At 43.3% G+C, this 72089-nt stretch overlaps 1 protein-coding gene across 3 annotated transcripts; it reads right to left on the reverse strand.

Annotated features, from left to right (window-relative positions):
* Positions 1 to 17903: 17903 nt before the first annotated feature.
* EHF (ets homologous factor) lies at positions 17904 to 53431 on the reverse strand. Of its 3 annotated transcripts, XM_004682928.2 has the most exons (10): positions 53224 to 53431; positions 50437 to 50444; positions 33921 to 34020; positions 30054 to 30299; positions 28031 to 28093; positions 25506 to 25574; positions 25325 to 25393; positions 19724 to 19786; positions 18487 to 18682; positions 17911 to 18381 (listed from the first exon to the last, which is right to left on the reverse strand). In XM_004682928.2, exons 2-10 carry the CDS (start codon positions 50440 to 50442, stop codon positions 18282 to 18284), a joined length of 912 nt encoding a protein of 303 aa, XP_004682985.1. In that variant the 5' UTR covers positions 50443 to 50444; positions 53224 to 53431; the 3' UTR covers positions 17911 to 18281. The 3 variants fall into 3 exon arrangements, with proteins under 3 accessions (XP_004682986.1, XP_004682985.1, XP_004682987.1); XM_004682929.1 differs by lacking the exons at positions 50437 to 50444; positions 53224 to 53431 and adding an exon at positions 43996 to 44181 and having other exon boundaries at positions 17904 to 18381; XM_004682930.2 differs by lacking the exons at positions 25325 to 25393; positions 50437 to 50444; positions 53224 to 53431 and having other exon boundaries at positions 18272 to 18381; positions 33921 to 34017.
* Between the last annotated feature and the right edge of the window lie 18658 nt (positions 53432 to 72089).

Below are 72089 nucleotides of genomic sequence, written 5' to 3' on the forward strand. Positions count from 1 at the left end.
GGCTTGTAGACTCAGAGAAGAAACAATCTGAGGGAAAACCCAGAGCCTACATTACTCCAAATTACTCACAAAAGGTAGAATGCTAGGCACCTGCAGGTGGTGGGGGTATGGTAGCTGAAAGGCAGCTATCCAAGTATCATGGATAATTTGCAGAGATAATTACCTAGGAAAGGGCTGAAAAAGAGGAGATTTTGTTCATCCACATATCCAGAAGAGAGATGGGAAGCAGCTCTAGGAACACCTTTGCCATTGTTGGTTGATGTGCGGGAAAGAACGTATGACTTGGTTTCAGAAAATCACCATTGACTAAATCAAAAGCACATCACCTGTGAGAATGGCTGTTCCAAAAGACAAGAAACAGCAAGTGCTGGAGAGAATGTAGCTACAAGGAAACTCTTGCCGACTGTTGGTAGGAATGTAAATTGGTGCAACAATTATGGAAAGTAGGATGGTGACTCCTCAAAAATTTAAAAAGTAAAATACAACCCATCTACCCCACTTCTGAGCATTTACCCAGAGAATAAAAAAATACCAATTCAAAAAGATGCATCAACCCTTATGTTTAGTGCAGCATGATTTACAATAGCCACAAAGAGTTGGAAACAACCCAATACCTATAGATGGATGAATGGACAAAGATGTGCTGTGGTCTATAAACACAGCGGAATACTACTCAGCTATATAAAAAAGAAATTCTATTACTTAAAATAACAAGGATGAACTTAGAGGATATTATGCCAAGTGAAATCAGCCAGACAGGAAAAGACAAACGCTGCATGACTACACACATTTGTGGTAAAGAAACCAAACAAACAAATGAACTAAATAAACAAAAATAAACTTTGAGACTTTGAGACTAGATTGTGGTTACCAAGGGGAAAGGGAGGAGTCAAAAATTCATGTAAAAGGAGCCAATTGTTTGGGATGGGATGTTTTGTGGGAAATAGAATGTAATATATACAGACATTGCTTTATAATGATGCACACTTGATACCTATAGAATGTTGTAAAGTGGTGTTGCTACTTTAAAAAAATAAGAAAATCTGTATTCAATTTCCACTTCTATTACCTATTAGTAGAATGACCACTGTATTCCTTATCTATTCTCTTCACCTTTTTTTCAAGTATGGAAATGTATGGTTAGAGAGACTCAGTGATTGGCAAAAGGCTTATGTCATTGTCTGTCTGGAAAGTAGAACTGGGACTCGAGTCTAATTTGTGTTCTGATTTAAAATCTTATGCATTTCCTGAAGATCCTTTTTAGTCAAACGGTGCCAGCTGGTAGGGACCTGGTGAGAAGTGAATTTGAGGAAAGGAGCGCAAGTGCTTTAAGCCAAGAGAGAGGAGAAAATCCAACAGGAAGTGCTAACTGAAACAAGTTCTTAGTTCTCTGGCAGTGCCATCCTCACTGGCTGGAGAAGCTGCTGAGACAGCCGATGGGAGCATTCTGTGTAGATCCCTCACATGCTGGGGCACTATAGACACCTAGTACTACTGACCCAATGACGTGTCACCAACAGCAATTACCACATAATGACAACTCCCATTTACTGCCTATATCTCGTGCAGCCAGTTGCAGGCCAATTACGCCTCCCTCACAAGGTGCAGTAAGGCAATGTGTAGAAAACTCTAGAGCAACATGGCAGAGAAGTTTTCAACAGACAGTAGCTGCTAGTTCCCTGCGTACATAATCTCATGTCATCTTTTCAATAGCTTTACAAAATACTTATCAATATTGTCTCAGTTTTACCAGTGGGGAGACTGAGTCTTAGACATGAAAGGAATGTTCTACAATTAAGAAGCCAGCAATTAGTAGACCTCAGGTTTTTTTCCAAAAATTTATTTTTATTTATACATACAAGAACTGGGGTATAAGCCAGAGGTGCAGGGGTGTAAGGATTCACCAGAGACAGAGTAGGGAGCAGAAAAGTTAGATCTACTGAAATACACTGCTGAAGGGAGCAGCAGGTGGGTCAGGAGAGGTCTGCTGGGTCACCCCTCCAGCCAGTGATCAAACTCATGCTGCAGTGACTGCAGATAGCTTCATAGTGTTGCACCATCAAGGAGTCCCCATAGAAGACATTTTTTTAAAGGGTTAAAAATGAATAAAGAAAATTATCTTAAAACAAGCATATACAATGATGAAGACTAAAAAATACATATTCTTCCCTCAGCATTTACCTTGAGCCCAGAATTGTGCAGTCCTGCAGTACTGGGATGGAACACGCAATATGACTAGTACCTGTCCTAGAGAGTCAGCCTTCTAGTAAATGTATGAATACACACACACACACACACACACACACACACATATCCTAGTGTAATAAATTATGACTATGTAAAAGGTTGGCATCTTGGAGAGTGGAAATCCCTATCCTGGTTCTGGCTATGGCAGGAAAAACAGCAGCAAATCCTCTTAGGGGCAAGCTCTGCTGAAGGCCCAAGGGCCTAAGTCTGCATTCACCCTTTGTCTGGTTTGAACCCAGCATCATTATCAAGCTTTGCCTTGATTTTCCCAGATTCCAGTATAACACAATGACTAGAAAACTCTTTCCTTTCACTCCCAAGGGCCCCTTTCGACCTTCCCCCATCTATTCTCTGGAAAAAAATATGAAGATCAGAACTCAACAAGTTTAAAATGATGCTTTCCTCAAGGACTCACTCAAATATAAATTTTCTTCACTAGTGTTGAAATTTGTTGTGAAAAAAGGTCAGAGGGTTTCCATAGCCCCGGGATACATAATGAGACCAGGATCGTTATGTCTTAAGGAAAATAGGCTCAGTGAATGGTAAAGAAGGACCAAGTCAAGTCACGAAGCCCAGTCTCACTCAGAAGGCTTTCCTCTTCATAAGGAAGAGCAAGCGTGGGGCGTGAGATCTTAGGAACATTATTTAAAGTCTTGAGTTTAGGATGTGAAACCAAATGCAGGAAGATTACATTATTCCACGTGATTTATCAAGCACTTTTAAGGCATGCATTAGGATCTGTTGCTGCATAACATACTATAAAAGTTACTCTCTTAAAATAACAAACATTTCTTTTATAGTTTCTGAGGATCCAGAGCCCAGGAGCTACTGAGCTGGGTGAATGTGACCCAGGGTTGCTCATGAAATTGTAATCCAGCAGTCAGCCAGATGGTTACTCCCCCATGGGGCTAAAGCATCACTCCCAAGTGTATTGATGTGACCTTCCTCTGGACACCTCAGTGCACCCTTGTGGATCTCCCCATAAAACTGTGCATGATATGGTAGCTGTCTTTTCTCTGAACAAATAACTGGCAAAGGAAGAATGAAATGTCCAAGAAGAACCTGAACATCTTCTGTAAAGTGATATGAGAACATGCCATTACTTGGCCACATCCTTCATCCCAAAGATCAGGTTTCTTGTATATGGACAGAGGACACTAACCAAGGAAGTGGAAAGTGAGACCACCTTGGAGTCTTGAGCACCACAACTCAACCCCTTTGTTCATTACCTTCCCAAATGGGACTTTGTAGATCCCAACACTTTGTTTACCAAACCAAAGAAGTTTATTTTATTCTTCATCAATTAAGACCAGAAAAACAAAGATTTGAAATGCAGGAAGTGGAGTTTATTCCTTTCATTTATTGAGTGTTCATTCTGTGTCAGACAAACATTATGGAGATTATCACTGTGTTCCAAACTACTTGAGGGCCAGGAGGTTTACATTCCCAGAGGAAAGAACTGGATGATCTTTTCCCAACTACAATAATGTTTCTTTTACCCAAAGAATGCCTTTTAGTATTTGTTTCCCTCTAGGTTTGTCAGTGAAAAATTCTACTTATTTTTGTTTGTCTGAAGTTTTTTGACATTAACATTTGAAGAGTATTTTTGCTAGACAAAGAATTTTAACTTGGAGATGTTTTTAGATTCCCAAGAAGCTATTTATTCATCTTCTGGTTTCTAGTCTTTCTTAAGAACACTCATGTAATTCACCTTTCTTCTTTGCTTACACTTAAAGTCTTCTTTGTCTCTTGTCTTTGTTTTTCAGAGCTTAGCAGTAAAAGCCTACTTGTGGTTTTCTTCAGATTCTTCTTGTAGTTTTCAGAAAATGTTGAATGTGAGAGCTGCATTTGGAAAATTCTTGTCCATTATCTCTTAAGTGTTGCTTTAGCTCATTCTATCTCCTCTTCCTCTGGAAGTTCAATTTTACAGTTTTTTTACCTGTTTACTGCCTTCATGAACCTTGTCTATTTTCTTATGTTTCCTCTTGTTTTGTTGTCATTTGGTTTGTGTAGTGTTTCATTGAATAACATATGAAAAATTATCAAGACTCTAAACAATGTTATTTTCCTCCTCAAATGGTACATATTTCCCTTTTAATCTATCCCTAACAGATAGATTAGAGATTATCAATTAAACAATTAATTAATGACTAAGTTGATTTTCAATAGAATTGCAGTTATAGCACGGATCTCTTTCTCTTTTCATTTATCTCTCCTTTTTGGAATTCCCAATAAGTACGTTGGCTGTTTATTAATTTGTCTTTCTATCTGCTTGGTCCTGATTCCTAATTCCATGTCTCCTTGACTTTATGAGACTGGATTTTGCAGCCATCACCTAATGAATTCATTAGCATGAATTAAGGTTTATCTTGCTCAGAATTTTGTTTCTACTTGTCCTAAATTTGTACCCAATGCCTTAAGACATCATACAAGAGAATTAAATGGGTTCCATTTATATGCCAAGACAAGTCCTTTCCCCCACTTCTCAACTTTCCCACTGGGTTCTTCTTGGCTTCACTGCATTTTCCCAGCCCCGAGTCAAATCTTCCTATAAAGAAATAACTTATATTCTGATAAGCAAGCTGGCATCACAAGGTTTTACTCCACTTTAACAAGAAAAAGGTCCCTGCTAACCTGAAAAAAAAAAAAAACAACTAAATTTACAAGTACCAGGTTACATGCTATCTCTTATCTGGCCTCTGAGCTTCTTTTCAACATCTTTCCTCTACTAGCCCTGCCACCAATTACCTTCATGACTGTGTTAACTAGTATTCTCCATATTACAATCAATGGGAAATTCAGAAGACTAAAATACCAGCTTGTTAGTTTCTGTTAATAACAGTTGAGCCTCTTGGGTACAGTCTGACCCCAAAATCCATTATATCATCAAGGATCCAGCAATAGTTCTTTGAAATTTGCTTTGTTCTGTCCACTTCTGTGTATTGACCTCACATTCAGGCCAACTTTCCTTAGGAAGAAAAAAAAATAGCTGCAATAATTTGATGATTCATACCCTCACATCACACAATCTTGAGAAAGAACGTTCTATGTCCTAACATCTCCAGAAAAAAAGTCTTGAGACTCATTCTGATTGACTTAAGTCATAGGGTCCTTATCAAGGATACAGAGTACTCTAATTTGCTCACCATGAATCATGCACTCCACACCTGGAGTCAAAGGAAGAGCTAGTTTCATCAGGATTTCATGCAGCCTGTGGAATTTAGGAACTAATAGAAAGAGAGAAGGGAGTCTACTCAGGAGGAGCTGAAGGGATTCATTACATTGTGAAATCCTGGCATCCAAAAGGTAAATCTAAATTAAACATAAAATTCAAAATGACTAAACAAGATATAAACACTGGGAGCAAATATTTCATACACTCATATTATCTTTAATTTAGACCTATGCATGAACTTTGATTCTGAATTTGATAAAAAGAGTAAAAGTATTGAATTCACAGCCACATAATAACTAAAACATAATGACCCAAATAAATCAATGGGAAAGGGAAACATAAAGAAAAACACAGTGATCATTTCATTCTCTTTCATGGCAAGGGATCCATCAATCCTGTTTTCAGAAAGCATAATTACTCCAATGCCAGTATTTTCAAAAACTTAAAAGTATCTTTTTTGAGCTAATGTACTATTATACCAAAGAACATTTATTTGAATCCAGAGATTCCTTATGCTTCTTTTTCATCAAGTTGAGTTCACCTCAAGTTTTAATTGAACAGCTATATTTTTTCATTAAAGGTAAGGCTAATTAAGGCTAATACATTAATAGGTTTAGAAAGAAAGGTTTTTATGGTGAAAAATCTTGCTTTCACTCACAGCTTCCTTACCTTTCCATTCCCATATCTCAATCCACATATTTTTTCATTATTCTAGAAGCCTGGATTTGTGTCCATCCAATGTATACAATGGTTATTTTAAGTGGTGATATTTGAGGTGATTTTTTAAAAAAAAATTATCTGTTGCTTATTCCTTTAATATTATCAGTTTTTAAAGTTATGTGGAAGTTATATAATATTAGTATGTATGAATATATAATAAATAGCATATTTAAATATTCTATGTAATATGTTTATCTAAAATAAATCTTCTTTCTCAATGGCCAATTAAGTCACATTCCTTTTTTTAAAGATTTATTTATTTATGCATACAATAGCTGGGGTGTAGTCCAGAGGTTTGGGGAGGTGTGTATGAGAGAGAAGATTCATCAGAGACAGAGTGGGGAGAGAACAGGCAGATCCACTGACATACATTGCTAAGGAGAACAGCGGGCAAGACAGGAGAGGTTTGCTGTGCCGTGTGAATTAGCTCCCTGGACGGCTGGGGGATTGAACTTGTGTTACAGTGGCTGGTGATAGCTTGATAGTGCTTTGTCTCTAAGCCCTACACCACCAAGGAGACCTTTATATCCGATTCTTATGTGAAGATTTTGTTGGTCAAGGCCTGCAATTACCCCCTCATCTCCCTCACACTGTATCCCTTACACAGGAAGCACACACTCTCTGAGATCAGCACTATGTGCAGACATGCAAAGCATTCCTGCGGCAGGCACCTCCCTGGAGCGCAGTCTGGGAGCGCACCAGTAGCATTATGGCAACCAGACAGACTCAAGAAAAGACACTATCTCTAAAGAGTTTCTGATTTCTAAATTATATTCGATGCCCTTCTTCCTGTTTATTTTGCATTTTTGGCAAAATTTGACTTCCTGTTTCTAAGAAAGCCTGCTCAAAAAAAAAAAGAGAAGAGACTTTACTCAGCTCTTCAAACCTCAGGTAGTGCTTCAGTTAGCAACTTAGGGGATTGTCAATTAAAAGTCATTGGTTGGGGTTCAAGTCCTAACTCTGCCACTAAATCATATTGTTTAATCATTCTTTACCTCAGTTTCCTCATACCAAGGACAAGATGGTAATGATGATATTACCTGTCTATTCCCTGAAATGAGATCAGACAAGAAAAGTGCATTGTATTCTTCCTGACAGAAGCACTAAATTAATATCAGCCATCATTCTAGTCCCTGGGGCATTTTCCCCGGGAAAGCTTTGCCAGATAGAAATACAGTTCTTAAATCCAGAGGGCAGATTTTCCTAAAACTGGAAACAGGGATCCAGTTCCTGCTAGCTTTTTCTCCACTCCCCACTCACCAATACAGTCCTATGAAGCCTATGAAGCCACTAGAGATTAACTCATATTTACTTTTACTCACCAAACCATCCCAGGGCAGAATCAAACACTTAAATAAGCTTTGGACTAGACTTAACCTAACTTTCATAAATTCTTGGAATGAACTTAGAGATGATCTACAGCAACTGATCAATTCACATGTGTGAAAAGCAAAGCTAGAAAGTTTAAGGAACCTGTCAAGCACCTATGGCTAGTTAATGATAGAGCCTTCGCTGAAACTTAGGGCTCATCTTTCTGAGGTCTCTATTTCTGATCATACTGCAGTGTATCAGCCTGGTTGTTAGATCATTTCTCCATAAAACATAAGCTCCATCTCAGAATTCCTGCCTGTTTATGAAGAAGCTGAGATTTAAAGAAGTCAAGTCACTTGGCCAAAGTTAACCAGATTGTAAGTGAAGGTATGAGGTATAGAATTGGGGTTATTCCAACTCAAAAGTCCATGCTTTTTACTCTGTTAACCTGTTTTCCACTCCAGTGATTTAAAGATACTATCTTTTTCCTAAGAATGAGTGTCAACAGAGGCAGTGCAGTGGAGTAGAACTGGAAGAAGGTTCCCCACTAACCTGTTATGTAGATTTTGACCAGTCACTTGACCTTACATTTATCTGTCTTGTGCACTGTGAGTGCAGTGCCTGGCACCTTAGTTGTGACCGATGTGTGGCTCAAAATTGGTGACTGTGCTCTATTTCCCAAGCACCATGCAGTCACTTATTTTGCATTCCCTGTCACAGGAACCTCCATGGAAAGTCCAAGATGGACCCAGAATCTTGCGTCTCCACACACAGATGAGACGTGTCCTCGGGTCAAAAGTTAAGAGCTCTCCTCTGTTTTCGCAGCTTCAGCAGGGATCACTGACTCCATAGAGTGTGAATACACTGTTTGTTTTCCTTCTTCTCTTTCTGTTTGCCATTGGAAAATCCATTAGTCTGAATGACATAACTAAACAGTCAAGGAGAGAACAGTTGAGTTGTTAATAACTCTTGGGCAAATACTACTTGTTATTGTCACCACTGAGTCTTTCAGGGAGGTGGCACCATTCTTGGGCTGGGACTGTCAGCACTCTGTCTGTCAGCATCCTGGAAGGTCAGGTTTGGAGAGGAGTCTGAAAGGGATTGATGAGCAGGAGGAAGCAAGGGGAAGGGGGATAAATAAGTACTCTGAAAGAGACACAGAATGAGAGAATGGCAGGTCACATTTATACAAATACACACACTCAATGAAGCAGAGGCAAGATGTCAGCGAACCGATGTGAGTGCAATCTTGAACTAGATTGCAAACCCTATTGTGCTTCTCAGCAATGCTATAGTCTTCTATGCTTCCGCATTCATCAGTTCTTAGCTTCTCCATCCTTAATTCAGGTTGATTTGGTCTCTGTTCCCACATTTGCTATTCCTGTATCCAGATGTGCTGTTTTTCCTCTCTGACCCAGAGGGAAGATAACATTGATGGATTCAAAGAATCCAGAAAACTGGCTCTCTTCCTAGTGAAGAGTCTGTGGACTTGGGTCCGTACCTTGAGCTGTCTAAGCTCCTCTCATGGGAGTTTGAGCCACATTATTTTCCAGCTGGAAGCATCTCTTGAGCTCTACTTTTTTTTTTTTAATATTTATTTATTTGTGCATACAGAACTGGGGTACAGGCCAGAGGCTCAAGGGTGGTGAGAGGCTTCACCAGAGACAGAGTGGGGAGCAGAACAGGCAGATCGAAGAAGTACACTGCTGAAGGGAGCAACAGGCGGGTCAGGAGAGGTCTGCCATGCCATGTGGTCTCCTCCGGGGCAGGCGGGAATCGAACTCATGCGGAAGTGGCTTTAGCTTCTCAGGCTGTGCTTTAACCTGCTGCACCACCAGGGAGGGCCCTCTTGAGCTCTGCTTTTAAGGCAGATTCACACCAACTTCTCTTTGAATCTTAGTAACTAGCTAGAAGTGATTAGGCATGACTTTGACATGGAGCAAAGTAGCTTGGAGACATCTATGTTGGCTAGATATCATTGTGTTACCAGATCAGACACTAAATACCTCCCTTTGCATTGTCACTAATTTAGAAATAATGATTTTACTTTGTTCATTGCTTAATTATTTCATAACAAGAGAGATGATAGCACTCCATGATTAAGACTCCAACTCTAGACTCAGTCAGGCAGAGATTCAAATCTCAGCTCTGACACATAGCAGTAGGGTGATCTCAGGCAGGATTCCTGGCCTACATGAGCTTCAGTTTCCTCATCTGTAAAATAGAAATGACTAGAGAAGCTACCTCATGGGTTAGAGGGAGGATTAAAAGGAGAATAAAAGCAAAGTGCTTAGCACAGTGTTAGCTTGTCTAAACTCTCCACAAATTATAAAGTCAAATATTAGAATACATCTGTTGAGAGTACATGCATACCCTGCAGAAGTGGCCAATCATTGAGAGATGTAGAAAATAAGGATGGGGAAGTCAAATAATGTGTTCACTCTCCAGCTGGGTAGAGGACCAGAAATAAAACATTCTGCACTTTGCCACATCTTTATAAGTCTTTGAGATCAGCTATCAAGAGGCCAAGCTTTGATGACTGACTGTAAAAGGAGAAGAGTACTGAAGATTTAATCTTGGAAAACAAGAACAGTTAGAAGTATGGGGAGTGTTAGGATTGAATAATGAGACACAGGGAAAAGCTGCCGCAGAAAGCAAGGGAGTAGGTCATTTCTAAAAGTATAAAGGTAGGAGGTCCTCAGTATCAAAAAGCACATCAAAAGAAAGGACTTAAACTTTTTTTTTTTTTTTAAGATTTATTTATTTGTGCATACAGAACTGGGGTACAGGCCAGAGGCTCAGGGACGGTGAGAAGCTTCACCAGAGACAGAGTGAGGAGCAGAACAGGCAGATCTACGAAGTACACTGCTGAGGGAAGCAGCGGGCGGGTCAGGAGAGGTCTGGCTCGCCATGTGGTCTCCTCCCGGCAGGCGGCAGGCGGGAATCGAACTCATGCGGAAGTGGCTTCAGATACTCAGTGCTGTGCTTTAACCCGCTGCGCCACCAGGGAGGGCCAGGACTTAAACTTTTTTTAAAAAAAAAAGATTTATTTATTTGTGCATACAGAACTGGGGTACAGGCCAGAGGCTCAGGGACGGTGAGAAGCTTCACCAGAGACAGAGTGAGGAGCAGAACAGGCAGATCTACGAAGTACACTGCTGAGGGGAGCAGCGGGCGGGTCAGGAGAGTTCTGCCACCCCATGTGGTCACCTCCGGGGCAGGCGGGAATCGAACTCATGCGGAAGTGGCTTTAGCTTCTCAGTGCTGTGCTTTAACCTGCTTTAACCTGGGCTGAAAGGACTTAAACTTTGAAAATAAAAAGAACTTTATTTATTAACAAATATTGAAGTCAAGTACATCTATGAGGTACAACCCTGCTTTACGAATATGTAGGTGAGGTCCTTGCTCTTCTGGAGCTTACATTCTAACAGGGAGAAGAAATACTATAAAGGCAAACTAATAAATTCAAAGTATTACTTCAGATCATTTAAGTTATGAAATAAATAAGGGTATTATAATAGGAAGGGATGAGGGAAGAGGTTGAGGAATTGAGTCTACTGTGAGTAAGGAAAGTGACTTAGCTGAGACCTGCATGATTAGAAGAAGCCAGCCACATGAACATCAAAAGTGCATTTTGGAAAAAAGAACAGCTAAGTTGAGTCTCTGAGATCGAGATAAGCTTGACGATGACTTGATGAGAAAAGAGGCCAGCTCATTAGAGTTAAGGGAATAGAACTAACTTATAAGGAAATAGAAATAGTCTTCTAAGGAAAAATAAATAGTCTTTGTTTAGACTAATGCATAAAGCTGGTTTTGAGAAGAAAATAGTATTAGTGCCATTTATAGCAGACAGTGAACACAATCAACTATTCCTATTTAGGGTCTTTTCCTTTCAGTTCAGTGATCTGCCGTCAATGACAATATTCTCAACAGAAAGCCATAAATTTGAAACATTCATATCAATGACTATAGGGCATTTGTGGGGTTTGGAGATAAAATTAATCAAATCCTCCTACTGCATGTTTCTGCTGACAGCATCAGACTTGTTTGCACTAGTAGCTACTGTCATCATTCCAGCAAAAAACAGAGATATTTGCTTTGGGTTTTATAATTTTTGTGTGTCTGTTCTACAAGTCAAGGTCATCTGTGGTGTTCTAAGGTTCACTGGGTCTTATTTTATTCTTGGTTAGTTTTGCTCATTACTCTTTCTGCCCTTATCCTCAGGTCAGATTCTAGAGTAGTGCTGGTCAATAGACCTTGCTTTGATTATGGAAATTATTTATTTATCCATTCTCCAATATAGCAACCACAAGCAACAGTCAATGGCCATTAGTAAATCACTATTCAGCACTTGGGGTATGGATAGTGTGAATAAATTTCTAATTTATATAATTTAATGAAACTAAGTGGTCACAGGTGGTTAGTGCTTATTGTTTTGGACAGATAATCCTAAAGAATTAAAATTGAGGAGGATCCAAAGTTCCCAAAGAGGAGACATTCTGCAAATTCTTTGTGATTACTGAGAAATGCATCAATACAAATAATGTCCAGGATCATGAGGGAATTTCTTCTCAATGAAACAACAATGAAATAGACTCAAAGTGACTGAGTTTGATGTGTATCAAGATCATCAGCAAACTTGTTTGGCCCAAACATGAAAACATTGCTTTTTTTAAGTCAGTCAGAGAAGTAATCTCTAAAAATTATCATTTCCTTAAGTGTTCGAAAGGGTTCCAGTTTCCTGAAGTTTTCCCTGATGGAGAGAGATACTTGTCAAATGGGTTTGGGAAATTGGCAGAACTTTTCCTTCTTTAATAGATTCACAATGTATGTTATCATCAGGGTTCAGAAACTCTATAATCAATAGCTTTGTAGCTTTGTAAATCTTTGTTTAACTTAGTAACTCTCCAATGCAGTTTACCATGAGTGTGTGTATGTGTGTATGAAATATTAGCATATTGAAGAACTAAAGAAATTAGGGTTAAGAGTATAGACCTCTGAGGACAAGAGAACCTGGATGAAAAATGACTTCTCTCCTTCGTAATCAGCTGCACTGTGTAATCCTGGAAAAAAAAAATCATTTAACATTTCTAACTTCATTTTCCTCATTAGAAAATTAGGGATAATATTTATATATCACAGGCTTATGTAAACATTAAATGTAAACATGTACATAAAGTAAATAACACAATTCCTGGGACCAAATAGATAGCCCCAAATACTTAGCTATTATTATTTTTTATTATTATCAAGTTAAGTGACTGACAGATTTTATGGGTCACAGGAGAAATGTAAACTAGCAGAGTTCACTTACTGCCTTAAGACATTTTTAAATATTGTATCGGTAACCTGGCTGTAAGAGTGATCTTTTCTACCTTGCTTCACTCATTCTTCCTTAGAATGCACACTCAGTTCTTTCCTGCAGTTCATTCTCAACACAGCCACCACTGGTGATGTGACTCCTTTATGGCCCCCCTATCTCACACAAAAGAAAAGCTAGAGACTCTGTAATGCTCTCCATGTTCTGTGTGATCGGGTTGTCAATTCCTCTCACATCATTTCCTAATACTGTGTATTCTTTCCTGCTATTCTTTGGATGTGCAAGGGATGGATCAACACAGGAGCTTTGCACTCGCTGGTCCCTCCAGTAAGTTATCATTCATCCCCAAATTTACCTGCATGGCTCCTTCCCTTACATCCTCTAGGTGTTTTCTAAACTGTTTCTTTGTTTCCTCTGTTTAAACTGGCAATATACCCTCATGCACTCCAAATCTCCCTACGCTTTCTTGCTCTGTATTTACCCGCTACACATTTAATTGGCTATGGTTATTCATTTATTTATCTATTTATTTTCCTTTTTTAATATATCCATTATATCATCCTTCATTTTTGTACAATGTATGGTTTCCCTATGAAATCCCCACCACCAGTTCCCCTGTGTACCATCACCATAGTCCCTATGCTCTTCCCACCCCTGTCCTGGTCCTTCTCCCTCCTCCTCCCCTACAGAGTGTCTCTGATAATTTTGATTTTTACTTTATTATAGTATTATAATATAGCATTATATTAGTTTTTTTTATTCCTTTTTTGTTTTCTCTATATTCCTCCTATAAGTGAGACTAATCGATGTTTTCCTTTTTCTTTCTGTCTTTTTTCACTGAGCATAATCCTTTCCAGCTCCATCCATGTTGCTGCAAAGGGTATGAATTTATCCTTTTTGATTGCTGGGTAATATTCTATTGTTTAACTATAGCCTATGGTTATTTGTTTTTTTCTTGCCTGCTTACACCCTACATAATAAAACTTCATGAAAGCATTTTTTTTTTTTGTATTTTCCATTCTCTGCTTTCTCTCAATGCCTACATTATTAGTAGATGCTCAATAAATGCTGAACTTTATTGGTTTTGTTGTTATAGACTAAGTATATTTCCTCTAGCCCAGTTTTGGATGTTTTGTTAAAGCATGAAACACACAATGACAGGCTGGTCTCCATAGTTTTTATTATTATTTTCTGGGACCCTTCAAACAAATATCCATTTATTGAAAAATAGATTTTTTTCATAAAACAGAAATACTCTGTTTGAATTTAACAGTTTAAAGGGCAAGTTCTCTGATTTATTTTTAAGGAGTGGAAAATAAGGTTGCTTCAACAAATTGTCAACCTACAAGCCCAATAGGAAGAAAAGCAAGAATATGCAGATAGTGATGGAATGATTAATCCACATTTAGCCAAACTTGTGAATGAAGACATACATTTCATTGGCTCATAAGGCACAGTCTAGACATGTTTTATTAAATTGTCTATATCTTATTCCAGAAATAAAATTCTGAGAGCCAGTACTGAGGATAATTCAGCGCTGCTATAGTTATTGCTATGTTGCTATTCATTCACATGGTAAAAATCCATCCAAGATTTCAAATGTAGTATGTTATCCCCTACATAACTAGATAAGCTACTCACATATATGGTTGTATGCTGTGCATATAGTAGGCACTCCGTGAATGCTTTTTTTTTTTAACTATAGAAGAAGAATATAATTGCCTTTCCCTCTTACTATTTTAACTTTTCCTATATTTCATACTTTTGAAAAACAACATGCTTGCAAAACTAAAATCTAACATGCACAATAACCTTATCAAAATATCCCAATATTTTTCAAAAAGGAATATACACACTACATGTGTGTATATACATGTGTGTGTCTGTGTATGTGTAAACCAAACCCAAAACACCAAAACTTAGAACCACTTTACACTTAAATAGCAATTTACATCACATAAACGCATTCATAATCTTCATTGGTTAAAAAAGCTCAAAGTTTCATTACTGGCTTCTTATACCAGATAAGTCTCACAGTTCCTAATAAGGCAACAGAATTCTCATCTAACATATACTGACTTATGGACCCAACAGCCTGTTTTGGTTTCATTTCATCTCAGGTAGGAAAGGAAAGTAGTCTCACAGTAAAATGTTCATGTAATAGATAATGTGTTCTGGAAGTTTTTGGTTGTTGTGTTCTTGTTCCAGTGAAGAAATGGCTTGCAGCCTGATTATAGATTTAGCCTCCCAATTGGGAGGAGTCTTCCAAAAGACAGTCACTGTAACTCAACAAATATTAAGGATGTATTTCATGCCAGATACTGGGAAAAGAATATTAACAAGATATAGTCCCTTCTATCAAAAAGCTTCCAAACTAGCAAGGTAAGAACTTTGAGGAAGAACCAGCATTTTCAAAGGACAATTCACAATCTGTGCCTGCGCTGCTCAGAAGGCAAGTTCATCAAGGTAAATGCACATCCCTGGGAGCCAGGGCCATGCTCAAGTTTCATCAAGTTGAATATCTAGGAGCCATAGGTGATCAGCATCTACTAAATTCTCAGCAATACATAGCTTGTCATCAGAGTCCATGAAAACTACAAGTAAGAACCCAAACCTTTAGCTTCAGGAGGACTCAAGGAGACCCAATGAAGTGACCATGTGAGGATTTGACACAGGTCACATTCTCAAGTGAAAAGCTGTGTCTCCTCTGAAGAAGAGGGGCTTCGTCTTTTAGGCTGGCTTGTCTCTGGAATTTGCTCTCCCTTTCAACACGGCAGTGGGAAATACTCTGTTCACGCCCTAAGTTGGCAAGGCTCAGTTACCTGGAGTTTTCCAAGTCACGAACAGCACACAAAAAAATGCATCAAGCTCAAGCCAAGACAATAGAAAGATATGCTGAGAACTTAATACTCCAGCCCTATGTAAGCACGACCTGGGTGCCAAGTAACTGTCACTTTCAGCAAATAACACAATCTTCTAATTATCTGTTGAACTGCTCCAGTTGGTACTCCCCAGACCCAAATACTACTTGGCAGGGGTGATATTTCGTGAAGAGTATAGAAAGAGCCGAGGCAGGCTGGGAAGAATGTGAGAAACTTATAGGTTTAGGGAAGGATGAACCCAAAGAATCTAGCCACCTCAGATGATGAACAGGCAAAGCCAGAGAAGAAACAGCAGAGTGAATGAGCAGATGTCAAGGTAACTTCACACAATTCAGACACACCAACATTCATGTGTTTACCCCAGTTAAAATAGCTGAGTGTTAAATTTGCTCTATGTGAAGTAACTTCAAATAGTGGTAAGGCCCCATAGATCTTTGACTTTACTTGGAAAGCAAGGTGTGTCTTTCATGCAAGAATATCTCAGTTGCCTAGTCAGATCTATGTCGCTCATTGTTATTTCTCCCAGTTCCCTCAGTAACTGTTACCTGACAACACTGAATAACACTTCTGTGGAGGGGACCAAGCCAAACAGAAATAAAACTGAACTTGTTTGTACCTTCTAAAGGTCATTCCTGTCCTCAGGCAAGTGCTTCCAAGCCACCATCCACAATTTTTCTCTTCATAGTTAGAGCCAATCCTTAATTCTTTTTACTTGGAGGCTTCTGGGTATATGACAGATACTCCGAACATCTGACTGTGACTCACTCAGCCTCAGTGCTAAGACACGGTATAGGTGTCTCTTTCTGGTCCAGGCCTTTATTCCTATGTTCTTGCTCAAGATAGAGAGAAGAAGGAGGAAAAAGACAAAAACTTGGGGAATCAAGCAATAAGGCTGCAAGAAAGAGCTGTCTGTACAAACCCATTTTCAAAGTCTCTACCTGCATGATTCTGAGGTAGCAGGGCCCAGTGACAAGTCTACATGCCCCCCCAGATCAAACCTATCATCGAAAAAGAGGTCTAAGTTCATCACGGCAATACCTCCTGGATTTTTTTGTTTTGTTTTTCCTACTCTTCCTTTCCTCCCCTCTCTCCTCGTTTCTTTCTCTCAGCAAAACTTTCTCTAGGCAATGTACCTTTCAGTTTGGATGATTTCAGATGAAACAGGGAAAAGATGATGCAGAGGGAAAATTCTAAGAATTAACAAATACGGCCCACCTCACACCCCCTCACTCACACACATGCACACTCACACACGTGTACACACATACACTCTCACACACACATTCACCTCCAGCACTTCCTTCTGCGATATGATGTTGATTTTCTAGCTCTAGTGAAAATAGAGCTGTTTTATTGTTCTGCCATTGTCCTTGTTGTATTACTGTGTTCAGATATATAACTCTGACTGGGGCTCTGAAAAGCCCTTTCAGAGCTTTCCGAACGGGCCCATTCTCCCTTACGTTTATAAAAAATGAAAAAGCAGGTTGATTTTAAAGTCTTTCTTTTACTTCACTCTAGGGACTAACAAATCTTACAACACTTTTTGTTCTGAGGATTAACACCATCAGCATCTAGATTGGCTAAATCAGTGGTTCTCAATCAAGGACAATTTTGGTCCCCAGGGGACATTTGACAATATCTGGAGACATTTTTGATTGTCACAACTTTGGGGGTGGGAATGCTACTGGCATCTAGTGGACAGAGGTCATGGACTCTGCTAAACATTCTACCATACACAGGAGAGCCAAACAATGTACAACAAAGAATGACTCACAAATGTCAAGTGTGCCAATGAGGAACCCCTAAACTATTGGGATACAGAGCAAACTTATCACCACCTCCTTTTTCCCACGTTTCAAAACCACGGGGACCTCCTGCACCGTCTCTTAAATAACAAATGTCTGCAGAGGTGGCAACTGAAACTTTTTCACCAATGGTCCATGGGAGAGGGAAAAGTAACCTTGGCATCAGGTGAATCATTCCTGAATGAATAAAAAGCCCCCCACCTTTATTCTTCTCACTGATTCAAACATTGCAAGTCATGTGATTATGCAGTGATTACAGTCCACCCTGGATTTTGGAAGTCCCCATTCTCCACTCACTGGGTCCTAGAGATCAGGTTAAAGTTCCCAGCATCCTCTGGTTGCCACGATCAGCCGGAGACCCCGGAGCCAGCATCTGGCAACCGTGCTCCTCTCTCTTGACGAGGCTGTGCGGATGCTGTGTGTGGAGGACACATCACCTTCTCCTAAATCATGGTGCATATTAAAATATTTAATGCCCTCTGACTTTGTTTTCCTTTCTCTTAGCAAGAAGCCTAAGGCCACGAACCCTGTTCTTCTTGCAGTAGAAAAGAACTTCACAATAGAGGCAAAACAAGTCACAACCACATATAACATCATAGTTCACAGAAAACTGTGTACATGTGTTCCCCATATAGGACATACTTCAAAGTAACAAAATAATTTTTCAACTGTAGTGTTCCTTCTTCCCGTTAGAAGTAGATTTTTACCCCTCGTGGTACATAAATATCAGAGAAAAGTTGTCTTTGAAATATTTACGTCCAGGAGTTCTTGGTTTGTTATTATTTGGGGTGAATAGGGCTGTGTTCAAAGGCTTGGTAGCTTTAGTTTTCATTTTCTCTCCACCCGCGTGCATTCTTCCCAAATTTATATACTAGTCTTCGTCCATCCACACGTTCCAGAATTTCTCTTTTGTAATAATATCTGTAATAAAGGACATTCATGAGAGGCTGTCAGATTGAGGAAGACTGCTGGGTACACATAGGTGGGGGGCGGCCTGATTAATTGTGGAGACTGTAAATACCTCACCTCATGGCTCGGCTGAGTTTCTCATAAGTCATGCTGCTGTTGTTTTTCTTTTTTCCCCAGAGCTGAGCCACAGCTTCTGATTTCAAGAACCTGAAGATGCCCTCAGACCGGTCTTCCCACTTGATCAACCCTGGATTCTTGTCTGGGTTCAAAAGGATGTCCCGGATGAATTCCCATAAGTGAGTTCCTCGGGGATCTGGGGAATCATCAAAAAAGGAGTTTACTAATGGCCAAGTAACAGCAAAGCAGAGGACACATCGAATTAGAATACTTTTTCCACCCAGCAGTGACCCAGACAACAGAATTCCCAAACACTGGGTATGTATTTAATACATATATGATATTAATATATATATATACATATATATATATATATATTTTAAAGGTTTATATGAAAATGAGCTAGCACTTTTTTTTTTATGTTACACATCAAGAAATGGAGGCACAAGAATTTGACTTGACCAAACTGAGCAGATTTGATGAGAGTCACACAAGTAACAAGTAGCAAACCCAAAACTAGGTGATAGGCCTTAAGCCTCCTATCCAAGGGAATAACTTGTACATGCTGATGAACTGCTTATGATTTATTTCAGCTTTTTACTTCCCAAAGAACAACTTTCAAGCACTTTAACTAGTATCTCAACTAATTAAATCACTCCCACTCAGCAACATATTTTAGCCCAATTTCCATCAATAGTGCTGTGCTGTACAATTTTAACTCCTGGAGTATATGGGGAGGAGGTCTCGCAGTGGTTGGGTGGAAATTAGCAACCAAATCCAATTTTACCCTCACTGGACTTGTGACTTCCCCTTCCCCGTGGCCCCAGCCATTTAAAGGATTATATTAACTCTGTGAATGACTAGGAGTAGCTCCACGGAATAATAACTCCACATAGGTAGGAAGACAGCATTTAGTAAAAGACAAAATTCTATCTTAGCTGTTTCTTCCAACAGCTTTTTTTGGGAAGAAGGAAATCACTGACCCCATGCCTTTGAGTGCTTAGTAATCAGATATCTCGGTTTTAGAACAAACAGAATGAAAAGGAAATATTGATAAGACCTCACTGCAGAGGGATTTACTTTGAGCAACTGACATCTCTATTTTCTCATCTTAGTCAACCTGAAGAAGAAAAATGAAGGCAGCAGGCAAAAGTGATATTTTCAAAAAAGCAGTGGCCTTCAGTGATGCCCAACTTGAAGGAAAGAGTCAAGAGGCTTCTCAAAGTCAATAACTTACTGTGCTTTTTGGTGTGGGATTTTGTGGGGTGGTCCTGTTCCTTCTTCATATCAGGGGATTCTACTAGAGAGAAAAACAAGAGCCAATTAATTTATCAATATCCTGCTGTTATTATTTTTATTCATTTATCCACTCTCTTAACCAACATTTATTGAGCACATGTCTGGCCTTGGTCAGGTATGTGGCAAAAGAGTCCTATAGAAAAATGCCTTGTAGGGGATAGAAGGATGGGGTATGAGAATGATCTACAATATAATATGACGTGGTCATTGAAGATCTCTCTGATAAGGAAACAGAAGGATATCAAGGAGACAGCCCTGTAGTAAGCACTTGGAAAAGCCTTCCATGAATAAGAATAGTAAGTGCAAAGGTCCTGAGGTCCGTGTATACTTGGCATGTCCTCTGTGCAAGGAAACCAGTATGGCAGTGAGTAAGAATCAGAGGATAGGAGCTGAGGTTCAGCTCTTTAAGGCCTCGTGGGATGTTTTTAGCATTTGAGTTTCTATTCTGAGAAAGATGGAAGTCAATAAAGTATTTAGGTCATTGAAAGGGCTTTTTTTTTTTTTACATAATGCAAAAATGTAAACATTAATAACAAAGAATGATGGCTTTTAAGCCTGAGGAGTGTCTTTTTTTGGCATGCAAGTTACATTTTAATCAGCCTGACAAAGAGGCCATTGACTGACCTGAGTCAGTATAGAGGGCCATGGTGGATTATGGAAACACAGATTAGGTTAACAAATGACTCATTATGGCAACCCTTGTGATTATCACCAAAGAGATGACAGAAGCAGATCTATGCTTCTTGTTAAAAAAGCAAATGATGAAGCAATGAAATAAAACTTCTTGAAAACAAAACTAAAAGTTCTAGTAAGGTGCATATGTACGTGTACGTATGTGAATGGGCACTTGGGTTATAGGGAGAACCGAAGCTGAACACTGTTCCCCAGAAAAACCCTACAATCTCAAATCCTTCAATGTTAACACCAAGTGGTCCCTAAACATAAGCAATTAAGGGGCCTCTCTGGTGGCGCAACAAGTTAAAGCTCAGCACTCTCAAGCTATATGAAGCCACGGCAGCATGAGTTCCATCCCTGGCCAGGGAGCTGACCCACATGGCACCGCAGACCTCTCCTGTCTTACCCGCTGCTCCCCTCAGCAGAGCATTTCAGTGGATCTGCCTGTTCTGCTCCCCATTCTGTCTCTGGTGAATCCTCTCACCACCACCCCCACACACTGGCTTGTAGCCCAGTTCTTGTATACATAAATAAATAAATCCTTTAAAAGAAAAGAAAAAGATAGAAGAAAGTTATGTAGGCACATCTCTTCCATGTATGCCAGGGCTTTCTCACAAAGAGTTCATGACCTCCACGGGTTCTTCAAGGACATTTTGGACTGACCCAAAGCACATGTCAAAGCACATAGTACTCAATCTATTGTCAAGTGTGGCCCATTATTCAGAAAGTTTGAGTAGCCATTAATTCCTAATTAAAATAGTGAAGAAGAAAGCTCCTGTGTGTGGAGAACCAGGTGCTATGCTAAATGCTGTACATGAATCACCTTATTCGATTCACACAATAAGCCTACGAGGTGGACACTTTATGGTCCACAATTTATAGTGAGGAGCTGAGACAGAGAGGTCAAATGACTTGTCTAAAGTAACACAGCCTGTACAGTACACCAGGGTGTGGACACAAACAGCTTGCACCCAGAAGCTTTACTCATCGCCACTGTCCCAGGCTGTGTCCAAAGATGGTGGCACACGACGGATTTTACAAACACCTTCCCTGCCAAGTGTCAGGTTCAGGTCTACGGTTGTTCAGTGGGGAAAGTCATTCCAGTCGGATGGCTCTGTATTCCAGCATGCATGAACCCACTTGCTAGTCTCGTCACTCAGCTTGTCCAGCAGTTTCTCCCAAGGCCATGGCAAATGGAGAACAGGGATTTAGTAAGACCTAGTCAGAAAAGCAGCTTTCCATTCTGGGTGTGAGCTCCTCCCTTGGTACTGTCAGCAGGAGGGCCTGCACCTGACTTGGGTTTCTCTGAAATCTAAAAGGACAAATTCACAGGAAACACAAGGAGACTCCACTTTCCCTCCCTGCAGGTTTCAGGGTGAGGTTGCAACATCCCATCAGGATGTGACAATATTGCGACAGGCCTGGCACCCACCCCGGTTTCCAAGTGATACATCACTCTGACAGGGCCACGTTGTTCTGCAGACAAAGAGTGGCATTTACCCAGCAGGCCACAAGCAAAGCTCATTTACCAATGGCTTCCAGGAGGGATGCAGAGCCATTATTTCAGAGCCAGGGTTGAAGTCAGAGAAACCCTCCACTGTTTGGCCTCAGACATTGTTTATGGATGCTAAGCTGACTTAGAATCAATTACCTTTGTGAATAAGTTGAAAACCTTGGACCCTCTCCCTGGAAAAATGCACACGGGTGTATAAGACTGTAAACAATTTGCAAGACTGTAAACAATTTGCAAGACTGTAAACAATTTCACGGGGCTGTGACTCACTTAGATTAAAAAACCTTACCAGAGAGACTATGAGCGAATTATATCTGTGAGGTGTCAACCATTTACCTGAGCTAGACTTCCTTCCAGCTGAGTGAAGACCAAACCAACAAATATTTCCATCAAAAGAAAACTGAGATTTTTTTTTTCTGGCCCCCTCTCCTGGTCCCCAGCATTCAGGACCAAGCTATGGAATGACTGACTGCCTCAGCTCCAAAAGCTTTTGATCTGAAACCTCACTTTAATATGATAGCCTCTCCCCCCTCTGTCTTCCCCTTACCCCAAACTAAAAGTCAAAACCTTTGAAGTTAGCCATGTGGTTAAGTGATTCACTCATAAAATAATGGCTTGCTCTGGGGAAGTTGTCCAGCTTGGCTTTCTCTTGCCCTGCTCCAGAGGCACCTCAGGCCAAGGTCTGGTCCGGGCATGGGCAACAAAAAGCCACAGGTTTATGATGCAGGTTCCAGAGTCTGACTTCAGCTAAGCTGCTTCACAAGAAGCGAAGATTAGAAGCATTTGCATATGATTCAGCTGTGAGCCATTTCTTTACGGGATATACAAATTTCAGTGTTATAATAGACTGTGCCACCCTAGCTTTAGGCTCAACAAGTCAGTGAATAAACACATCAAGCCTGAGTTGGCGTGATTGGCTTGAGGACTATCGGGCAGATCAGGAACACTGACGGCGGCCATTTTATGAAATGGGCAGATGACAGAGAAATCAAAACAAAGCCCGCTTCCCCACCTGTGTTTATCACAGAGGGCATCAGTTTATGTTGGGCCTCACCTTGGCTCAGCTTGTAACATGAATTAAAACATAGAAAGATATTTAACTGCACTCTTTAATGGGAGCTTGAAACCTAAAGACTCAGATAAATGACCAATATCTTGGGGGGGTTGAGGGGGAGAGGGTTGAGGGGAGGGTTTCTGATCCCATCCAGTAGAGAGTAATTATTCTGAAAGGAAGTGACTCATGAAAAGGCTTTCATTATCTATGCCAGTGGAGAGCTGTGAAGAATTTAACAATCTCTGATACTGACTTGATTCTTTAAGCAATAATTCTGATAGAGGATCTGGGTTGCTTATCTCATTTTCCAGCCTGTGATATAGTTGCAGGATATAATTGCAGGATAGAAATGGGGAATGGAGGTGGAAAGGTACAAAAACAAGGACTAGGGAAGGTGGAGGCAAGCAGATTTGTAAACGCAAAAATAAGTTTAAGAACTCTTCAAAAACAGGATAGGCTGACTCAGGAGATAATAAGTCCCGTATTACTGCAAATATGAAAGCAGAAACTGGCCCTTCATTGGGTCTGCAATTCTAGAAGGTCATCGGGACACAGAATAGGGAAGAGAGGCCCAGCTGTGAGGGCAGTAGAACTGGGGTCATGATGTTTAGGTCTCCCAGCTGCATCAAGACCTAACAACCCCTGAGGCTCAGGAAGTGGTTGGTTCAACTTTATTCTTAGTTGGAATCTTGTACCATAGCCCAAGACCAGATCGATGGGCTGGCAACACCTTAGGAAGTGGGAAAAGGAGTCGTGGGATGACAGAGGTGGTTTCCTCAGCTTTGAAATCTTTGCTCATGATTGGGTAGCAGTAGCTGCCACAGAAGTTATACCCCAATTTTGTAAAATTCTCCCAGAATGGCAAATACACTGTGAAGCCTCTCCAGTATTTGATTTCCTAATTTCAACAAATACTTAGTTGACACATAAAGCTATGGGCCTCTGGAGGTGGGGGAAGTAGAGAAATGAATCAGTCTCAGTTATTAACCTTAATTCCAGAAGCATTTACACTGGCTCCCAGCCATGTCTCATTCAAGGGGCTTGACCTGATAAAAACCTCAAACCAAAGGCTTTCATTATTTCACTTCTCAAAAACACACTCTCAAAGACAATTTAAAAAAGAAAAAGAAAAGCGCAAAGAAGAGAAAAAGTTCGGAAAGATTGCTGTTTAACTATATGATTTAAATCCCAGTTCTGAAGTTGTCCCAAATTCAGTTCCAAGAAATGAGAAATTCATTTATGACAGGAACAAGCTCCATTTCATGGACCCAAATAGATCCACAAATATGTATCCAGATGAAGACACAATACAAACCTCTCCAGTGTCCTCATTTCCAGATGGCTCATGATTATATACCTATTTAGGAGGATACTGAGGACTATCCTATGAAAGCCTTTTCTATACTCCCATCAGACAGCCTGTAACTCAGCCTCGACTGAGAGACCCGGATATCCCCAGTCACATTCACTCCACCAAATGCAACTGACAGGAGCCTGATTCAAAGTGCAGGCAGTGTGATGGATGGAGAGTCCTGAGGCGTCATCAGGATCAGACTGACAAAATCATGCGATTCCCAAGTTCTGGAAATTTCCAATTGCTTCCCCTCTACCCAAAGACCTTCTGTTACCATAGGTTCACTGACCTTTGAAATGCCTATTTGACATTTTCCTCTAAAACCAAATATAGTTTGTTAAAAATTAGATATCGCTGGTCCTCCCTGGTGCGCAGCGGGTTAAAGCACAGCACTAAGAAGCTAAAGCCACTTCTGCATGAGTTCCATCCCGCCTGCCCCGGAGGTGACCACATGGTGTGGCAGACCTCTCCTGACCCGCCCGCTGCTCCCCTCAGCAGTGTACTTCGTCAATCTGCCTGTTCTGCTCCCCACTCTGTCTCTGGTGAATCCTCTCAGCCTCCGCATCTCTGGCTTGTACCCCAGTTCTGTATGAATAAATAAATAAATCCTTAAAAAAAACATTAGATATCACCTTCTCCCTTCTACTCAAGTATGAAAAACCTTATCAGATCATTTCCCAAGAGCAAATTTTTTCTGAAAAGAACATTTTTGTTATCATAAGAGGATGACTTAGTTTTATATGATACAAACATTTGGTCTAGAGTCATCCGGGCCAGTCATTCTGAGTTTACAACTATTGGCTCAGAAGCAGACCTATATTAAAAACTCCGCTCCTCAGAAGGCCACCAGCAAAGGCACACCTTAGGCTGTGGGTCATTTTCATCAGCTCTCAGTAAGTACCTGCCTGTGGCACACTCAATCCCAGAGGTCAGGGCAACTCACCAACTGGAAGGTGACCAGCGGTTGTCATGGAGATCTGGGCCCGGCAGAAAGTTTTGCTATCCAACAAATCTATACAATGAAAAGATAAAAGACAGTAAAAAACCCCTCCTTACAATAAAACTTCATGGCTATTCGACAGAATCAGAATGGAAAAGACCTTAAGTGTTTGGGATTTAGTTACCTACTGTGCTACCATAGTTGGTGTCGTATAAATAGTTTTCTTCTTTCCAGGTGTTCATGATGGAAGGTTCTACAAAGGACAGAAAATGGGAATAGTCAGCCATCTTTGCCCCTGGGTAAAGACTTTGCTTTTTCTAAATAGTGTTCATCAAAAGATGGAGTAAGGAAGGCGCCAAAAGAAGGACTAAAATTCTGCTTCAGCCACCTGTTTCTTTATAATGTTACCCCATTTTTCTTCCAATGTTATGAGGAAAACAGGCTTTGCTAAGGCCCAGCCATGGGCTCTGCACCTGTTACATTTGTAAGCAAGTCAGGGCCCTGTCCTAGACCAATGCATTTGTCTCCTCAGGAAGTTTCTACCCACATTGGGCAAGGGGTGGGTTCAGGAATTTGGCATTGTCTTGCATTCTACTGAAAAACAGTTTAGTATGATTATACTAGAAAAAGCCTACTTTCTTAAGGATAAATAAATCCATCATTAATGCGCATCATTTCCTTTTTCAGAAAACTTCTTGTCCATCTTATCTCAGCACCTTCGCAGAGAGATACTCTCTCCTCAAGCTAAGAGTCTCCTCCCTTCAGAGCTACTCCATTAGCTTAGAAGTAAAACAAAATCCCCAAAACAAGTCAGGAGAAGGGGAGGAGAGAGTTACTAAATGAACAAATAACTTTTAGGAATCAGGCCTTACTACCTCATCTTCAAGAAGAAAATCAATCCCCCTCCCCCAACCCCTTCCCTGTGTAAGTACATCTCATGCTGATTGACTCGTCAGATCTCAGATCCTAAGGAAACTCCCCACCACCTACCCCAAATGCAGCTTAACTCCTACACAACCCCCAGATCTGGGCTGGTCTCCAACAGCAGCAATTTTGTCCCTGCTGGCCAAGAGCTGTAAGATCTGGCAGGCACTCACACCTCGTCCCCAGCAGGAACTTCCTGCTTTCTCCTCTTCACAGAGTGAAGCTGCCCTCAGCTCCCCTCCTGCCCAGGTTCCAAATGTCAGGGCCTGGGTGGTAAGTTACTGGCCAAGTTGCATTTTGTTTTTACAGATAAATTGTATAAAACCTGACTCACTGGCTAAGTCCTCCTGTTTACGACATAGGGATTTAGCTGGTATTTTAACTAATAGCTACGTGTTTGGGCACCCCAAGCCCAGTCTCTTGGGGTTACACCCTTTCTCTTGTTGGGTCACCTCGTACACCTGTTGTTGTCTCTGAAAACAAACTGAACCAAAAAGGTTTGGGGGTGTTGGCCCCTCTGTGAGCCTCTACTCCCTCCTCCCAGGGTGGACCTTCACCTCCACCCTTCGGCTCAGCTTTACTGAACTGGCCACACAAGAATGTCTGGATGGTCAAGGAGGAATTATCAAGTTATTTGGGACCTCTCCAATACCACCCTGGCTCCTCCAGTGGGGCTCTCTGTTGAGTCATGGAGGGGGTGGGGGACATTCCCCTCTGAGCCAAGACCATGTCCACCTCTAGTGGAGTTTGACCCATAACCACAAACCATCCAGGTAACTTAAACCTGGTCTTTGGGGAGAATGGCAGAGCTAGGAAAACCTAATATGCTTAGCAGCTATTGATTTTCCCCTTAATAATTGTAAACTAGCCCCCTTATAAAAGATTAAATAACTGCATGGGGCCAATTTTGGCCTGAGTGATTCACAAATCACCTCTAGATCAAACTCTGTCCTTGGTGACTGGCACACAGTTCTCAGAGAGGCCTGTGGCTAATGTGGTCACCCGACATGGTTCACAATCCCCTTGGCGTGGGTGTAGAGAGGGGCCTGGAGCAGTGGCAGCTGCATGGTTTTACCATGGCCAGTTGGCTTTGGGGTCTTGCATATTCCCCCTAGGCTGAGATGCCATAGGCCAAGGTAAATATGCAAAGAGTTTTGATTGGTACAAGGCCCCAGGGCAGTTGCTGAATCACCACCACCCATGGCCCCTGCAAATCCAAGTGACTGAAAGAAAGCACCTGTGTAACTGATTACCCTACTCAAACCCAGAATAGTGTCCTTTGCTAAAAACACACAAGGTAGGAGCTGGGTTCTGTAACTGCCTTTGGACATCCCCACAGAAGCTCCAAAGTTCCCAGAATCTATGAGAATTCCAATAGCAAGTTCTTCTCGTCTCCCTTTCTCTTCTCTCTCCTTGCTTCTCCTAATTTGGCTAAGTTCAATCCCCTGTTGTCTTCATGGTGAGAAAGAGTTACAGTGGGATTCGGCATTTTTCCTAGTTTGTGGACAAGACCCTAGACAATGGCTTTGCTAGTGGTGGGAAGCAAAGAAAGAAGGCAACACTAGGCTCACCATCCATCTAGAAATCAAAAATAGTTGGTAGTCACTAGTTCCAAGGGCAGGGAATGAGTCTCAGGAGGAAGTAGCCCAATAGAGACCATAAGAAAAGAGGCCTTCTTGGATTTTCTAGCTTTATCCTGCTCCTACACTCTCCCTACACTTGCCATGGATCATCCTCTCCAGAGCTCAGCCCGTCAAATTGACTCTCTTCTCTGCTACTACTCACCAGTTTGTTCAGTCTTGACTATGACATTATGCGTGGACTGGAATAGGTCACTGCTGCACTGGCCTGTGAAAGGTGGATTGAGAAAGTAGAGTGAGCTGAGATGAAGCCAAAAGTTGATGCTTAAATAAGGACAGGACTGGTTTCTTGGAAGAACTTCTGCCCCTCCCACTGCCTGATCACCACTGTTGGTTAATGTGAGAGGGCTTCCCTCTCAGCATCTACAAACTCACACCTGGAGCCCCAAGCCAGGTGTGAAATTATTTGGCACTGTGTGGAGAAGGCGTCTTACAGGGTCAAAACAGAACTTCAGAAAGAAGATGAGTCCTCCACTAAGAATTGCAAGGTACTTCACCTTCGGAGTCTTGATTCGCTTATCTGTACATGTAGGTGAATCTAATTAAATACAGTCATTAAAGAGGTTCTAAGGTGCTTTCTCATACTAAAATATTATGAAAGATGAAAAAGAAACTATAAGAAAACCAGCTTAATTTAACTAGCTTCGTTCTTCTTTGATGTTAAATTTCATCAAACCCATCTTGATCAGATCTAGTCTATGAGAGATGTCTTCATAAATCAGCTGAGTCCCTTGTTTATGCCTTGCAACTCTTTTCTAGATGTATCCTAAGTAGAGCCACACATATACATTTAAAAGAGCTTAGCATGTTCTTCCTCCCCGGTCAGATTGTGAATATTTCAGGAGCAGACATCTCTTGACCTTCAATTTTCCCAACTATAAGATGGGTACAATATTTATTTTCTCATAAGATCATTAATGAATCAATTCATTTAGCATACTTAGTGTAAGTTCATAACTGTAAATTAATGGAACAGCTACTCAAGATAAAGTGAGAAATCCAGGCATTAGGCACTGAAACAACTGCAGCATGCAGTAGGGGCAAACGAGTCATGGAAGGTCAAAGATGGTCACAGCACCTCCCAAGCCTCCCAACCTCAGGCTTCAATCAGGGCAAAGCTTTAAAGGAGTGGATTTAATTGGAGGTGGGGATGCAAATATTTTTAATTCTTCAAGTGTAAGTCTGCTCTTTCTGAAGATTCCTGGGGGTTATTTATAGGGCCTTGTTTGGTTTGGTTCTAGTAAAAGAAAAATGAGCAACCACCCCTGTGAGGTGAGTGGGAAGAAGGGAGTGTCGGGAGCTGCATGATGTCATCCAAAATGGCTGCCGCTGGCTGCTTGTTCCAGCTAGGGTGGGCCCTCCTCTGTGTTGATAGCCCCCCTCAGGTTCTGAATCCGGTTCACAGACTTGGATTGTCTATTCCTGAAGACCCAAGTACCTGCCCAAACACAGTTCTGCTATCAAAGACAAAGCTGGTATGATGTGGGCAGGGAAGTTCCCACGTACCCTACTATGTCTACAAGCCAGCATAGAATGTGTGTGTAGTGTATGTGAATAAGTTGACAACAATGGACAGTGTCTAGAACAGTGGCTGGTATGGTAGGTGAGGCCCCAAGACATCTGGGATTCTAGGACAGCACCCATTCCAGAATCATTGCAGAAATACCCTACATATGTCCAGACTGTTAGTTATAGTCCCATTTGGGGGTCACAGAACTTTGAAAATCTGCTATGATCCTTCTCCCTCCCAACACCCACATGGATCTAATCTGGCATATATTCTAACACCCTTAGGCCCTATTGCAAGAACCTAGGTCTAGAAGTTAGAAAAACAAACAAAAAAACCCATGATGATCTTAACAAGCATTTTAAAGGGAAAGATTTTCTGAGAGTAGCAAGTATTCTATGACTGCCGAGCTAACCCCTCGTCAGCTTGAAAATTAACCACTAGAAGAGAATTAAGTTACAATGGTGATTATAAGCAATTAGACACACCTCACACCCTAAACTCATTCACACCTTTTCTTTCACATCCCTTCTACTTCCCTTTCTCAGGAAATAGTAATTTGGGGGTATCCAACTTTTGTCATCCCTGACAAGGAACCTTGCTGGCTGCTGTGTCTCCCCCTTCTAGCCAGCTCCTGGTAAATAAGGAGAGCGATATTCACCGTTCCACTTGAGATGCTGCAGGTTGCTGTAAAGGACCTGACCCGCGGTGCCTGCCGCCCGGGTGAACTCCTGCAAGTTCATGCTGCAGAGGTGTTCGCCATTGATGTCAAACTCCTGGAAAGGGATGCAGCTGGCATCCAACTGGTTGGTGTCCAGGAGGTGCTGGAGCCATTCCCACACCTGGTACTTGGTCCAGTACTGAGGATGGATTTCATGCCACTGGCTTCCAAAAAAACCACTGGAAACTGTAAAACAGGAGACATCCCCATGAGTGAAGCATAGTTGTTTCTGGGCAGGGGATGCTCGCTGGCTGCCAGATGTCATGGGGAACAGGACCACAGTCCCTGGGCATCAGTGTGGGGGCTGGAGCATGAGACAGGGTCATGGGGTCATCACCCATCTCTGAGAAGGAGATGGTTCTTTTCCCACCATGGTGGGGGAAGAGGAATGCTTATTTAGCCTGTGTGCATCTTCATGGCCTCCGTGGTACTTCACCCTGGGTGCTGGATGAGGACAGGAGGCTGAAATGCTTTTATGTTCATGAGCTCACTCCCACCCACCCCCAAAATATCATGAAAGCTTCAGCAATTTACAAGCTTACTGTCCACACCCAAATAGTTATTTCTCTCTTCTCTTTCCCTCGCTCTGTCTCCCTCCCTGACACACACATACACAAACACACACATAATTTAAAGTTTAACCAAAAAATGAATCTAGAAATCATAAGTAACTGGCAGCCCCTTCTACGTCTCTATCTCAGGAAATAGCACTTTGAGGGTGTCCAACTTTTGTCATCCCTGATAAGGAACGCTGCTGGATACAGAGACTCTCCTCTTTGTAGCCAGCTCTTAAGGAAGTCAGGAGAAAGCTTGTCATTGTTCCACCATTCCACTGAAATTAAGTGTTGTTTGCCTCTCATTCCTTGGCTTCTCAGTGGCCAGATTATCTATTTGCTAATTATGCTGATACACCACCACATTGGTTTCTACTGTCATGCCATTCCCTACTAAGTTACCACCAGTTACTCCCCCTGAATTAGATTCAAAAAAGCTAAATTAAAACCTACCAAGCCAAGCACTGAGCTATTTGTTCAGTGACCCGTGATTTTTGTCTTTTTTCTATATGGTATTCTTTCAGTTTCTATTTCACCAAATCATTCCCTGAAGTCCTACCCAGCTTGCAGACTCTACACCCCATAAAGCCATCACAGGTTCCCCAACCTACTCTGAGGACTCTCACATGTTCAAGAATACACTTGGTCTTCTCCCTAATGGCTTTTGTCATGCTCTGCTTCTCCTGACAGGTCTCTAAGTGACAACCTATTCTACTTTGAACAGTATCTGCTCATGGTCATGGATTCTGTTGCACGCATCTTTGGATTACCTCTATAAACTACATGAGAGACTTTGCCATCCTAAGTGATCTTTATATATTTATTTAGTAGACTCTGTTGTTAAAAGAAAAATAGCTTAGGAATCCTTCAAATCAATATTGATCCTTCAAATCAAAAACTATTAGTGAGCTTAACATCTATGTATGTGACTCTCTTGCACTCATATCAGGAAACCTCACAAATAATCCAAAGACCTGAGGGGATGGAAAACAGAAAGCCAAGTTCTGGGGGCAAATAATAGGGCTAGAAGCTCATACGTGGCTTCGAAACAGAAATCAAGAGAAGCACAATCTTCCAGGAATGATAAGAGACAGGGGTAAAAGGAAAGGCACTTTTGCCATCCACCAAGCTCAAGGAACAAAATCCAGCTGAATAGGACACCTAGATATACCCAGACTTGAAGGTGGATTAGTGGAAGAGAAGGTAGCACAAGAAAACTGCCCCTAACTTTTCTTCAAGGTCACACTGGATCAGTATTTCTCAAATTCTAAGGTGATTATGAATCACCAGGGAATGCTGTTCAAATGCAGATTCTGATTCCCTAAATCTGAGGTGAGGCCTGAGTTTCTGCATTCCTGACAAGCTTCCACATGATGATTTTGTGCCAGGTCAGTGGATACAGTTTCTGTGGCAAAGAGCCAGAGTCCCAAAAGGTTAGATTTCCACAACTCTCATGGCCTAGCCATCAACACCAAGAAGGTGAAGATGATGGGGGAATATTTTACCCAATTCTACTTTTGTTCATACCACACACACACACAAACACACACAAGCTATTGATTGCTTCCAGACCTTAGACACACCAGAAGCAGGTCAAGGTCATATAGGGGGAAGGTGACTGCCTCATTTGTACCTGCCATTCATAATATGTGCTTGACCCTTCTGTCTCATGACCAGACCTAAGCCAGAAACTAGGAAGGGGAGCAAGGCTTAGACAAATCCATTCCAAAATTTAATTACATAGAAATATTCCTTAAAATACAAGTTCACGAACTTAGACAAGGTTCTTCCATTTCCCCCAATTTTTTGGTGTCTAAAGATTTGTTATATTTTTTTGCAACTCCCCAGGCTTCAATCTTTTTTCTAAAATAATCATGTCACAATAACCATACAACCCTGGGTTTGCAAATAAGAAGCAACAATTCTAAATAATCCAACACCAGACCTGGTATAACCTTTCCCCTCAACTTGTATGACCTGTATTGAAGGATAGTTCCTTGCGGTGCTGTCTCAGGATTTAGAACTAGAGACTTTTGTCTAAAGTTGACTTGGGAATTCTCCTGAAGGTCAGGAGATTGGTCAGAAGTCCAAGGAGGAGCACTGGACATGGCATCTAGCACCCTGCTGCTCATGACCAGGAGCTTGAGGGCCTCTGGAAGGAAAAGTGACCCTTACATTTATGCTGCCGTAACCAGGGGCCTAAGGACCTGGGGATGGCAGCATCTTTCATTCAGAAGAAGCTCCCTGCCCTAGTTGGAATCCTCCTTTGAAGTTCCTACAGAGAAACTGAGGCCTACAACTGAGTGTCACTGCCCAAAAAGGGCAGCACTTTGGTGGGAGAGATGATCCAATAACAGATCATCATCTGCTCACACTTTCAAACATGCTTTTGGCTGGCTTGAATTTGGTTCCAAATTGAAAAATGTGGAGAGGCACAGGAACCAGCTCTTGTTGGAGGTTATAACCCAGCCATCATCTACCCACTCTTGCGCCTGCCTGCTGTCACCATAAGGCCGAGGGGAGCAAGGAAAGTCTCTTGTGAGGTAACAGGCAGCCAGATGAGGCTGGGAGGCCCAGCTTCTTAAGCCCACTGTCGCTTCAAGCACAGCAATCTGCCTGATCCCAGCAGGGTGTGGAGCCCTGATTCAGCAACAACTTTACTCAGTTCAACTTCTACAGTAAGCCATGGGTTTGATCACCAAGCCCTTTATAAGCCCCAAAGCCAGGCCCTCCCACTTCTAATCAATAGATTCTAGATTACCGCACCTGATCTCATAATTAGGCGGCCAACTAGTCAAAGAAAGGCATCTGGTTTCCCCTAATAAGTCTCCTTTACCCATACAGAGGGAGTCACTGGAAAATGAAATAGAACATTTAAGTTGCTATAACTCGCCCCTTGTCAACTTCCATGCTACACATACATACATACATGGACACCTTTATCTTCTATCTTGATTTCCCCATCGAACACTGCTAAAAGCTTCAGCAGGTGGTCTCCCTTTGCCCATCTCTCCTACCATTCTTGCCACCAGGCTGCCAACTCAAAACTTTGAATACTGGGATGACACAATGGAGCATCTCAAATGGGTGTCTGGAGCCCTATGACCTGTAGACAATTCTAGCATGAAGAACTTAACCTTTCCCCTGTCCAATAAAACCTGTGTTTTCTCCATCCTTAAATTGGTCAGTGAAGCCTAATTAAAGTCAAGGAAGAAGCCCCTGGAGAGAGACCCAGACTCACTTGGGCCCTTACCGGTGCATGCAGGGTAGCTGTCTGTCCAGGCTGGCTGCTGGTGGAGGAGGTTGTTGCTGGGGTTGAGATTCATTACACCACCGCTTTCCAGAATCATGATCTGCAGGGAGATCAAATAGCCCAGTTAGTCAGTGCTCTGGGCAAATGTCACTGGAGAGTAGAGATGACAGGGTTAACTTAGGAAACACAAAAATTCGTCTTTCCAACCATTGCCCCAAAACATGTTGCCACAGCCCTTACAGTAAAAGCAAAGTGCACTGGCAATTAACAATTTCCAGGTTCAATTTTCATATGCATGAGGCAAGTTTTTACAGTCACCCATTCATAAATGAATAATCTCTGATTGGGAACGGAGCGGGAAGAAAACGCAATACCTGCTCCCAGGGCGAACCTGGCCAACATCCAAGTTTCATTATTATTTTTCTTTTCTCCTTTCTTTTTACAGACATGAAAATGCCTAAATCTTTTATTTAAGGTGGAATTGGATCACTGAAAATGGAAGCCCGTGGTAGCGCAGAAGTGTCCCTACCTGGGACCCCCAACCGGAAATCAGTCATCAGGGTGTCCCCACACAGCCGCCGAGCAGCCCCACACCCAGAACCCGGCAAGTTTCCTCAGAGCAGAGAGCACCGTGGGCAGGCTGGTCTCAGAGGGCCACTGCCACATGTAAGCAGGGCTCCGTGAAAATAATCAGGAGTCCACTGGTTTCTCAGACGGGACACTGCCTCTTCCCATCCTCCCTGGTCAGCATCCTGACTGGCTTTCCCTTCTCCTTGAGACACCTGGAAGCTTCGAAGTTGACGTCAAGGGGACTTTGTCAGTCTGAGAATTGTTTTTTTCCGTAAAGGACCCAAGAGCAGAGTCACTCTTTTGTGAGCCTGTTCGGAGTTTTTAAATAATGCAAACATTCTACCCTTTAAAATATTCTCCTTGATCCTCTGGTACCTGCAGTGCTCTCACTGGGTAGCCTCCACCTCTCAGCCTGCAGCCCCAGAATGGGGCTCAGTCATTCCAAAGAAAAGTAACTTGTTTCCAGAAAGCAACTGAATATTTACCCCAGATCTCCAAAAGTAAGTTGCTCTTTCTAAAATGTGGAGGCGGGGAGAGAAGCCTAGTTTCTTAACAACAGATGATGGAGTTTTCTGCCTGCTTCAGGAAATCTTGCATCCTTGAGTTTCCCGCTTGTCCCCAAGATTGAAATTGTTCACCAGAGCAGTTGCCATCCTCAGCACCCCTCCCTCTAATTTAGCTACTGGTCCTTTGATTCTGTGTAGGGACTGAGAAGAGAGACAAGGGGTCTGGGAAAGGCATGAACATGTGTTCATGTCTTCACAGATTCAACACATTTTTATCAGCTCTCTACTAGGTGGGGCACTATGCTAGAGCACAGGTGATTACGAGTTGAACTGGGCTAGACAGGAGCATTTATGATGATAATTAACACCATTGTGGTTAGTAGGCAAATCATTAGGACTGAATCCAGCCTAAGTGGAAGACAGAGAAGGGAAGAGAGCATGGGGATGAAGAGTGTTGTATAGTGAGGGATCACGCCGGTGGAAAGGGGAGAGCTGGATTCTATATGGTGGAAAGAGTTTCAAAGCTTAAAAGAGCTGAGGTGGATTCGAGGTACTAAGGTTAGGCCTAACTCGGATATGTCATGAACCTCCCTGAACCTCAAGCTTTCTCATCAGACAATACAGATCATCATACCTACCTTGTGCTGGTTGGAGATTAAGTGAGTTTCTATACCTCCAGCACTTGGCACAAAGCAGGGCATGACTACATGGCAGATCTTAGCATAAGGAGAGTTACCACCTCTGGAAAACTTGAACCAATTTCCCCAAGTTTCCTTGGGCCAAGTTTCCTTGACCTCAAGGAAACTTGGGCCTCAGTTTCCCCATGCACAAATTTAAAGACAGTGACCACATTTCTTTCCAGAAACTTCCTTGAGTCTCACCCTCAGAGGACAACCAATACAAGTCAGACCTTCCTTTTTTCACAATCACTGGGCTTTTTTCCCATTTGGCTTTCTAGAGCAATTTCCCTAAGTTAGAAACTCAGATGGGGGACTTCAGACAAAAACCTCAAGGCAGGGGGGAGGGAGGGAGGGCATGGCCGGTCTCCTGTTTGCTCAAGGCTGGGCATGTTCCTCCCAATTTGTTCAACCACAAGCGGTAGAAAGGTTACTGTTTAACTCTGAGAGGGCTGAAGCTCAGAGCCCAGCCCTTCTGCTTGGCGGAACTGGGTTTCCAGGCTTGGGGGGCGGGGGTGTGGGGGGGGGAGTGGGGAGCAGAGAGTTGCAGAGGTGTAGGGGTGCAGGGGATGCAAAGCCTTTCCTGAAATTCTTCCACAAGGATTTGCCTGCAGGGCTGTTTCAAAGTGGCCATTTCTAAGGAAGCGAGACCTGCCCAGGCCAAGTAGGGTCTGCCTCTTCAGCTATCTCATGGCTTCTTTTTACATCTTCCTCCAACCAGAGGCAGAATGGGGTGAGAGCTAAGTACCCCCATTTTGGCATAAAGGAGATGTGAGCTCAGACCCCAGCTCCCTGCTTGCTAAGTGTGACCTAGAGCAGGTTCCAAGTCTGGTGGGCCAACAACTTTCTGTAAAGTGAGACTCACCCCCAACCCACAGTGCCGGAGGATAAGATGAACTCGTGTGCACAGCGAGTTTAGCAGGTAGTGAGAAAGATGTCAGTGAATGTCACAGAACGGTGTGAGCCTCTTCCCTGCTGGTGACCAAAGCCCACAAGCCTTTTTACTCAGGGCACAGTGCTGTTCTCATCACCACCCTCTGGATCCATCTAGAACCCAGCCCAAAAAGTCACTACCAGGCTGCAGGTACCCCGTCACCACCTGGCTCCCAAGAGGCTGGCCTGCCTGCGTCCAGGAGCACTGCTCCCTGCTCGTACCCCCTTTCCTAGGGAAAGCAGCCAGCATGGTGAGGGGCCCATTTTTTACAGGGCACAGTAAATGGTTACTACTCATAAAAGAGTTTATGTGGCTTAACCCTTAGTGAGTCAGAGTTCACTTGAGCTCACCCAGGCTTGTGAGGAAAGATCAGCGTCTCCGACCCAGCAAGGGTCTGAAGGCTCAGGGCCTCAGGGTGGGTGCTCCAGGCCCACGGGCACAGACTGGGGTAGCTGAAGGTCTTTCAGCAATCCTAGCCCCTCTGCGGCCCAGCTCTCTAAGTATAAAATGGGGACTTGTCGCCTAGCAGGATGTTGGGGAGATCAAATAAGATAATGGATAATAAAAGTGCTTTGAGAATTGTTAACCAAAAAAAAAAAAAAGGGGGGGGATTATTATAACCAACTCACTCATACCCCCATATATGAATAGACTTTCTATGGTATATAGTGATTACTTTATGGAATATAAAAGGTAATCCTTTTAATTACAAAGTAGGAAGATGATTTATTGTACTCCTTTAAGCTTCTGGCTTCAACGTTAGCATGGCTTTTATTATTTCCTTTAAAAAAAGGGGGCGGGGGGATACTACCAAACATGTGAAGTAGAGACTCAGAGGTCTGAGTTCTAATCCAGACTCTAACATGTGACCTTGAATGTGACCCTTTCCCAACTCAACTTCTTCACTTGTGCCAAAGAGGGTTGTGGGGGTGTAGAGACATGGTTGTCCTTGAAACCTAAGGACTATTTTTAAAGATAAATATTACAGTGGGTTTCAGGGGGTTTGGTCTGTTGTGCATACAAGACTTCAAAAAAATCCATTTCCTTCTCTTTCTTTAAGTATTCATTCTCAAGGCATTACTCAGACATATTTCCCTTCTTCCAGAAGTGGAAAAAGTAAACTCAAAGTCAAAGTAAAAATAAAATAGATTCCACCCTTTGGGTCAAAAGCCAGCTGGGTCAAGGACCTGCCTCTGTCCATCTCTAGCTCCTGAGGGAATCTTGGGGGAGACCCCCAGTCATCTGTGCTAAGTGAAAAGCAGAGTTTCTCAACTGTATGACTGACAATTTGTTCTGGGATGGTTCTTTGTTTCGGGGGGTGGGGGGGAAGGGGCCTGTCTGTACATTTCTAAGACATCTGGCGGCATCCAAACTCCACTAGTTGCTAGCAGCTGTCCCTCCCCCTACATCATCCCACGGGACCAAATCACCCCGGCTGATACTCTGGTTAAGTGCGAAACCTCGGAGGCAACAGCTCAGACTTGGCCCTCTCTGGTGGGGCAGCCTTGGGCTGTTCCTTAGCCTTTCTCAGCTTCTATTCCTCTCCAAGGGAGCAGTGTGGACTCAGCACTACCACTTAGACCTACCTGAAGATTAAATGAGATAAGGGACTTTGAAACCCCTAGCACAGTGCCTGGTACAGAGAATAGTTGCCTCATATATGGAGATTGAAAATAAAGTGGGCCCACCTTCATCTAGTCCCAGGTGGTGAGGAGTCTGAGAGGCAGCATAAAATTGTCCCTGGGCTAGTAAAAACTACACACACACACACACACACACACACACACACACACACACAACCCTGTAAATTGTATTTCAAACCCAGATTGACAGGAAATGCTGGATCATCCAGTGCTTTTTTTCCTTACACATTCTCTTGTTGCTTCCTCATGTGTAAGTAAGAACAATCGCAGGGAACTGTAATTACCCTGGGCCCTCAATGACTGTTCTTTTACTTTCACCCAAGACATCCCCTCCACACAGCAGTTTCAAAGACAGTCAGTCTTGCAGGTAAAGGTCTGCTCTTGATTTGAAGAGGAGGAGCTGCACCTGCTGTCATCCCCGGCAGGCCGGACAGATGGACACTTCAGCCAGGCTTCCTGCTGAGGCCCATTTGCCCTTGAGCTCCCTTGGGAATGCTAGGTCACTAGGGTCTCGTCCATTTAAGCCCCACTTTAGCAGAGCACTGGGCACTCTGCTGGGGTGTCCACTGTCTGCGTGGGGGCAAGAGAGGCAGGCCACCCTGTTAACAAGTAACTTTAGGTTCAACACAAACTCCCAACACTCTTCATTGCTTAACACTTGGACGCTTCTCACCACCCACATAGAAATGACCCCCAGCCTTGCGCCCACTTCTCCTCCAGGCCTTTGTGAAAGATTAGTTTCCCTTTTAACATCAGCTCGGCCCCACAGTGGGAATGGGCGGAGAACACAAGGGGCAGGGTAGGAAGGCCAGGCACTAGACCTGGCGCTAGTATTTGAGTCCCACCTCTCCACCCTGCTCAGTGGCACTGATGTGAGAGGGTGAAGCCCAGCCTCAGTGACTGACTCTCATGAAGACCTGAGTCAGAAGACCATGTTCAAATGGGTGAGGAACTTCAAACCCAAGCCAGTGCCGCTGTTTCCTCAATGCCAGGAAAAGCAGGAGGTCATCTGGTGAGGGCTGAGACCTTGGTTCTGCTCTAAAGCTGGCTGTGTGGACCTTGGGGAGACCTCACCTCTCTAAAGCCTCAGTCTCTCCATATGACAAAAAGTGGAAAAGCTGAAGTCAACATGCAGGTTAAATGAGAGTGTTTATAATATCCTGACATGTTACCTCCTACATAGCATGCACCCCCAAAATGTTAGCTATTCTTATCAGGTCAAATCACACATCTCTCTTTAACAGTGTTCATTGACTTTGGAGACTTTCTTGGGTCCAGGTAGACTTTTCAGAGGAGTATAATTGTTGGGAGCTCCAGGGTCTGGCGTGAGATGGCTCAAGTCCTGTGCCAGTTGACCGGTGTGGCAAGCTTGGGCAGGCGATTCAGTATATCCAGACCTCAGTTTCCTTGTTTATAAAATGGAGATGACATGCAAAGGGTAGTTATAGGACAAATGAAAGGATAGGTGCAAAATAATCAGAAAAGTGTTTCACACAGAGTAAACCAATTAGTAAATGTCAGTTGGTTTTTGTAATAATAATGCTTGGTGTTAATTATGTTGTTACTATTATTGTATTGAATGAAATTGAGATTGTATTGTATTGATGAAATTGAGAGCCAAATTAATCTCAAGCAAGGCCTCTGCCTTCAGCCACCACAGTTATTTCTCAAAAAAGTTGAAGGAAGGAAATAGATTCTGCAATTTGAGCTTACTTGGAAGCAGAATAGTGAGGGGAAGGAGGGAGCACAGGAAGTCTCCTAGGAGGTTGGAGTCATGCATCCCAGATTTCAGGAGGTTCTTCCCAGTTTCAGAAGTTCTAACAAGGCCAAAAACTGCCCAACATACCTCCCTTCTTAAATATATGGAAAGAACCTCCCAGCAAGCAGGGATACAGTCCAGCATGGGCCTGTTCAGCTGGAGGGAGTTATGTCCTGTTCCGCATAGGGTTACTGAGATTCTGGACTACATGCTATAAGAGTAAAACTGGTGGGCTCTCTCCGGTGGCACAACGGGTTAAAGCACTGCATTATGAAGTACTCTGAAGCCACTGCAACATGAGCTCAATTCCTAGTCAGGGAGCTGACCCACATGGCACAGCGACCTCTCCTGACCTGCCCGCTGCTCCCCTCAGCAGTGGATTTCAGTAGATCTGCCTGTTCTGTTCCCCACTCTGTCTCTGGTGAATTCTCTCACCCCCCAGTTCTTATGAGCATAAATAAATAAATCTTAAAAAAGAGTAATGCTAGTAGCTATGCTATGGTAGCTAGGGCTTTTTGAATATGCAACAAGTGCGAGTCTGCTAATAATTTTAAATACGTGATCTCATTCAGTACTCCCAAGATATGTATAAGGCATTATGTCATTAACAGAGAACCTAAGAGGCTGAGAGAGGTTAGTAAACTTGCTCAAGTTTGCACAGCTTAACAAGGATTGTATCTAGCAGAAAATTCAAATTCAGACTACCTAGGAATAAACTCTGGGGACTTAGCCAGTTTCTGCTGAGAAGGACATGACACGCTAGAGAGGAAATTTGCCCTCAATTCTCCTCACCAGCCCACACCCTGCCCATTTCATACATAAGCACAGATTCTCCCCGTCATCTGAGTCCTCAGACCTTTATTAAATGCCACCAAGGCCATAAAAATCTCTGATACTTTCAATCACACAGGGACTGTAATCGAGATCTTCTTTTCTCTTTGTCAGAAGAGGCCACAACTCTCCCCAATATACCCAAAAGCTCCTTTCAGGGTGGAAGAACACAAAGCTGTCTTCATTTGGCCACTTGTAAAATATGCTGATATGTTCATCGCCCAAAACCTGGGTCAGATTTATCCGTGATACTCTTTGAGCCATTAAAATAGAACAATACATATATAATATATACATACGTGTGTGTATGTGTAGATATATACACAGACACACTATATTTATATACACATATGCATACATATATCTATAATAGAAATAGTCCCCTATAATGCAATAAAATTAGTCCTAGTTTATATTTTGGAAATAAACAGCTTCATACTTACTTGTGCTAATGAGAATTAGACTGCAGACCAAAGGAAAGTGTCCCCACTGCAGGAGTGAAGAGAAACTGGGAGCTACCAGGTGACTGCTCATGCTTACACTCCCTGTCTCCACCCCAAAGGACAGAGAGCCAAAGCGGTGGTCTGCCTGCTTCCCAGATCCTTTCTTCAATCAACCACATTATCTTCAAATTGCCATTGAATTGGCTGCTGCTGTGTATTTTTACTCCTCAAACCAGAGGAGCAATTAGGCATTTTAAAATAATTACTGCTGTGATGATAGAGATATCCAAACCATTCTCAGTCCTTAATCAAAGTTACCAGCAGGTGAATTCATGGCATTTACCCTCAGGATGTTGCAATCATTTACCAACTTCCTGTTTTAATATGACTGTCGTTTCAAAAGAATTACTCCCAAACAGAAGAAAGGAAAATTCACATACGTGAAAAATCTCACTGAATGTAACTCAGGTAATCATTTCTGTTGCTCAGATAAATCAAAATGTGAATCACGCTTGGGGAATGTTTTTGATCTTCTCAGATTTACATTGCAGGTAATTTTATACCCTCATAATATGTTTTGAAACAGATATTTCATGTTCCCAGGGGCAACATCAGAAGTATTATTCCTGAGCTTTCATGCGTTTTCATGAGCGGTGATGTGGGGCTGGGAGGTTTATAGTTAGTAAACTATAAACTATTTGGAAATATACATGTTATGCTGATCTTTATCATTCTTGGTGCCAGAACCAGACAACACGCAGATATTGACAGTGGAGAGGCACCAAAATTGATCAAAAGACAAGATGACCCTATATGATCCCTGGGGCTTTTACCAATCCCATCCATTTATGATAAACTGTGACTACTGGCACAAGCCATGAATCTTAGAAGATCACAAAACTTAAGCAGCCTCATGGAAGGTTGCTAGGGCTCTCCTACCAAAAGTACATGCTTTCAGCCCCGGTTTTGAGTGTATTTTGTGGGTTCTGCCCTTCTAAAGAGCATTTACTGACCTTTCCCAGATCAAAGGACAGCATAGGTGAAGAAATATTTCTTGAACGCTCTGGGTTGAAACTTAAGTAACATCTCACAGGAGTCAGGCTTGGGGGACAAGTTTAATCTGACCAATTAGAGGAGGCCAACAAGGTCCCATTCTTGATCTCTTTCTCGGCATGGGTGAGCCCAGCATCAAGAGGTTCCTCCACATCGGCTGCTGAAATAGAGACTATGCTGCATGCTTCACAGGCCTTCAGGCCTCAGGTTGGTAATGCAGTAAAAAATTCACCATTCTCCCTTCTACCCTAAATCTCCACATCTCTCCCATCACTATGCCCCTTTCTCTATTGTAAAACCAAATCAAGAATTTGAATTAAGAACGCATGGCCAAAAAAGAAACCAACAACCAAGCCTCCTTTCTGATTGTGATCATAGGTCTAGTAGGTCTTTGGAAAGATTCACTGATGTAAACTGGAATACCCCGGATTATTCTCATGTTCTTACTTGACTAAAGAGCCCAGATAAGTGTTTCATGATACAGATCACTTGTATCAACACTTATGGAGGTGTTGATGTTTTCTGGGGTCACTCCAAAGAATCAGAATCTACATTTTAAGAACCTCTCAATCTAATCCTAGGGTTATCTCACAGAATGTCTGGTCATAGACTCACCTACTTGCCTTCCCTCAATTCCCACCAGATGACTAACTCTGGGAGATATCAGACTTGAAGGAAATATTCATAAGCACTAGCAAATCCTTGAAGAGTAAGAGACAATACTTTAATCTGGAGAACACAACTCCAATCCTTTGGTGGAGAGCCTAGTCTATGGATTATTGCCAATTTGAAACAAAGTCATTCCTAATGCTCAGTATCACCAAATTGTTAAATTCAATAAGACTTGGCTACTTAGAAGTATGAGTCTCTGAAGGCCAGCCAAACAAACCCAACTCAGAACACAAAATTTGCATAGGATTTTTACCATAATTACTTGCATCAAGAGAATCTAGAGACCAACTGAGTCACCCTTTAACTCATCCCACCCTGACCTGATCGCTTCAAACGATAACTTAACCACCCTAGATTTTAGACCTTGGACCCAAGAAATTTGGTGTCTTAGCCTTCAATAGCAAACATCAAGAAATCTTTATGCAGTAGGTATCAATATTTATTTATTATTAATTATTAATATTAATTATTAATATTTATCAAATGTCTACTAAATTCTGAGCACTATGCTAGATGCTGAGGACACAACAGTTAAATATATATGTGTGTATATATAGGGCCCTCCCTGGCAGCGCAGCGGGTTAAAGCACTGCACTAAGAAGTTTAAGCCACTTCCGCATGAGTTCGATCCCCACCTGCCCCTGAAGTGATCCACATGGTGTGGCAGACCTCTCCTGACCCGTCTGCTGCTCCCCTCAGCAGTGTACCTCTTCGATCTGCCTGTTCTGCTCCCCTGGTGAATCCTCTCACCCTCAGCATCTCTGGCCTGTACCCCAGTTCTGTATGAATGAATAAATAAATCTTTATATATATATATATAGCCACAGCCCTGGTCCAGTGGATTACTCAGTAAGGATACTACTTCCAAAGCAATGGTAGCTCTTTCCAAAGTCGTCTGAGCTCAGTCCCCACCTGCCATTGGGAACAGAAAAGGAACAAGAGCAGAGAGAGCTGGGCAATCTGCTCTGGCATTTGGAAAGAACCGACCTTGAACTTCAACTATGTTTAAAAGCAGGATGGATCCTCTTCTCGCCGGCAACCCCATGCCCCATGCCCTTCACAGGGAACCTTGACTTAGACATGGAGTTGGCAGACCGGCTAATGCCCCTGAGTTTCACAAAGACATCGCAGCCAAAACCAATCCCCACTCAGAGCAGAATAAAGCAGTTGGTTGTCTGTATGGCTGAACGTCTCTCTCCAAGACAATGGCGTGTTTATGTGTCGGAGGGCTAGGAGCAAGTTGTTAACATAAAACCCACCGTAAACAGAGCTGTTCATTCAGTAGCTGGCAGGGGCTTCTGTTATCTTCTGAATACCTCCCAGAGGGGATAAGCCCTACCTTTTCATTTGAGTTGGCAGCAGAGTTATTTTTTTGCACCTGTTTCTCTGCTCCGATAACAACGCAGTTAAGCATTGATTTGTTGGAAAATAAACAGAAAAAAGCAAAGAAAGGCATCTGCCCAAACAGCCTGAGCTGGTTTGACTGAACATTCATGCCAATTTGTTTTTCCTATAAAACCAAAGAAAAACCTGTGCTTTCAGTCTGGATGCTCCCTTCCCACTCCCTCAAAAGAAAGGCAGTATCAAATAGGTCAGTCTGAGCTGGCAGGGCCAAAAGGCAGAAGACACTGTACTTTTCCATTGGCTGGCTCTGGGAGGGCACTGAGGGATGTCCAAGACCTGGAGAATGACATGGCCAGCCTCCAACCAGCCAAGATCATGAATCAGATTAACAAGGGCAGAGAAGGGCCTGCCGGGAGACGATCAAAACCCAAACCACAGTCTTCTGAAAGTCAATATGGTTTAGGGAGTAGGTGTGGTCCATGGGTTACCTCCTAAAGCAGAGACACCGTGTGGCTGAATCTCAGTCTTGCCTCTCCCACAGACTTCCTAAATCCCATCCCCAGCAACATGAATAATTTGAAAATCACAAGTCCTTGGAGGATAGCTTCTACTCAGGACATGAGGCTGGCCCCACCTACCTCCAAGGCGAGCTGAGTAGACTCTCTCATGTCCTGCCAAGCGACTTGAGGTCCCAAGTCTCAGATGGAAAGGGCCTGAGATATTCAAGGTGTGCTTTCTACATCAATCCAAGCATCATCATGCTCTCATTTCTCATCACGTTGTCAAAATCACATGATGATCTCAAGTCAAAAACGGTCACAAAGAGCTAAACAAATCACTCAAATGGTGATCATGACAACAATTAAGTCATGGCATCATCACCCAACTGCCAACATGCACAGTCAGAAGAAGCCTTGGAAAAATCTGTTTTTTAAGCTTTGAGAAGAAAGCACAGAGGCCCTGGGCCAGGAGCAGAGTTCCCCTAGATCACCAGAAGCCACCAGGCCTTCATTATCACTAGACCACTGACTTCATGGGGAGTCACCACAGCAGGGAAGGCCTTCTCAAAGAGTGTTGAAAACAGGGTGTTCCGGCAGAGAAGGATCTGGCTGGCTGAGCATTCCCCAGCATTCCTGGCATGAGCAGGTCAGGGAGTGGAGTGCCTCAGAACCAAATTGGGCAGCCAGAAAAATAAAAGCTTTAATAACACCCTCAGTTAACTCAAAAATAAATAAGACCAACTGTACAAGAATGCGGGAAGGGTGGAGAGAAGTTTAAGAGGTGAGGATTGGAGCCAGGGAGGGTTGGGATGGCCTGGGGCAGTGGATTTGACCCTTGGAGATGCAAGTTTCTTCCCAGGAAAAGACCAAAATGCTCCAGATAGGGAAAGATGATGTATGGATCATAGATTGTATAATTACAGCCACATCCACTATGATGGTGATGAGAGGTTGTACTTATTGATTGCTTATGATATGCTAGGAATTTAGCTATGCTTTCCATGAATTATCTCATTTAATCCTTGCAATAATCCTGGACATTGGTACTAATATTAACCCCAATTTACAGGTAAAGAGTCACTGAGTAGTTAAGCATCTTACCTAAAGACACAGAGGTAATAAATGGATGGGCTATATAATAATAAATGTGTTGGGGGGGGGTAGGAAGAAGTGTAACATAATTCTTGGCAGCTTTGAGATGGATCCTTGGATTTCCAAAGAGCAAGTCTATTAGGACCTCAGACTTTTACTTTAAGTGGTAAGAACCTTAAGTCTATTTCCCATGATTTTTTCCCTGAAATGTGAGTAGGAAGTGCTCATTCTTCTCATGTCTCCATATGGAAGTTTTCTTAAGACACATCACTGCAGATGCTACAGAAGTACCAGTTCATGGCCCCTCCAATCCATCCATCAACACTTCAGCCTGGTCGCCTGTGGAAAGCCCCAGAGAGATTCTGGGGTTGGATTTGTTTGCCTGAAGCCACCACAGTCTTATTAGCCATAATAAAAGGGCAGTAATCATAACAAGAAAAAAAATCTGTTGTAAATTTAAGGGAAAATTATGGCCTCTTCGGAAAATCACCTGCTGTCTGGCTGCCCACACAGATACAGAGGAAAGACACGCTGTGTTGCAGATATTAAACCAATGAGAGGTAACCTATGGATATCATTTGGGGAGCCTGAATTCCATCACTGCAACAATTTAGGACATTTCTACTCCTTTTTCACCAATACCATGTGTATAACCCTGAAGCCATTTGTAAAAACTTAGCTGTCAAATACAGAACATCATAAAATTTAGTTATTATCATCTTTGCAAATTTAGAAGCAAATAACATCTAAATTCCTCACAAATTAGGGCATTGCTCTTAAGTAGAGGTAGTGTTTTTATTTAAGATTTATTTATTTATTCATACAGAACTGGAGTACGGGCCAGAGGCTTAGGGGCGGCGAGAGGCTTCACCAGAGACAGAGTGGGGAGCAGAACAGGCAGATCGATGAAGTACACTGCTGAGGGGAGCAGCGGGCGGTTCAGGAGAGGTCTGCCATACCATGTGGGTCACCTCCAGGGGATTGACCTCGTACTGAGGTGGCTTTAGCTTCTTAGTGCTGTGCTTTAACCTGCTGCACCACTAAGGAGGGCCTGGTAGTATTTCTTTTTATAAGAATGAAATGACAGTCAGCAAGAAAGAGAATTCCTAGAAGAACAATATACTCTCTATAGCCAGTCTCATTTTACCTTCCAGAATGCACATCCAGAAGTGAGCTGCTTCTCCTAGCTCACTGGTCTGTGGGGTAAGTTATTTGGAAATTAAAAAGTTCAGGGTGGGGGGACATCAACAAGGCAAGCAGCTCCCTAGCGGAAAGATTTTCCAAAGACTAAGATTCCTTCCAGCCCATCATTTAACCATTCCTCCAGTTGCTTCGGAGGAAATCTTTGAAGGTCAAACAAATAACAAAACCCAAAACCACAGCACTCTCCTGACAGATCCCAGCTTTCCAGCAGAGGTGGACTACGTGAGCAAGGTGAGGGTGGCCAGGGACCTCGGTGGCAATGTCCAGTTCCCCAGTGCTGGGAGTTGTTACACACTAGAAAAATTTTACCACCTCCTGAGGCAGGCTCGGCTCCATCACTTACAGAGCTCAGCATAAAAGAAAATGCAGGGCCCCTTGTTCAGCATGTGTTAAGAATTCCAAAGGCCCAATAGCAGAGCATAAACGCAAGGTCAGGGTCTCTCTGAGCGCAAGGCCCTGTATCCCCCCACGCAGAGTCAACCCATGACAGCAACCACACCCTGAACATCAGCCCCAAATTTTTTGCCTTCAGCAGCACCAATGCGGTCACCATCGGGGGCAGACTGGGACCCTGTCTGTCATTGTCACACAAGCTATCTCCTGAGGCAGGTGGAGGGATTAAACAAAATCTTACATTGTACACATCTGTAATAGGACCTGGCTTACGGTGGGCACTCAGCAAATATTAGCTATTATTAAATGTATTATGGTTGCGACTATCTTTATTATTCTAAAATTTGGTCACAATTTCCTACAGGCAAGAAAAATGGGTGGGAAGAAAATATACCTCTGCTTTCATCTATGAGCTGATGCTGTTTGGATATCATTTCATCAGCCCTATACAAAAAAATGACATAAATTAGCATACCTAGTTGTTTATGTATATTATGGCCACATTTGGGAGTATGTGAGGCCTTTGGGCCCATTCTTAAAAATGCTGTGATGGTGGCGTGATTATGCTGCTAGCCTAAAAAAATGTTTTTGAATTACAAGATAAATTGTATAATATTAGATAGAAAGTTGTTTTGAAATGTAATGATCAAAATACTTTTTAAAATAACTCTAATATAATAATATATTTATTTATTAATACCTTAGATCAATACATATTGATCTAATAATTTTCGTTATATCAAAATAGTGATGATAGCAATATTTTGAGGTATCTGTCACAAATCTGATATGATACAAAAATGTCTATAATTTCTCTTGGCAACATTCATAGTTACAGCTAATGATAATGTGGAGTTTTGTCTACTTTCATCTTGAAAGAAAACAATAAATTTTCTTTAGATTATGAAAATAAAAACAGTATTTTTTTCATATACAAACTCGCAAACCCTTTGAATTCTCTCCTTTGGATCCTAGATTAGGGACAATTGCTGATTTACAGGGACTGCTTTTAACTCTGATAGCTCTAGAAACAACTTCTATGGGACCAGAAGCCTCATTTAAACAACTTACCAAGAGGGGAATCTACAGGGTCTTGGCAAAACAAGTCTAAATGTTTTTCAAAGCCACTAGAAAGTCCAAGATAATACCTTAGCTAGCAGTTGGTGAACAACTAGAGACATGACCAAAAATGTTAAGGGTAGGAATGGTATATGCAGGTGCAATTGGTCACATGACCTGCCAGGAAGGAGACCATATTTTTCTAGAGGCCCCTACATGTTAGACATCAAGAAACAGGACACAAGCATGGTCTGCGCCTGTCCTGGGTCTTCCCCAAAGCCCCCAGGGGTGGTGATTTGCAGCCAACTCAACAAAGCTAAATCTGGAGGGCCAATGTCACCACAGTTCATCCCATCTCCCTGCTGCTCTCCTTCCCCAGTGAATACTCTACTGCATTTCTTTCCAAGGTCACAGCATAGAACTAAGGTCATTCAGTTCTGCAATCCAACAAAGACTCACTGAAAACATTTAGGTGAGGACTTATCATCAATTTCCATTCCACAAATTATAAATAATTTACTCACAAGCATTTATCCAGGTGCTCTCATATTCTTTGTCTAATTTAATCTTTACAACAGCTCTGAGCAATAGATGTTATTAACCCCATTATCCAGATGAGGAAACTTTAGATTCTTGAGCTTACATAGCTCACGCAAAGTCATTAACTGCCCAGTAACTGAGCCAAATTTAAACTCAGGTATTCTGACTTGAAACCCCATGCAAAGCATCACATTCCAGTTACTTCTAGCTAGTAAAACCTCCTGCCCCTTCAGAGGCACAACCAGCTAGAGCTTATTCTTCATCGGTGTTCCTCAACTGGCAGCTGCTGCCATGGGAGTGGACATGGGCAAAGTGTGAGTTAGAAGATGTCTTTGATTTTCCAAATAGACATAATGAGACAGAAACTGAATTTAGGCCAAATCTAAAGGGCTACAAAGACAAAAGACAACACAATAGTCACTGTGAAGTCTTCATGTCTCCTTTACTGCACCTACCAAAACAGAAAATCAGTCCTACTGGGGGAAATTTTTTAAAGTTTCCTAAAAGGGATTCTGGATTAATCTCTATGACACCATCATCTTCTCTAAGCTACATTGTCATCTACTAAAAAACTGAAAGTCCTCTTCATATTTCAGGAGAAAATCAACAAACTCCTAAGAAATTTGCATCAGGCTGAGAAAGGGCTTACATGATGACTGAAATGCCTCACATCCACGATTTGATCAATAAAGGCCCAGGCCCATTTTGTGTCTATGATACAGACTGATGGGGGAGTGATGGAATATGAAATTTTAAGTTCATCCGAATTACAACAATTTCAAAGAGAGTATTTCATTTCACACAAATGTAAATAGTTTTAAAGTTGGGGTGAATGAAGTGGTCTCTTAGCGTAACAATTAAATTTTATAATAGGCATTTTGGCCCCTTTTCATTTTTGGCTGTGTTTCCACCTCAAAGTATGCTTTGAATGCACCTATCCTTGTCATATTTTAACTGTAAAAAAACCCGCCCTAAGAATTAAGATGTTTCTGGAAAAGGAAGGGAAGGAGACTCTGAGGGCCAGGGTGTGGGGAGAGATTGCAAGAGCGATAATGTTAGCCCAATGAACCAGAACAAGGGGCCCTGCCCCATAAAACAAACTGAAAACAGAGTGTGGGTAGGTGCTAGTGAAATCAAGTTTCAAAGGAATATTTTACAGGGTGTCTTTTTTAAAACCAGGCCAATTAAAACCCTGGGAGCCTCTTTAAAATGGGCCACCCTGCTTGACCCTGTTGTGAGCTCCAGTTGCTCCAGATACAGCAGAGTCCCTCTGAGAACATCAAGTGTCAAGCTTGGCCTCCATGGCTGGCCAGCTCCATGGCTGCGTAGGATTACCCCGAGAGTTTTCCTCTCCACATTTATTTAATCTACCCAAGTCCACATTTATTTAATCTACCCAATGATTCATAGGTAATCAAGCAAGTGAGCATTGATCAGTACCACACAGACTGAGTAGACAACATGGGCGCATCAATATTCACTTCCCCACACACCAGCTACTTTTGTGTTTTAGAAATGTCATTAGTGCCATTAAGCCAACTGCTCCTTTCCGTCACAAAACCAGTGGTTGCACCTCTTTCTATGCTCCCACCAACTCTGAACACATGAGGCGAGGCAAAGCGTAACGATGGGCTGTTGTCATAGGAGCAGATTCGCACACCCCTAATAAAGACGCCAGGTCCCATTTTAGCTGCTCCACCAAATGCATCCGTTGGCCAAAATTTCAGAGACCCCAAGGAAGCTACTGACGGAGTCCTACTGATGTTCTTTTCTATCGCATTCTTATAAAGGCTTCTTCCATCTCATTCTCAGCCTCCCAGACTCAAGCTAATCTGCTGACCTCTAGGCACGCTGCCCCCAAACCCTCCTCCATTCTTAGAGTCTGAGAGTTAAAATGGATCTTGAAGATGACCAGATTCAAACTCCTTTGACCAGGTGTCAAAGGGGCATGTTGTCTTGGGGCATTTGCTCTGGACACAGCTACACTGGGCTGGAAAGCCAGGTCACCCAAGTACCTGTACCCTATACACCAAGCACCCAACACACTGCCTTCCCCACACACAAAAGCTTGAGTCAAATTTGGAGATGTCTAAAGAATTATCTTTTTACCTCATCTGAGATCCAATAGAGCTTTCATCAAACAACTCTGAGGGATCCATGGAAATTTCAACTCCTGCACACTTGGCTTCCTAACATCAGTGCCGTTCAGCCCTAACACAGGTCCTGTGGGGAACCATATTGCCACAGCTCTGTCTCCTACCACGTTAATAACCAGCTCTTTAAACGCAGTTCATTCACCATAAATACGATAGCCACGTATTTCTAATAAGAGCACAATTGCTGCTCCTAAGAACAAATCACGTTATTTTAAATCCTATAATTATAAATCAGACTAGAAAACATTAAAGTCTGTTTTCTTCCCTGTCTCTCTATCCAGCAACAGATTTAAGAAAACCCTGACAAGATAGGGCTGCCTTACTGCCTCTGGCTTCAGATGACAATCCCTCTCACAGACTCCGCTTACCCACATGGAAAGCCCGGCGCTCCGTCAGCTGCCCGTGACAATACCAGGGTGAGAACGCGTGGTCTCTAAACACCAAGCCTTCCATGGAGTCAGCGCCTCCCTACCAGGGCCCCACCCACAACAGAAATGATTGTCACTTCAATTCTACCGGAGCGCAGTCCCAACAAGAGAAATGGGCTGCAACGGTAACAAATAAATGCCACTGAAAATCAGGTTCCAACTTTAGATCTGCTTCCTTGAAACTGGCATTGGTTCTCCAGTAAGTTAGCAGATCTGATCATGACATTCCTGGTATCCATGCCACCCCATCTCCCAGAGGTCTCTGAAAATCACATCTGCTGAAAAGGACTGAGCGCTGACTGCATCTGGAGGAAAGGCAAAAGACGGAATCACTTGTTCACGATGTGTCCAAACCTCTGTGTCTGTGCTTAATGCTTGAACCTTAAACAGGGTCCTTATATCCAGATTGTAGAGAAGCAAGATGCTCTAAGTCACACAGCCCCTACTAAAACTCCCCAGGCATGAAGAGGAAATAAAACACCACAAGCTACAATTGTACTTCCTAGCAATGAACTTTGGTCAAGCACACTCACATTCTGACCTGAGACCTGATATGGGTTCCTTCCAGTTTTCAGTTGGCTGATTGAATGCAGTTGAGTAAATATTTTAACCTCTCAGTTTCCATTTTGTCTCATGTCTCAGTCTGTCGAGACATCAAAAAGATATTGAAAGAGGACCTGGGGGAAGTGGGAAATTAAGAGGGGCAGAAACCTGGAATTATGTATGATTATAGGGCTTCTGAGAGGTCTGGAAGGCCCAAGACATTTTCACCATGGGGATCTCACAATCCAGTCAAAAATGGAAATAATATGCAAAAGGGGACTGTTTGAAATTAAAAAAAAAAAAAAGCTGATGTTTTCTAACACAGAACAAATATAATTGAATTGGAAGTCTTGTATACTTGTGAAACCTGTGATAAGTTCAGCAACTTTATCTACAGCCCCCTTAAAAGGGCCAGACTGACACTGCTGTCTTGAAGAGCAGCACAAGAGAACTAACAGCACACTATTCCCTGAAAGTTACGTTATCTTAAAATGCCTCTGTAAAATAACTTGGAAAGACAGATAATCTCCATGATAGTATTTTTTTAAATGTTAACTACAGACTCCCAAAGACCTTCATGGTATGCCCATTGTTCTTTAAAATTTCTCCACACGAGCCAGAAGTGGTTATTGTGGAAATATATGAGCCTGCAAGACTTCAGATTATAAAATGAAATGAATGAATTATTTTATCATTCCAGAATCCTACATCTCAGAAAAAGGATAAGTTGAGTCTCCACAGACTCCAAATGCAGCAATGAAAATCACTCAGACTATCATAGAGTCTTTTCTGCTAGTATTAGTCGCTCACCTGGGACATTCCTCCTAAAACTGACTTGATCTCCCCCATTGGAAACTGACTCTTCCTTTGACATCAGTAGAATAAACACACAGGCACTCAAGATCCCCAGCTCCCCCTTAACCCTTGCAGGTTCTCCAATACAGGCTCATAACCTACCTGCACAGCCAACTCCTCAACTAGACACTTCAGCAGCAGGTGCTGGGAATCTACACTCCCTCACTTTCTCCCTGTTACTAAGGTCAGTGCAGATAACCAGCAGAAACACCTGTAAACTTAGACTCCCAGAAACAATGCTTCCCTTAAAAAGACACAGTTTCCCATAGTCCTGGAAGTAGCTAAATCTTGGCAAAGAAGGATGGCGAAAGTGTCATTTTCCAGCTCGTTGTTGTTCACCAGTAAGATGATTACTTCCCCTCTGTCCCCAGTTCTGTCCACACTGAGGCCAACACTCCTCCACAGTGTCCAAACAGATTCAAAAGAACCCCTGTGTAACACAGCATGTGTGCCGGTGACTCACGTCTGCCTGTCTGGTCATAGTATCTCATTATGGAACAAACAAAGGGTTAGTTTGTCCCCTTGCGATATGGTAGAAATCTTTACCAGATTGTCTTTTGCTTTCTTTAGTTCTGGTCAGAGCCACTCTTAGGTGTGCGGTTCCCCCCAGTGACGTGTCTGCCTGAGCTGCCTGGCCACTTCTTCCAGAGCGGGTTCAGATGCCCTTCCTGTTACCAGCCATTTTCCAACTCTGGGACACAGTAAAGATGAATCTGTCTTTCCCTACAACTAGTGACTCAGAAAACCTACTAACAGAAAACATCTCTAGAAAGTGAGAACATGTGCCCTGAGCCCCAACAGGTACTTAGCCAACCAGTTCGTCCCTGAGTTGAAGCAGGGTCACCGGGCTCTAGCTGCCTATTTGTTTCACAACAATTTAACCCAGGAGAAAGGCTCTGTCTCAGAAACAGAGAAAAACGAGGGAGCTTTATGTCCATAATGATTGACAGTCGGGAATCAAGGCAAGAAATTGACAGATAACATCCAAAGTAGCCCAGCTCCCTCCAAAAACGAATTCAAATTAGACCAAGTAAGGTAAAGACAGGTGAGGCGAATCCACTTCCTGGCAGCCACCTCTGAAAGCCAGTTTTATTTTCCTCTGTCTGATTCAAGGCAGGTTTCTCTTTCCACTCAGGTGCTTGAATTCCAGATTCAAAAGAAGGTTTAAAAATAAGGACTTACCTCATTTACCTAAAGATTCTGGGTGGGAAATCCAATAGCTGTGGCTAATGGAGGCAAGACAGCAGGCAGCCCTCACGCCAGCTCCTACAGAGAAGGGGAAACAGGGGTGTTATCACGTCTGAGCCCTCACCAGTGTGAAGATAAATGCATATGACAATAATTTTAAATCATTTTGTATGATGTGAAGCAATAAGCCACCAACCGGGAATTCCCTAAGTCACTTCCCCCTCTTCCGATTGGCTGCTGGGCTCTTTAAAAAAATAAAATAAGGGATTACAAACATTGGCTCATTTGCATTTGGCCAACTCACACTGTTAGTGTTCAAACAAAACAGGTCTAACCAGGTTATGGCTGTGTCTCAAGAACAGAGAGACAACCTGTTAATGGATGAGGAATTGATTTGGTTGTGACTGTTGTTTTGAGCTTAGAGGCTGATATAAGGGGGTGTGGGGGGACACCAGTCTCGCTCCCCTAAGAGGCTATCAGGAAAGGAGAATGTAAAAAGCAAAGTGAGCAGAAGGTCAGTGCTGAAGAGAGGATGGCAGAGGGAAGTGGGGTCCTTTTAAACCACTCTACTCCATGCCCTCTGCTTTGACATCAAGCTCCGTGCCCAAGCGCTGGGAGCACCAGCTCTCACTGGGCTCCCCGGAAGGGTAGCCTGGAGCACAGGCTCTCTCTCCCAGTACCTCCATTGCCTTTTAAAAGAGACCCTTGGCAATCTCAGTGGACTTTGAAAAGCCAATCTTCCCTGACCCCAGGTAAGAGCCTTGGGAGAAAGTTTGAAGGGAGGGACTGCACATTCCAAATTGTTTGGGTTGGTCAACTCTACCATGCAAGGGCTCACTGCCTGATTGGTGGACTATCTGGGGCTCTCTACTTCCTCTTGACTGGCCTTTTTTACTAGTTACCAGCACTTCTTATAGGAGTTAGAAAGGGAAAGACCAAGATGCTGAAGCAGAAGGCAAAACAACAATTTTTGGACAGGTTGGTAGACTTCTGGGAAGGATCTATGGCTTCCTTCTTTTCTTCCGCTCCCTCCCCCTTTCTCTACCCCACACCCCCGTTCTTCTTCCTTCATTCTCTCTTCTTTCTCCCTTCCTTTCATTTTTGTAGTGGCTGTTGTTCATTTTGGATCTATGGGTTTTTAACGCTCATGCAATTCTTGTCTACCTGAGCCAAAGGTCTGCCACCCCAAGTCACAGAAGCACTTCTACCCCGTGTATAGGTGAGTGACCACTTTTGGTAAGGAAAAATATTCTACCCTAATGATTGACCTTCTCCCTGGGTCTTCCTGGACTCAGTTCGGCACAAGCTAAGTGCCCAAACAGATTTTATTTTTAACTTACCAGGCCTCCTCCCTTCTGTGGGAGAGGAAATGGAGTTTGAGTTTTGGCAAAAGACAAAGATTTTGTGATCAAAACCAGGAAGTTCCTGGTATAAAAAAGAGAAAAGCTGAATAGGACAAGAAGGAAGAGGCGTCCGTGTCAAGGCGAATGTGTGAGCAGCAGCAACATTCCCTTCTGGCTGGTTCCCCTCACCTTGCCCACACCCCCTCCGCTACAATGTAAATGCAGAGATTTCTAAAGTCATGGAAGACTTGGTGGGAGAGCTGGGCTAGATTTGGACAATCTTGGGACTAAGGCAGGTCTTCAAGAAGGCTTTAGGTAGTTTAGGGAATGCAATTTAGAGAGATTCTTAAAAAAACCCTCTTCCTCACCCTAATTTTCATTAATCCCAGCCTCCAACCTCATATATTTGCCAAGGGCCCTGTTAAAATGTAAATGTCTGATAAAAATAGTAGATGTCATTATTGCCCATTATCACATTAGCCCCAATTAGTCTATCAGCTGCAGATCTGAGAGCAGGGCCCTGAGGGAACAGATTGGTGAAGTTTTGCTTGAGAGATGAATCAGGTACAATCTGAAGTAGCATCTCCACCTACCACATAGCACGTGCGAGTCTGTGTGTGTGTGTGTGTTTTGTGTGTGACTGTGTGTAGGGGTGTGTATTTTAGTACCAGTGGGACGTCAAGAAACGAAGTTGGTATTCTTTACTGTTCATGCCTGAGAATAACCTGAAACAGTGGGGAGGGGTCTAGGAGGAGGTAGCTGTGTGATGAAGAGGTGGCGAATGTCACAAGCAGCTCCAGAAATGAGGTGCCCCTCTGTCCAGTCATTACCACCTTTTCACTAGAGGTCTTCATTTTTAGATGAAGAATGCATCTCCATTGCTTTATCTGTTATCCTGCCTGTCTTAGGTCAGAGGCCTGCTCTATGCAGACACTCTTGAGAAGAGTCACTCTGGGATGGTGGTGGAGAAAGGGGATGGAAAGACAGCTCATATTCACAGCCACTTTATTTGTGGAGTGTTATGTGCAGGGTACCTAACAATGTAATGAGTTCTTATTAAGTATTGGTTCTCTTCTTTACTTGTGATTTAGTTGAGTCTGTGAAAAAAAAAAGTGCATCCCCACCCCCAAGAAAATGTTAGATTTTTAGGTGTGTCCAATCCATAAAGAAATTCCTGCATCATATGAGGTCTTTTATCCTATGGTCAACTTCACTAAATGAGCATTTGCATCAAACTAGAAATAAAATGGATAGAGATAGAAAAGAAACAGACAGACAGACAGATAGATAGATAGATAGATAGATAGATAGATAGATAGATAGATAGATAGATAGATAGATAATAGGTAGGTAATAGACAGACAGAGAGAAAGATAGGTAGGTTGGTAGATAGATATAGATTGATAATCTGTAGGTAGTAGATAGACAGACCAACAGACAGATAGAAAGATAGGTAGATGACAGAGCAATATAGAGAAATGAAATGGATGAGAGTCTTTATTTTTCAGAGAATGCTGAAACTTGGACTTAATGCTGAGACTTTCTGCTACAAGAGTATCACATATATCAAGCTTACCTCTTCCATCTCATGGATAAGAACACACAGGTATAACCACAAAAATATCAAACACACCATAGTAATTACCTTGCTGTTTTGGAGGTTTTGTTTCTTCTTCATTTCTTTTTGTGCGTGTGTGTGTGTGTGTGTGGATAGGGGAATTATAAGATAGAAAGCTGCTTGCTCCAGGTCAAGATCAAGATAATATTAGGACCTGGAGTCACATCTACAAATCCAGTTACTCTGCATAGATTTTCCACATCTCACCTACAGGTCAAAGCCCTTTGCAGCCAGATTCTGCACAGGGGGCACTGAGTAGCGTCCATTCACAAGGAAAAGGGACAGAGAAGCCAGAGCAGGTCATGTGTAGGGATTCAGGGACCCAAGTTCAGTGAGACTCTCTTCTAGAAGATTCACATCACAGAACCAAGAAACCCCAGTGATCCTAATTCCCAAATCAAGGCCAAAACAAAGAATCTCTCTAAGCCAAGTATCAAGCCCTAAGGTGTCTGAGTCTTAAAGCCAACACAGGCTGTGGTTACAAGGTTAATGAGAGTTATGTGCTTGTTTTGCAAGAAGGAGGATGCTTGCTTACTTAGCACAGTACCTTTTAACCAGAGGCCCTGTATTTATTTTTGCAAGCAAGTGTGTGTTTATATATGTTTCTGTCTATCATCCCCTCCTAACGACATAGAGTTCCTCCAGGGCAGATTGCGACAGCTATTTAGTGAGGCCCACTTGGAATATTCCTGAAGGGCTGATGGGTGTGAGAATGCTGCTGATGTTAAAGGAAGGAGGTGGTAAGAGCCACATTGCCAAAATCTCTAGAATTGGGATTAGCTCAGGGATGAGTCGCCACAATCTGTGAAGAGAAAGTTCATGAGCTCTAAAGTGGCACCTGAAGTCTGATTGGAAGGTTGGACATTACCCCCTGTCCTACACCTTTGTGTGGCATTGTGTCTTTGCCACCATATCTGTGCCTACCAGCAGAGAAAATCACCCACTAATGTCATGTACCTGTGAGCCACAGAGGTAGGGGACAAACTTGGTGTTGGATGCGAGAAATTGTTCATTGCCTATACCCACCCAGGTACACACACACACACACGCTCACACATGCACACAAGTATGCACCCCACCCCCACCCACCACCCCCAGGAATCTGAGTATGTCACCAATCTTACCTATGCATCAAACATGAATTTTCTGGAATTCCTCAAATTTTACATATTCTCATCTCTTCCATGCTTGCTTAGCTTAGTGCACTTCCTGCCCTACTCCTGCTGCCACACTTTAATCCCATTACTCCCTTCTGGCCAGGCAAAAGTTGGCCACTTCCAGGTGATCTTCCAGCCACCAGGACTTCCTTCATTTTGAGGTAAGAAAGAGCTTCTTAGAATGATAGCAGTCATTTTTGTACATTGTTTTAGCACCAGAACTCCATTCCCACCAGCATGGAACCCCAAATATAAAACAGATGAAGGTGGTGCCTCTGCCTGTGGGCTGGAGGTGCAGCAATTGAACCCTCTACTTGGTCACCCTGCCCCATGCCCATCAGTGTCCAGTCTTCTCTGCTACATCTTTCTCCCACTTCTGTGTCCTTTCTCCGAGCCAGTGGAGAATCAGCATCACTTTTACAAGTTCAGATTCCTGAGTTCCTCCTCATTCCTAGCAAATTGGCACCTCCAGGATGGCATGATAGAAACAATAATCAATTTTATATTCATCACCATCCATTAATATTTGAGGACTCTCATATTGTTCCACTAATGATAAACCAGAAGACTTTGTTCTTGCTAACTGAAAGAACTTTTTTTTTTTTTAAGATTTATTTATTTGTGCATACAGAGCTGGGGTACAGGCCAGGTGCAGGGGTGGTGAGAAGATTCACCAGAGACAGAGAGGGGAGCTGAACAGGCTGACTGATGAAGTACACAGCTGAGGGGAGCAGTGGGCGGGTCAGGAGAGGTCTGCCACGCCATGTGGGTCACCTCCCTGGCTGGGGATCAAACTCATGCTAAAGTGGCTTTAGCTTCTCAGTGCTGTGCTTTAGCCTGCTGTACCACCAGGGAGGGCCCAGTGCCTCTTTTTTGTTTGTTTGTTTTAAATCCACGGGATCACAAGGCAGAACAAACTTTCAGGCCTGATACCAAATGTGCAAAATCACCATCTAGATGTCTCTGAAGAATCTGGGTGTTAGAAGACCAACGATGCTCAGAACCTAACTCCTCACCCTAATGAAACCGGGTATTTCAGGCTTCTCAGGAGTAGCATGGTAGGGTAGAAAGAAAGGACATAATTTTTGGACCCAGACTAACCAGGATCATCACTTTGTCACATTTACTGAAATTTTAGGTTTCAGTTTCCCCTTGTGGCTACGGGGCACATAAACATGTTTTGTGAGCTGTTTTGGAGTATTAAATGAGAAATTGTGAAAAATATTAGCCGAACTGGCACTTGCTAGGTTTTCAGGAAAGTATATCAAGTTCAAGTCCTATATACCCCTTTAGCCGTGTGTGGAGTTACATATGAGTGGTCAGAGAACTAAATCTCCCCATTTCAAAAGACAAAGTAGGAAAAGGGGGTGAAACTGGAAAGATAAGGAGAAAAAATATATATTTATTAAGTTTTAACCATGTTCCAGTTACCAGACTAGGAACTTAATTTACTCATTTAGCCTCATTTAATCCTTACAAAACTCCATCAGAAAGTTGTCCATACCATTCTCACATTCCAGATGAGGAAGCTGAGCCTCATCACCCTGATAAGTAATTTGGCTAAGGTCACACCATAAAGCAAGTAACTGGAGCCTTCCCCAAAGTTGGCGTCACCCCAAAACAAGATCTCTAAACCACAACTCTCTTCAAGAAAAAAGGACTTTAACAACTAGTTGAAATGTAAAGTCTAATATCTTCCATAGATATGGAAAACCAAACTCAGTTCTGGAAGGCAGGTAGAAATGCAAATGATTCTCAGAAGAGTGAAATTGGATGGCCAACGTGAAAACTGTGAAATATCACACAAGTCTGGATCTCACAGGATGAGCTTCAGCTCCTGCCTATCCTTCAATACCAAATATTTAAAAAGTTAAATGCTCAGAATAAGAATTGAGGGGAAACCCATTGGAAAAGGCTCTGACTTGGTCTTGCCTAGAAGTCATGAGACTCTTGACATAAATGTCAGTCAGTCTGCCACCCCACCAAGCCCAATAGTGCTGGGCAAGCTACATACTCCAGCAAGAAGCCCCAGAGTGATACACCCAAAAATGGTAGCTGTAGAGCAAAGACTTGAATTGATATGAAGACATAAAATAGGAAAGCTGGGGGCAGTAGAGTGACGGGTTACCATCTCCACTCTTCATAAGCAACTAAGAGTGACTTGAAGTAATCGAAAATGCTAGCCAACCAGATCCTGCCCCCAAATACCTTCCAGACAGAAATTAGGATTCATGAACTGTGCATGCCTTTGAAAAGAAGGCATCTAGAAACCTCCTGGAAATGATACCTGAGAGTCGACAAGCATATTCACTGGAATTATGCAAAAACTTCATTTGTATAAATAAATTATCCATTCAGTCCATTCAAAACATTTGCACCTGTACATTAGTGGAGTGTTAAGAAAGAAACCCTTGGAATTATTTCTGAATAATTCTATATTGGGGGGAATTCAGAGGAAATCTCCCCACATGTATCATGGCATGTCTATGATTTTTCTCCCCTTTCTCTCCCCCACCTCTGTTCTTAGCCACCACATGTGAGCTCAAAGTTTGGAATTAGTCAATTGGTCTTCCTGAACAAGGGCAATATAATAAACAGTCCTATTTTGAGACCAAGTTTCTTTTATGAGAGTGCCCCAGGAAAGTTTTATGAGAATCCTGATTTAAGGTTGAAGGTTAATAATTCTGAAATTCTGAGAACTAAAAAATATTGTGTAGGTTGATGTACAGTAAAACTGAAAGAAGGAACTCTGCAAGCCAAAGCAAAAATCTACATAACTGGTTCAGCTGAAAACTCTTGGGAGGGTGGCCCTGTTGTGAAAGGGACCAGCCACAGGCCACCCACTTCCTTACAGTGGAAGCATAAAGACACTGAGCTCTGTTACTCTGGAAGGAATGGAGGAGGGAGGGCCAGGGACTGGGAAAGAGGTGGCGGTGTGCAAAAGGCCTGCTCAGTTTGCTGTGCACATTCTCCACAACACCAAAGTGTGACATTGAGGAACTTCACCTATCAACATTCAGAAACTATCATCTTCCCAAGGTTTACCAAATTCCTCAAATTCACCAGTTTGTGGTTTGCCAAGGGTTGCCAGAACCAGTAGAGCAGAAAACCTCAGTGCGCCCAGCCTTAGATCTCACAATTGTGTGTGGTTGTAGAGCAGGAGGTAGGGACCCTCAGCAAATATCTGGTTTTTGCTCATTCATTTGTTTTCCAGCTTGGCAGGTCACCTTAACTTGTAAGCTAAATGCACAGCTGAGAAAAATAAGCTCTCAGGGCTGAGTCAATGCTCTGTGAACTTGAGCCTTAGCTGGGGGTCACATTTTTTGAGCCACCTGGTAAGACAAGCCTAAGAAGCCACAGCACCATGCCAATAGGGACTCAGTCCCTGGGCATCCAGAGCCACCGTGGGTCACTGCACGACCCACAGCCTCGCTCAGAAAGGTCATTCAGTCCTCCAACTGAAGTCCTCTCCACTCCTCAGAGCTGTCAGCAGCTGGGACAGAGTTCCTGGGAAAGGGGATGAAGTAAAATCAAGAAGGAGGGAGACAATACTTCCTGCATGTGTTACCATGGTGCCCATAAGGAAACTGGGACATGCCCCCCAAAACTCACCTCGGTGATGGTTCTGACCATTTTAGTCACAGGTGGCCCAGTGTTAATACACACACTCCCAACCTCCTGTGTGCGGCCTTCTCAAACAGCAGCTGGCTTAGTCCCTTGTTCAAAGATGGTTGTCAGTTCCTCATTCCCGGGAACTGTGTTCCTCAGAGGGAAGTCCCCCAGCTGCGGGTGTCGTGTGGATGATTTTGAAGTGTAAGCAGTATTTTTCCTTTTATTACTTGTTTTTCATGTGAAAACAAAGTAAAGCAAGAGTCGCTGTAAGTCAACAATAATACAGGTGAAAACACAGACATGACAAAAATAGTGGAATCAAATGTAGATGATTGAAATGGGCCAGCAATGGCTGACAGACAGCCGGTGCTCACGGCCCAAGGGCAGACCACTTACCAGTGGCCACCACCTGGTCACCGTGATGACCTAAACCCCCTCACAGGCTACATGTCACACACATGGCAATCACTTCCCCACTCACTTGGCTCAGTGAACCCTCCTCATCTTCTCTGCTCAGTGTTCCCTCACTGCTTCATCAGAACTTTTATCTCCCAGAACAGTTGGTTTGTATTTAGAACCATACAACAGTCAACATCTGACAATGTTCATTGAGCTTCTACTGTGCACCAGACCCTGGGCTTGGCAATATGGATTCACCCCCGTCCCAAGGAATGTAGATGCCAATGAAGTGAGATATCACCACATCCCCTAGTCTGCCGTCTGGGCTCACTTTGGGGTACTGCTTTCCCCCAATCAGTCTGGGAAACCCGGAAAGACAGTGTCTTCATCATCCTAGCCCCAGAAAGACCTGATGTAACTCCCAAGAAGCAAAGCACTGAAGTGGCATTTCGCAGAGGTCAAAACCACAGAGTCTCTTAGGGCATCACAACTGTGCAAGTGGTGAGGGTACTTTAGAAACTTTTCTCTGTGTATCTTCCATCCCTAGTGCGGCTGGTGTATGAAATGATGACCCCATCATGTTCAGTGTTTCTCCAGAGGTCATGCACTTAGTACCTGGCAGGCAGGGGACTGAGGTCAAGTTCAGAAGGTCCCCAGTGCCTGCTCTTGCCACCATCACCCCTCCCTTCAAGCCTCAGGGAAAGACACCTCCAGACACAGTCAGACCTAATTCTCTTGGAAATGAGGCCAGAGAGAATACTGAGCACCTGCCAGCATAAACTCTGTAGTAACTTCTGGAAAGAGGAGAATGTCAGAAAACAGCCCAGAGGGGGGGAAGTCCTATGTCCAGAAAGAAACAGAGTAGAGTTGTTCCTGTTGATCTCTTCTCTCTCATCCCCATCCTTTTCCCAGAACTTCAGCTGCCTGTAAAATAACCAACTCATCACATATTTTCCCAGTTTTAGCACTGAACACCCCAGTCCCAGAAACCTTGTGACCTTGGGTAAGGCATCCAGGCTCCATCCTGGCTCCACCCAGCTGCATGTTAGAGACTGGGCCACCCTAACAGCTGTGTGTCCTGGGGTAGTCATCTACCACCTCCGAGTGCCCACATCACTGTGCCAACATCTCACCAGTGAATGGGGTGCCTGCATGTACGTCCAAGGAGCCCACCCCTGCTGGAACAAGAGCAGCATAACATGGAAGAACTTCAGTTGAGTCAAAGGGCCTGTGGTTAATGCCTGCCAAGCAGCTCTCGCTCGGAGTTCAGCACACCAAGAGGATCCAGTGGCCACAATAGTCTCACCAGCGGCTCTCAATGGCAGCAAACAGGAGACTAGCAAATGCTCTAAACCCCAAACTCACCGTCCATCCAAATCTGCCTTATTGTTTTTATTAACCACTACATAATGTGCCAGATACTAGAATTTACTGCAATTTCTCATTTAATCCACACAATAGTTCCCTGCCCCCCAGCTAGCATCATAATCCCCCGTTTTAAAGATGAGGAAACTGAAGCTGAGAGAGATTACGTAACCTGTTCATGTTCTCCCTGCTGGGAAGCAGGGACAGAAACCAAGGCGTTCTGACCACACGCCTCTACCCCCTACCACTGCCAACCTACCCATCTATAGTGTACATCCTCTCCTTGGGACCAGCTCTGCTGGTGCTGACCACTTTTCTCCCCTCCCAAGAGGAGGAAATCGTCACATGACTAGACAACAGGCAATCTGATCAGTCTTAGAGAGAAGGGGAATTAGCAGGCGAGCCCTTGCTTGCTGGGAGATGGCTAACCCTGAAACCCTACTGGGTTTCCCAGAACCAGGAGTAAATATTTACATAATCTCTTTACAATTCTCTCCAGCTTCAGATTCAGAAGAGAACACAGAAGCAACTCTGTTTCTCAGCCCACAGCCATCCAATTTGCAGACTACTTCTTGATCTAGAAACAGACTAGGGTTTTCACCCCAGCTCGACTGCTTAGTGGCTGTGGCACTTCAAAAATCTGAGGCTCCATTCTGTAAAATAGTCCTGAAGTTTGTCCAGGCAACATATGGAGCCCACAATCCCTGGAGCTCTTCCAGGGAGCAAGCATCTTTCTGGCATCTTTGTAGTGAATCTCAAAAGCCTTTTATTTCATGACTATTTTGAGGAAAGTGAGGCTCAGAGAAGTTGGGAAATGTGGCTAAGGCATACACCTAGGAAGTGGCAGAGCTGGGCTTGAAAACCAGCCCATCTGATACAAGACCCTGCTCTCCCTACTCCTGACTTCTCCACCCCCGGTACCACCTCCTGCTTCCTAGGCCAGAAAGCTTTCCATGCAGGACATGTATGAACATGTCCCACTCACAAGTGGGACCTACCGGAGCATCCTCTGTTCCAGAATGCTCCATCCAGTGCTCCTTACAAGGAACATGGGAAGAAGAGAGAGGGTCTCACCTTTTCATTGGGAACACCCTTACCGGGGGGCCTCATCTGCTCCCCTAACTGGATCGCCTTCCCAAGGGAGAGCTAATGATTCACCAGCCCTGAGAAGCACATGTGAGCCCAAGAGTGACTCAGAAATCCAGAGGGACCAAGGAAAGACCATCTCACTGCAGAACAAAGCCTGCAGCAGCCTCTGCAATGATAATTACAGGCTGGAGCAGCGACACGAAGGCCAAGGGCTGCCTCGTTTATACAGTCATAATCACAACCTCAAAGACTGTGAGGAGGTGTAGGGTCTGCACCATGCCACTGAAGACCCAACCAAATTTTTCTTTTTTATTTTTATTTATTTATTTAATTTAATTTATTTATTTGTGCATACAGAACTGGGGTACAGGCCAGAGGCTCAGGGGCAGTGAGAGGCTTCACCAGAGACAGAGTGGGGAGCAGAACAGGCAGATCTATGAAGTACACTGCTGAGGGGAGCAGCGGGCGGGCCAGGAGGGGTCTGCCACGCCATGTGGTCACCTCCGGGGCAGGCGGGGATGGAACTCATGCGGAAGTTGCTTTAGCTTCTCAGTGCTGTGCTTTAACCTGCTGCGCCACCAGGGAGGGCCCTAATCTGAATTTTTCAAACAAAAACCTAAGGTCTCCGAGTCCCAACTACCACGTTGAATAATCTTGCCTTTCTCTCCTCCGTAATCCATACCTGCATTAGCCCAATAATCTCAGAAAGGATGAGAGAAGGATGTATTGGGAGTATGACAGGATGGTCAAATACACAAAACTCGGCTGCACTCTGGGAAAACTGAAGTCGTGACCTTTTGTATTGTCCTACAGCAAATTAAAATTTCATCAAGCGAGAAAATTCATGGAGCTAGAAAGTGAAAGCCTACCCACTATCACCCCATCCTGTCCCTGCCACACTGAGCCATACCAAGCCCAACAGGTTCTACTCAGAATTTTGGTTTAGGGTCAAAGAGACCCAAACTTGTGTTCTATGTCTGTCCTTTGTGGCTGTGCAACCTGGACTAGTGACTCTGAACTTCCATCTCCTCATTTATTGAATGCAACCTAAAGCAGAACTTACTCCCTAGGCTAAGTCCTCCCTAGGGGGATTAAATCGGACACACAGGTTAAGGGTTACTTTTGATTTCTTATTCAGCCTCCTTCTCACCCAGTACTCAGCCATCTGTCTTACATAATTTCCATTGATCGCTAGCTCCCCACCCCCTGGGATTTGACTCCCTTCCTCTATTTCTGGGACCCAGTTGAATGGATGACAACCCTGATCTCAGGTTCCAAAGTGTCTGGCTGCCCCAGACATGCCAGACAAGGGCATCTGCATGGTCAGTCACTGGGTACTGGGACTTTGTAGTGGCCCCCTGTTTTGGGATCAGGAGCTGGAGAACCCCACTTCTCTCCTTACTCACCCCTCCTCCTCCTCCTTCTGAGAGTGCTCGCCTCTCCTCTGAGGGCAGTCTCAGGCCACCAGGCTCTTTCCATGGGAGTGCCATTTGGTTCCCTGGTGTTCTGCATCTTATAACACCAAAGGCCTGGAATGTGACCGGCCACAGCTTGACAATGACAAAGTCATTCTTTCTAAACTCACGCCTGGCAATCTCCTCCACATCTTCTGTCTATCCCTCCAAGCACAGCAAAGGTCTGTGTATCAGAACTTTCATAACAAAAACTGACAATAATTATCCATTGTGTCAGGCTTCAGATCATGTTCTAAAAAAGTAATCTACCGCTTCTAGATTTTATATTTGATAATGCGGAAACTCCATTGAATCTCACAAGCTTTCCAAAGACCCTCACACTTGGTGCTCACCGTTTGTCTGGGTGGCTGTTCTCAGGTGGCCCCTGCCAGCTGCTGTCACATAGAGCTGCTGGGAGCGGGGGAGTGGGGGCATGGGGCCCTTGGAGGGAGCAGGAAGGCTGTGCAGTTTTCAAAGCACTTAAGAACCCACAAAACCACAGTTGGTTCAAGTGTGGAGATGAAGGCATGCTCTTTGTGGGAGGGTGTGATTGTACTATCCTTTCGGAGAACAACTTGGTGTCACAATTTTAAGGCTCATTTTTCTTTCACTTGGAAATCCCACTTCTTAGAATTTCTCATATATATATATATATATATGAGAACAGACAACAAAAATATATGATGAGAATTTGAAGACAGCATTAGTGTTCACCAATAGAAGAGTAGTTAAATATGCTATGCTCTATCCATCCATGAAGCAATATTAAATACAAAATTACTTAAAATAGGTGCTATGTTGTAAAAAGGTCTTTATAATAAGGTGGGGAAAAAGCTAAAACTAAGACATAAAAACGATTGTATGTTTTTACTTAATATAGGTAGTTTTATATCTGAGAGAATATGCAACAAATAATTGCTGCTAAGGGTGGGATTGGGAGGAAAGTTCACATTCTTTCCTTAAATTCTGGACAGATGTGCTTATCTACATTTATAAATATGTGACAAAAGATATCTCAGTTCAACAGATTTCTCCATTTTTTACCCTGTCATCCTTCTGGTAGAATCCTCTAGCAAAGCAATACATAATGACCCAAAAATCAACATTTATACAGTTTTGCCATTTATAAAACACTTTCATAAGTAAGTTAAATCTCATTTAAATCTCATTTAAATCTCACACCATCCCTGCAAGATCTCCCCCCAGATGAGAAACAGAAACTAAGAGGGTAAGTGGCTCTTTACCATGCCTGTGGTTGGCAGCCCAGAAGGCTAGGCTCTCTGCCTCCAGTGCCAGGTACCTGCCCAGCCCAGCCAGCTCATACCCCCAGTATTTCATCTGTGGCCAAAGTCGGGCAACACTGGCACTGATCTTCTCTGGCACAAGGTAAAATTTAGTATACCAGGCACGGTTAGGAAAGTCAAGGATGGAGGGGAGAGGAACAGAGTAAAGGAGGAGGCACATGATGTTGGAGAGGACAAATGAAAAGGATTTGAGAGGGATGAGAGGCTTGACATACTGTTCAGTAATTAAAAGCACAGTTCAACAGCAAACCGGGTAAGCAAGACCCTAGCAGGTGCCTCTTTCCATGACCACCCCATTGCGCAAATCACTTGTCACCACCTTTCTGGCAGCTGAACGTGAGCCGAGCCAAACCCCGTCCTAGGAATGCCACAGGAACCTCTGCGCAAGACCCCCTCTGGTACCTGCCCTCTGAGCCCCAGGGAGAAGGGGGATCTAAAATGTCTTCTTGGCCTTTCCAGAAGGCCCGTTTTCTATCCCACATGGATGCTGATGGCTCTTCATGCCTGTGGAAATAAAACCCAGTCCCCAAATCATGATTCATGTGTGACCTGACACCCATGTATTTCTTCACTTCAGTTCTAGCTATTGCTCACCTAGCGTCAATACACATTGGGTCCCTCTTTATCCCCCTTCTTCCTCTGAGTGAACACTACACATGCCTCAGATTTCTAACCAAATGCAGTGTCCACTGAGCAGCCTTCCTCACCAGCTCAGCCACTGTCCACCACCCCCAGCCAGCTCCTCCTGTCCCTGGGTCTTGCCCCACTGTATTGCAATGGCTTATTTATTCATCGTTCTCTGCAGCTGGTCTGCAGGGGCAAGTGCATGATGGGAAACCAGACCGTGTAGTTAATGAATGGGAATGACCTGGTATGACAGTCACCCCATGTAGATGAAGGTTTCGGAGTTCAGCAGAGGAACTTCATCATGTCTCCACCCTTTTTATTTGTCCTTGCCACTTTCATTTACCTCCCCGTTCACTCTGTTCCTCTCCCCTCTACCCTTGACTTTCCTAGGCCAGCCTGGTATACTAACTTTTACCTTGTGCCAGCTACATCCTGGCTACTCTTTGACTTGGAAATCTTAAGCCTTGAATGACAAGGTTTGTCCGGAATGACAACGACTCTTGGGAGGCGTATTCTGAGGCGTTTTTGGCAGGTTCTAACCACAATCCCTTAGAGGGAAAAAAAAATAGAACATCCTCAGGTTTACAAGGAGGTAATAGAAGCAGGGACCAGATTCAAGAGGTCAAGGCCGTTCCCCTACCTCCAGGCAAGACTGGCCCCATCACAAAATGGGCGTATGATTACTAGGAGTGAGATTATTTATATTATTAGCAGTCTTAATGGTTCCACTAAAAATAAGCACTCACAGGAAAGATGATGTTACAACCTCCTGAGCCCCACTAGTCGATAGTAGAATGGTGGTCCTCACAGCGTGAGGGCTGAAACTAAAGCAAGCACATTCTCCTTCCAAAGAGGGCAAAGAAAATTGTCGAGTCAGGCTTTAGGGTCACAAGTCACTATGGCCACCATCAGGTTGCTTACAATCATTCAACACTTCTCTTGCACACAGTCTCAACAGTTTACAAAGTTCTTACCCATGGATAATTTCAGGGTGAGCTGAGCAGTCAAGCTTGGGAAGATACTGAGGCTGGGCCTGCTCCCCCAAGTTCCCAGTCCTGAGCAAGCAGGATCAGGGTGGGATCAGGGAGGCAATTCATGTGGCCCTCCGCAACTTGACGTTCTCCTGCAAAGAAGAGAGGGAATGGAGCCACCCAGCCCCCCCTTGCCTCACCAGCCACATGCTGTAAATACCTGAGTACATGCTGTGTAGCCCAGGCTCTGTGAATACAGCAGTGACTAAAGCAGCCTCAATAAACCAGCCCCACCCTCCCAGTGCTTCTATTTGGCACTTCAGTGCGCATAAATGCCTGTAAGTGAGGTGGTTTTAAAGGGTGCATGGGGGTGGCATGTCACAGTGTTCAATCAACTAGTGAGAAACGTGTGCCCTTCCCAGTTTGCTTTGCTTCCTTCCCAGACTTTACAGGAGCTTCTGTCTTCTGCTTTTCCCTTTCAGCAAAAAGGGCATAGGCTGCAGGATTCACTGAGAAATTAACTCCACCTTTGGGTTTTCATCCTGCTTATTAATAGTTGTCTACGTGGGGAACGAGTACTAATTTGCCATTAAAGGTAGTGAGGCTTTTTTGTTTATGAAAAATGAATTTTTGCTGCTCTGAATATAAAGGTGATTCTAACAGTTGCCTTCAAAAGATAAGTAGGGCCCTCCCTGGCGCAACGAGTTAAAGTGCAGCACCGAGAAGCTGGCCAAGGCCACCTCACCATGGTGCAGTTCAATCCCCAACCCGCACCGCCTAGCTGACAGCATGGCACAGCAGACCCCTCATGACTCCTGAGCTGCTCCCCTCAGCAGTGTACTTCATCAATCCACCTGTTCTGCTCCTCACTCTGACTCTGGTGAATCCTCTCACGGACCCTGCACCTCTGGCCTGTACCCCAGGTCTGTATGCATACATAAATAAATCTTTTTTTAAAAAAAGAATTCATCTAAGTTCTGTAGAGACAAAAAGCATCAACTAATGTTATGCATACTTTAAACCTGTTAAGAAAGCTTGAAGGAAAATGAGACTCCAGATTAGCTCTATTTGAGTTCAGTTGATTCAGTCTTTGCCCTTCCTGGAGGTAAACTAGTCTGGAAATTAGAGAATATCTACATGTAAATGTGATCAAAAAAGATAAACGCTTGGCATTTGTGTCAACACAGCTGGAGCTGGAAGGGAAAATGCTAAGTGAAATAAGTCAGATAACACCGGATGATGTCACTAATGTGCGGAAGATAGAAAAGTCAAAAGAAGAGTCAAGCTAAAAAGCCAAGCTGAATGCAGAGCTGAAGCACCCAGAGCGGGAGGGGCTCCAAATCAAGAGGGAAGGAGCACCAGGGAGCATGATGGGGCCTGAGGGTGACCCGGTGGCAGGTACATGGGGGTGACACCTGATCATGGAGCCTAACTCCCTCAATCAGAGACATAAGTAAATGCATGGTAAATAAACAGTGAAAGAAAGGGGACTTGGGTGGAGCTGTGGAAAAGGCTTTTGTAGAGGAAATGGACAGGAGAAAAAGAAGGTGCAGGAACTCACGGTGAGCGCTCAGATTTGGCAGCTCGGGACCACTGAAAGGACGGAGCGGAAGCTCTGGCCAGCATGACGCTGCTCCATTTCCAAATATATACAGCTGAATCCAGTGGAAACCAAAGGAGATCTGAAAGCAGCTTTATCCTCCATTTCCCTCCTGCCCGCACTTTTCCTTCCCCTTTTCCCAAACTTTTTTCTATTTGTCCTTTTTTTTAAAGATTTATTTATTTATTCATATAGAACTGGGGCACAGACCAGAGGCACAGGGGCAGTGAGAGGCTTCACCAGAGACAGAGTGGGGAGCAGAACAGGCAGATTGATGAAGTACACTGCTGAGGGGAGCAGCGGGCCGGTCAGGAGAGGTCTGCCTCGCCATGTGGTCACCTCCGGGGCTGGATCGGACTCATGCTGAAGTGGCTTTAGCTCCTTAGTGCTGTGCTTTAGCCTGCTGCACTACCAGGGAGGGCCCTGTTCATCCTTTTTTTAAAAAAAAAATCCCCCTCTCTGTTTGTCTCTCTCTCTCTCTCATTTCTCATTTTCTTACACCATTGTTAACTTCTGGACAGTGTTGATTCTCCCCTCAGGTAGACCCCTTAGTTCTCCCACCACCATAGCACCTGTGACCCATATCTATATTCCCTTACGTTCTTCCCCTATTCAGTCTTTAAATATTAACTTTAATAGAGTGTTTTTTCAATGAATGCAAATTCTTTAACCAGTGAGTCATCTTAAAGAAGAATGAAGAGGCTAATAGAGCAGGTGTAGCAAGCCCCCAGCCCCACCCCAGCCCCCCACTGGCAAACACGGAACAGCGAGAACCTGTGTCTGTACCTAAATCTTAGACTCCCCAATAGTCATCTTGTTCTCAGGCTTTTAAGAACCAGATTTGGGATAGCTCAAGGGTTCATGGCTTAATGCTTTGATGATTCCCACACCTGTCACCTTCCACCCTCCACCCCCACCCTCCATGCTCACCTCAAGCCTGTCTCCAGGAGAGAGCCCCCCACCCCAGCCTGACAACAAACAACAGGCCCATTCTCCCACCCACCACTGCCAGTGATTTATCTCCCTTATCTCAATCTCCACACTTTCACTGAGGGCAAAGGTTGTTCTCAGGAAGCTCCCTTGCTGGCTTTAATTACCTGTAATTCTCAGAAGCCAGCTGGCTCCTCCTAAGCAAAATGGGGGAGAACAGTGGCATGTCTATGAACAAGCTCTTCAGAAGCTAGCTCCTCCCGGCTCAACGAGTCCCCCACGAGCACAGCCACAGAAGCACCAGCAGTTTA

The sequence above is a fragment of the Condylura cristata genome, unplaced genomic scaffold (genome assembly GCF_000260355.1).
Source record: "Condylura cristata isolate star-nosed mole 26May11 unplaced genomic scaffold, ConCri1.0 scaffold00015, whole genome shotgun sequence".
Lineage (NCBI taxonomy): Eukaryota > Metazoa > Chordata > Mammalia > Eulipotyphla > Talpidae > Condylura > Condylura cristata.

Coding starts and splice junctions, on each gene's coding strand:
- EHF (XM_004682928.2), bottom strand. Junction 28,094..30,053: donor GCAGCATCTCAAGTGGAACG/GTGAATATCGCT, acceptor CACCTTTCACAG/GCCAGTGCAGCAGTGACCTA. Junction 18,683..19,723: donor ATCCCACACCAAAAAGCACA/GTAAGTTATTGA, acceptor ATGATTCCCCAG/ATCCCCGAGGAACTCACTTA.